At 39.8% G+C, this 72063-nt stretch overlaps 1 protein-coding gene and 1 long non-coding RNA gene across 4 annotated transcripts; one reads left to right on the top strand and one right to left on the bottom strand.

The window, feature by feature from the left end:
- The first annotated feature begins 18196 nt into the window (after positions 1-18196).
- Positions 18197-66838, top strand: SCAF11 (SR-related CTD associated factor 11). Of its 3 annotated transcripts, XM_082480696.1 has the most exons (15): positions 18197-18346; positions 34948-35026; positions 35848-36002; positions 45061-45138; positions 46846-46943; positions 47999-48066; positions 48694-48749; positions 51138-51244; positions 52711-52800; positions 53367-53473; positions 57595-60117; positions 62081-62424; positions 64958-65176; positions 65599-65718; positions 66089-66838. In XM_082480696.1, exons 2-15 carry the CDS (start codon positions 34966-34968, stop codon positions 66215-66217), a joined length of 4155 nt encoding a protein of 1384 aa, XP_082336822.1. In that variant the 5' UTR covers positions 18197-18346; positions 34948-34965; the 3' UTR covers positions 66218-66838. The 3 variants fall into 3 exon arrangements, with proteins under 3 accessions (XP_082336822.1, XP_082336823.1, XP_082336821.1); XM_082480697.1 differs by lacking the exon at positions 18197-18346 and having other exon boundaries at positions 34926-35026; positions 62081-62313; XM_082480695.1 differs by lacking the exon at positions 18197-18346 and having other exon boundaries at positions 34926-35026.
- LOC309669923 lies at positions 32800-51810 on the bottom strand. The gene is made up of 3 exons (XR_014268954.1): positions 51765-51810; positions 44624-44689; positions 32800-32897 (listed from the first exon to the last, which is right to left on the bottom strand). It is a non-coding gene; the product is annotated as an uncharacterized lncRNA (long non-coding RNA).
- Positions 66839-72063: the final 5225 nt, after the last annotated feature.

Genomic DNA, 72063 nt, shown 5'->3' with positions numbered 1-72063 from the left:
CCGCTATTTCTCAGCAGAGAGTCTCGGGCTGCCCCCAGTGCACAGCCAGTCAAGACGGCGAAGTCTGCTCAATGTATTCTGCAGAGAGAAACAAAACAAGCTGCAAAGGAAGAAAGTGCCCACAAGGGACCAAACACCTCCTCAGAGCTGGCCTGGTGAGGAGATGTTGACCAGAAGGCCCCTTCACTTGCCATCCTGCATTTGAGGGCCTCGAGGACAGGGGAGGAGAATAAGGCAGCTTGATTTATTTGTAATTCGCTTTTTAACGCTTCTGTCCTTTTCTGTCTGACTCAGCCTCTGCTCTGCGGTTAGAATTTCAGTGTCGAAACCTGAGCAATTTGAATGCATTTTAATAATATTAGTAATATTGTTCATCATAATATTGTTACATTATTACAATAGTTACTTTAATTCAGAAAATGCACATTCTTTATATTCTTAAAATGTGCATTCCTTCTGCCTTTTTCTTGAAAATTATCTTCTTGAGCTTTTACAAAGACCCTGAACATTTTCACACATCTCTCCTCTCCCCCTGCCCAGGCAGTGGAGCCACAGCTGGACTTCCGCGGGGCAGCTCAGACCTGAGGGTCCCCTTCCCCATGCACCAGGGTGATGCGGGGACCCGTGCTCTCTGCCAGCCTGCCCTTAGGGGCTGGGCAGGAAGGGCAGAGCTGGCTTCTGAGCCCCCAGCCGAGCTCCCAAACCATGCGAGAGCACAAGTAACTCGCCTTGTGTCTCAGACAGGCTCACTGAACTGGTCCCAAACCCGCGGGGTCGGTGCTAGGACTGGCCGTCCCACCCGTCATCCACCCCATTCTTTTCTTGCCATAATAAACCCATAATTTTTCAGTCATTGCCTTTGTGCTTTTGAGGGACCGCCACCAGCTTGGCTTCTGCAACACTGAATGGAGCACAGCACAGGGACAAGGTGCTCATACCCATAACCACCTACACTGCCCTTCGGCCAGTATTGAGCTACACTCTCCCTGAGGGGCCAGAGACCCATTTAAGGGTTCACACCACTGCACCATCACCCAAGTGGCATCAACGGTGCTCCCACTTGTCACCTGTGCTTCAGGCATCCTGATGTTACAATAACAATAACGAAAAATGGATCTATGCAGCTTTCTCAGCTCCTTTGTAATAACTAAGAAGTACCGCAGACATTATTCTAACATCAGCCAAGGAAACCTGTGATACGTTTCGGTCCTGTATGGAAAATATTTCAACAAATGAGAAGTTCTGCATCAGTTTCCTTGCTGTATTACAGAATAAACCTTGTCAGAAGCATTTTAACATTAGCCCGGCTGATTGGCGATACTCAATGTGTTTCATAAACCTAGCAAAACTCAGAGCAATTGAAATCAAATTAAGGGGTGCTCACTGGATAGTCACATGCAGGGGAAACCACGGAGGGTCATTAGTCCTAAGCATGTAGAAGTTAGCCAATATGGCTTTTCTGGTATATTGCCGCAGCAAGCGACAACACAAAATTGCTACTAGGCAGAAGACCAGCAGAAGATCTGCAAACACCACAAAGGAGTTGGCTCTCCACAGTTGTCTGAGCTGTGCCTCCTGCAGTTTGTTATAACATCACTCGCACATGGAAGCAGATGGTACGCTACGTATCAATTTACTATGCCTCTCTTTCACAGATTTTTTTTTTTCAGCTCCGTCTGTGCATTTTTATTCAAAGGGGGACCATATGGTCCCTGTGAGGTAGTTTATAAATAATTGTATATTTACAGTAGCAATCGAAACCAGAGTCACATGCTTACCTTCAGGAAGGCAGCTGAAAGTAGCTGGGTACTATAGGGTTTGGAATGATTTCCTCAGTACAGCATAGAGATATGTAAAGTAGACTTTTAAAAAGTGCCTCACATCGCTATTACTGGCCAGGACATGTCAGTGAAAGCGCTCTTCCCGACAGTTCAATATCTCTTTGTAAATCCTGACTACGCCTTTGTGGACTTAACTGGGGACGCTGGAATAAACATGGCCCCTGACTCCTTAATCTCACACCTTCAGCACGAGATCCAGGCTCCTCTGGTCATGGAAAATCCTGTAGGCAATTTCTGCCTCATTCCCCACCCCCAAGGCACGACAGCTTTTGTGTGTCTCAGAATTAATACTGGATAAAAATGAAGATAAAAGTGATTCGATCTAGGCAGCAAAGTTATAATTCGCTTTTTACTTTCCATTCTCTATCGCTTGCACTGCCAATGGGTAATGAGATTTGCTTTTCATCATGAACCTCCGGGCTGATGCCTCAGAAGAGGGCTGTGGGCTGTATTTACCGAGCTGGGAGGCAGGATTAGGTGGGTTATGTAAGCAAGACAGCAAAATCAATCACGGACAAAATTTAGACTCATTCCGGTGTTGTGTTGAACCTTGCCCTCTCCCCTTCAGCTTGAGGAGAAAAATTGCAGAGATGTGTACAACGATTTGAGAAGTGTCTTTCAGGCACTGTCCCTCCTACTCCTTCCCAGCTGATTCTTAAGTCTGCTCCTGGGCTGCTCAGTGATCGGCAAATCTGGATTTTGGTCAAAGTGATGGTTTGCCCGCCGAGCACGGGGACGAGCACAACCAGCCCCTAAGCTCTGCAGCGGCCACTGCGGGGTTGGCACGTGGAGTTTGCAGCGTTTCAGAGACCTCTCCTTCAGAGATGGCGGGCCTCCAGGGCGCTCCAGTTGTTTGCCTACTGAAAGCTGGAAGAGGCCTTGCCTGGAATCGCTGCTGTTTTGCCACTTCATGAGGCGGCTACAGCACTGTCCCCTCGCTGAGAGGACAAGGACGGCTGCCCACCACCCCTGTCCCCAGTGCCAACCATCCTGTCCTGCCCCACACCTTGGGCAGGTCGCCCTCCGAAAGCATCTGCAGCAGCATGAGCTGTGGAAAGCCACCCACCAGGGACTCGGCCGGTATCTTCCCCACAGCTGGAAGCTTTCTGCCCTCTTTCCTTATTTAAAGAGCAAGAAAGGAGTTCTGTTTTTCATTGTTTTTCTTTTTGAGCTTGACAACCAGACTGTTCACAGTAACAGAGTTAGGTACAGATTAATGTGTTTCCATTATCCGGACTAATGTCTGACTCCACAAAGTTATTTAGGCTCCTAATAATAAACACGGGCACCAGGCTCGGCCCAGATTCCCAAACTGAAATGCCTCTGAAGATCTGGGTCTAAGTGGCCATTATCAGTAAAACCATGAAACTAATTATACACAGAGGGCTATCAAATGCATAGAATAATCAGCTAAAAAATAGAGATTGCTTTTTGCTAATCGCTTTCATTAATAATTATTTTGCTGTTATCGGTGATGATAGTTCAGACTCTTTTTCTTGTGATGTGAGAACTTAAATGTTCCAATGCAATGCTTGATACAAACACAGTGCACCAGTTCTGTGCTTCTGCAAGAGCTCCAGATGGTTAAAATGACATAAAAATGAGAATTATAATTTTTTTGTCTAAACTACTTCACTGTGGTAAAACGAGCAAGAAAAATATAAAAAAAAAAAAAGAATTTTTAAAAGTTTTATTGCTTCATATAATCTACAATATTACTGGTTTAGCAATCCTACCTTTAAAGGTATGGACCCATTTTTAAATATACAGGACCAGATAGCACACTGATGCAAATAATAATTTCACTGATTCATCAAAGCAGCTTTAATTTTTGTTAAGTGACAAACAGATCCAATAGTATCTGTCCACTATTTTTAGCTTTACTCCAGAACTCCACATTGTCCCTGGAATAGTAAAATGACACCTTCCACAAAGACAAGAAATTCATTGACTTCATATTCCAAACAAGCCATTGTTAAAATAAATGGAAGTCTCTTAACTCCTAACAATAGTGAGTCAGATGGATCTGACCTCTGCGGGTGGGACTTTAATTATGCCCACTATGTTTAAGAAAGTACAGTATTGTAATAATATTATTCATTGCATACCAAGAGTTCCATCAAAGGCTTGACAATCCCAGGAAACGATGCACATCCTCACTTACAGTATTGCTAAAATGCTAAATATGTCCGGTCATATAAAGCCTGATCCTGTGAAGTTTTGGCACCGCCGCTTAATAGCAACTAACAACATCTCCGTCCGTCCCTTTCCCTAAGGGACAGTCATTGTGCTCAATCACAGCTTGCTGCCTTTAGCTCTCTCTAAAAAAGGATAACTGGGATAAAACTCCAGCAAAAACAAGTGGTATTGCTGCTGTTTGTGAGGGGGGGGAAGGAAGGAGGTGAATAAGTGGTTACCTGGTGTTGAAAGCTGGCGACAGGTAATTTATAGGCTGTAGAGGACAGAAGGATTGCTGGAGGGAGGGAGATTTCACTATGACATAAAAGCGGCATCTTTGCAGAGCCTGCACTCTCTCCTAACCCGCTGGGTTATGAATTGGAGTTCCCAGCCACCAAACCGTCCTCTCGAAGGGTGACATGCTGTCACCTACCACTTTGGGATCCAGCTTGTCAGGGTCTCCTGCCCGGCTGGTGAAAAGACCCACCAGCAGCGATAAATCCCAACCTCTCCTTCAAATGATGTGGTTAATTGATACTGGCTTGATAATTAGCTTTGAACTGATTCCATTGCCATGAACAGAAAAGTTTTCTGAAAGGAGTTACTGCAGCAATCCCTTCTGTTTGCTGGAAATACAGGAACCTGCCACTCAGTTATACTTCTCATTCCCAGCTAGTAGTGTCCACAGAAATGATCACAGCCTAATTCCGAGTCGCAGGCTGTGCTTTAGATCCTGTTGAAATACTTTTTTTCAGGTGGAGATTAGCCACGATGTTCAAGCATCTAGAAAATTGAACTTTTCCCCTCAGCTGATGTTTTCATTGCAGCGGTCGGGGCAGTAGCTGGGGTCCCATGCCTGCTGGCGTTCCACCCCACTATTTAGCAGTGCTGAACAGCTTGCTAAATCTCTTCCCTGTTGAGAACTGCTTTCCTGCGTTTGCTCTCTATTTGAAGACCCACTGACTACTTATGTCTGTAAGATACCAATCAGGAAACCTGCCAGGAGTTTAGGAGGCAGCATCTCTTCTCCCAAAGCCAGGAGGAGCAACTCTCGGGATGCTTCGACCTTCCTGTCCTCAAAACGAGCTCCACCATGTGGCTAGTTCAGTTACTTCGCATCTTCTGCAACTCCAATCGTATAGGAGCTGCTTGGTGGCCACTTCGCAGGAGCTGCCCCAGGAAGGTTGTCTGGAAGGGCTTTCCAACCGCTCATCCTGACTTTCATTTGGAAAAGAGGCCCTATTCAAAGAGGATTTTGCATCTTTCCCCACAATTATCTAAGTAATTAAAGCTCAGGAAAACACGGGCAACTGTAGCTAGCATATACAGTCTCTGTTTCCGTTTAAAATTTTCATTTCAAATTAGTCTGTCCAGAGTGGATTGAAAATAGCTGCATGGCTTCAAGGAGCAGCATGGGAGGTGTGTCCACCTCTCCCACCACAAAAACGGGAGCACCCAGAAGCCCACAGCTGCCATCTGATAAATTTATCTCACCCTTAAAATGGTTTCCTACCTCAAAGTCCTGTTGGAAAGTTGGTCTGCGAGTGGAGGGAGCAGCATAATTGCTCTCATGGGCAGCAATGCCCTCCAGGTCACCACATTACCAGCCTCCAACATGAGCTGTGATAGGGAAGATGACATCAAGGAAATGGTGCCTTTGCAGGGCTAGAAAACGTTCAACGTATCCAACTTATTCCGGAGGCTGTGGCTGAACACAGAGCACCCATCACATCTCTGCTGGAGACCTGCAGTCTAAGTGTTGGGTTTCATTTTTGTTAAAAAGGTACAAAATTGTATTTGGAGTCTCTTTAGCATTTCTATTATAGACTTTAAAGCAGCCAGAAGAGGTCAGCAGGCAAAAATAAACACCCTTATACTATGTGCTTAAAATGTTCCTTTTGAGCAGTGTACCCCAATACTTGAAACATCAAGTTTGTCACACCTCAGGTATGGACTCAGCCATGTATTGAATGTTGAATTGAGCAGGTCACTACTGACTCCCCGTAACAGCTTAGTGTTATTAATAGCTACAAAATACATAAATGTGCTCCCTCAGCAGAAATGTGCCTTTTTGTTTTATTAAAACTTTATAACATTTCCTTCTCGCTAACCTGGGAGGATGGCATTTATATGATCTACTTAGCTCTCTAGCCTACCAATTTGGAAATTTATAAAGCAGCTCATCTAATTTGATGGCATTTTTTCTTTTTTTCCTATACTCGCTCAAAAGCAGCTTGGCAGAAAAGGTCCTGGAGGTCCTGGTGGACACCCAGTTGAATGTGAGCCAGCAAAGTGCCCTTGTGGCAAAGGTATCCCAGGCTGCATTAGGCAAAGTATTGCCAGCAGGTCAAAGGAGGTGATCCTTCACTTCTACTCAGCACTGGTGGGAGGGCTACACCTGCAGTGATGGGTCCAGTTCTGGGCCCCCCAGTACAAGAGAGATATAGAGCTACTGGAGAGAGTCCAGGAAAGGGCCACACAGATGATGAAGGGGCTGGAGCACCTCACATATGAGGAGAGGCTGAGAGAGCTGGTACTGTTCAGCCTGGAGAAGAAGAGACTCAGGGGTGATCTCATCAGTGTGTACAAACATCTGAAGGGAAGATGCAAAGAGGATGGAGCCAGGCTCTTTTCAGTGTTGCCCAGAGACAGAACCAGAGGCAATGGGCACAAACCGACACACAGGACGTTCCCTCTGAACATCAAGAAACACTTTTTCACTGTGAGAGGTGATCAAACACTGGCACAAGTTGCCCGGGGAGGTTGTGGAGTCTTCATCCTTGGAGACATTCAAAAGGCATCTGGATAAGGTCCTGCGCAACTGGCTCTGTGTGGCCTTGCCAGAGCATGGGGGGTATGACCAGATGACCTCCAGAGGTGCCTTCCAACCTCAACCATTCTGTGATTCTGTGAATTACGGAATTACGTCTGATAAACAAATGGATACACCAACATACTGTACAAGCCATAAGGATATATCCAGTGTGAAAAGCACACACTCACCATGAAGGGCAACAGCTCACTGCATGGGCAGCTACCTGCAGGCACTCCACCTAAACAGGTCTGTGGTAACAGCAGGGTATTGGGGGAAGAAGATAACCAAGACAGTGTTGGTTCCTTTGATAACTGGCTAATTTGGTTTGATAATTCAGGTCACTCCTGATTTTTGAAATTACATGATGGTTGCAACCTAGTCACTCTTTTTATCTCCTGGGTCCACTGAAGAGATGATGGCTTTTCTTTTCAGACACTACTCCTAAATTTGTCTTTCATCTCTATGTCCCGTGAGCCTTGCTTGGGTGAGAAGCTCATATTGTAGCAGTCCTGCTGTTCCCGCACGCAGAACTGACAGCAGCCGGGACAGAGACCCCACAGCACGTGGTGTGCCCCATGGCTTAGGGGTCCCAATACCGCAGCACAGCAGGTGTCCAAAGGTGCCCAACTTACTGAATTCCTATTGGGAAGGTTACTTCATTATTTTTAGTTATTATTTATAGCTGTGAAGGTGCTTGCAGCTTCGGTTAGAAAAATTAAATTAAATTCAAGAAACTTCAGGTGGAAAAAGCCCCACTGGAAAAAATCTTAGCTTAACTGCTGAAAATAATTTTTGAATGTAACCATAGAAGAACAAACTAAAACAAAACAGCCTAGAAAATCCCTGAGGTATGTGATGATGAACCTAGGAAATAATTACATAGGTGCTTAATTTTATACCCTGTGAGTAATCTCAGCGATTCGACAAAACTCGCCGCAGCGCATAAAGCTAAGCACCTCCTCTAGTCCAGCCCTGCTGGTGGCTGGATTAGCTGGAGCTCCATAACATTAACAACTCCTCCACCTAGCTGCCTTCTCCCATAATGTCAGCCCCAGCAGCTGCAGACAAGCAGAGGCTCGTTGAAGTGTTATTTTGGAGGAAGTGCCAGAAATTATTTATTTCAACAGACTTTTGAACATACCGTACTACTATTCTTAGAGTGTATTAAGTGGAGTTCACTTTTAGTAGAATGGATGCCTAATTTTTGTTTTGGGTAAAAAGATTGTTTATTATGTTCTAAAAATACACCAGCGGTATCATATATGATTAAGGGATGTTCTTTTTCGTGGTGCCCTTATTAGCGAGTCTGCCATGAAGAATGTGTTTATCAGGCAGCTAACAGCACTTCAGTTTGTATTGGACCATTAGCTGGCAGCCTCGTGGGTGACTCTACTGCTGTTTCCGGGTGATCAGCTGGGGATTATTGCCTAGGGACTGTAATAACATAGCCCGGTTTGGGTGCAGTATATCACTAATGTCCAAATTATGTTATCAACATAAAGTATGTGATAATAATACAAAGCTAAATGACTGTTCGGAAAAGCCGATGATGGTGGCGTTGGCACTGATGCAATTCATGTGAGCTATACGGCAAATAATCCGAAGTCTGAAATTATTTTTTTTTTAAAGTTATGGCCAAGTTTTGTTCTTATTTTAGTCTTTTGGATTATTGCTTGTTGTGCTTAGGACCTGACATTTCCTGAATGTATTTAAAGAACGCATTTAAAGAAACAGACACAACTCTAAAACTAGGTAATAGACATTAATAGACGAAATAGTCTGAAAGCCCCCTGAGAAGGTGCGCAGCCCCTGAGACCCACTGCCTCAGAGCAACTCCTCTTTCCACTTGTGTGACGCTGAACTACATTTCTGTTTTCTGCCTTCTCTGTGGAAGACCCAAGCAACCAACACAGGGGATCTGCAAACTGACTTGGCAGACTCAGACTTACCAAAAAGATGCAATGAGCCATCTCAAATGAGAAACAATGGAGTAGGATCGTCTTTCCTTGTCACCATCTCACCAACACTACTAGCACTACCAAAGAGTGCAGCAACCAAAGAGGTTGCGGAGCAACCAAAGAGGGTGTTACCATCTCTATTTAGCTGCTTTTCCTTTTTGCTGGTGGCTACCACCTCATAACAGGCAGCAGAATCAACATTTCAAGCTGCACAGCATATTAACGTAAAAAACACATTGGTTTGGGATTTATCTGTTGATTTGTTTGGGGGTGGGTTGGTTTTTTTTTTTCCTGAAGTGGAAACCTTCAGAAGGACAGCTTAGACAAGAGCGGAAGGTTATGTCTCTTGGTATGAACAGACAGACATTTTCTGGAGACATTATTCTGCCTCACGTTCTTTAACTTTTCTCTTGGATCACGTCTAGATGGCGTGGTAGGTTGAATTTCAGAGACTCTTGTTAATCCTTCAGTTACTGCCATTGCTAAACCACAGAGTTACAGATACAGAATTCCTCAATAGAGGGAGTGGCAACTGCAGGAGATTTTGAGAAGTCTGATGAACTGAAGAATTTTGAGAAGTCTGATGTATTCAAAACCTCAAGGAAGGGCAAATGATACTGCAAGACTCAAAATTTTGGACAACTGAGGAAGAAAAAGATTTCAAGCTAGATTATTTTTTACCTTTTTTCTGAGCACCATTGAACTGTAGTAGTTAACCAATACTTCAGAGAAAGTAAGACTGTGCTAAAGATGCACCATTTTAAATTAAATATATGGGGGTTTCTATGCCCATAAAAACCTTTTATAAAATATTTTAGGTTAGATATTAGAATTATATTAGAATTTTAGATATAAAATATTTTAAATATCCATATGAGTACAAAAACATTGACTCAAGTGAAACAAAGCTATTAAATTGGAGTGTTATAGTATTTTCCAGTATGGTTCAGACTGCATATGCTCTTGATAGATGAGACGTTTTCATCCCTTAGGGAAAACAAAAAGAAGAAAAAAAGACAGGGAAGGAATGCTGGTTTATACGTTTATTGATGTAAGAGAGTGCTGTTATGCAACAGGAACAGTACCTTCATCTATGGAGCCCAGCTGTACGGTGCAAATTACGAGTCAACAGGCAAATAACAAAGTACCAGTCAGTGCGACTGTGTGACAGGCCTCAGAAAGGTTTAATTTCATAGTGTTCCTTCAGTTCCTCAATAACATCTTTGCCTAATTTATTACCTTTTTATAATAAAGACATGAGATAACGAAGTCAAACTGATGAATTTGCAGTTAACAATTGCGTTAGCTGATATATTGTAAAACACACCAGAAAGGTGCAGTTTACCCATCCCCTCATAAATCAAGAACATTTATGGGTTTATTCCTACGTCAAAAGGAAAGAAAAGATGAGACCTTACATGAAGTACATTAAGAATTAGTCATTTAAAATTTCAGAATGTAATTTTAAATGTTCTTCTTCCTATTGCTACACAAGAAAAGTATAAATTATTTTCATTTATATACTTTCTTTATCAAGAGGATTACAGGAAAGAGTTTCCCAAGTAGATGGCTGAATCTACAGCAGGCACGCGCTGAGACTGAGGACTAGAAGCACTTTCAGTGTTGGCTGAGGAGGTATCAAAAGCTGAATCTTGCCAAGCTGCATATTTAGAAAATACTAAATGATAAAGCTAAGATCTGATCTATCTTAAAAACACTAACCAGCCACTATTTAAGTAAATAATATGCAGAGAAAAGTGAAAAAAAAAATCAAGAAATGAGAAATATGAAACATAAACTAGTACTTTTAGAAAGAAGAGTATGAAAAAGCAGAAATGGATATTGGGTGTTTTTTTGCCATTCCTTGGTCTTTCAAGACAGCAGGTTTTTGAAGGAGTGACCTATGCAGCTGCAATCATATAGCACATCCTTGGGCAGTATCTGAAAGTAATCATAACCACAGTTACAGCCCGAAAGGTGCAATCCCCAGCTGTAGCTCGTAGTGCCACCAACTCCTAGTACACACTGCAGCTTCACAACGTACGGCCTGCATGTGTGGTTCATGCTGGGCTTGTCCCAAGCGTTCGGGAAGCACGTGTGTGTGGTTGACTCACATATGTTATACACCATTACGCCACTTGATGGAAATAGGTGGCTGGCAGTCTGAGATCCTACAGCTCCGTGTGAGAAGAAGTTGACAGAGAAGTAAAAAATCTTTCATCCTACGTTTGCTTATTCTGCTTATTTGCACAAATTTAAGACTCTGCTTTCCTAAATATTTCAGCTGTAGTCTCAGTTTTTTTCTCGGTGTTACTGGTTAACTCCTCTCCCTCTCATCCTCCTCTTGCTTGGTCACATGCACGCTCCCCCAGCAAAACCTCTCTGCCCAAAGAGTGGAAGCCCGCGTGTGCCTTTGATTTGAGCTTAACTTGGCTTTCACATAGCTATCTCCTATAGTTCTTCTAAGGTGAAGGGCGGTAGTTACACCCAGCGCTTTCAATAATATTTATCACAACCTGTTACAGCAAGTTTGAGTGAAACCAGCAAGCTTGTTCAGGGTGGCGAAGAGGACCATTGCATAATGTGGTTCAGCGTAAGTCCAATGTGTTAAATCAGTCAGACAGGTCACCATCTCACAAATTAGAACACGTACTTTGGAACAAGAAAAGAATGCAGGCTATTTTCACTAGGGAGCGCGCTGTTGGGTTTTTGGTAGAAATTGCAAAGTATGCTCATACTATATGCTGGTGTTAAAAGCTCCAGGCAATTTTTGTCTTAAGACTGTGAATAAATGTGGTTGGTCACAGCTCACTGGCAGAATATTTGCAAAATGCTCATGGGAACTCTTGGAATAATTAAAGAATGGTGTCTCCGTGACAGGATAACACCCGTCCCATTTCTTGCTGAGGAAACAATTTGGTTATATATTATAAATTATGGCTAATTATCTCACATCCTGTTTCCTCATAGCCCCAAACACAGGAAGCCTTTTCTTCTTCATGATATTCAATCTTGCTGTTAATAACATCTTTCATTTCTACAGTGGGATGTATTCCAGAGGATTCCAGTCTATCTCCACGGAGCACAGTCAAAGTGCGACCACGACCTGGCATGGCGAGAGGAAAATTCTGGCCAAGACCGTTACAAAATTCCTCTGATCCTATATAAAAGGGTTGCTGCTATCCACAAAGAACTGAGAAAGTCTGATTTCCTAGGGTTCTGTCCAAGATCTTCAGCTTCAGAGCCAGAAAATGCTTTAATTGAACAGGAAACTCTCAGGAACTGAGGCATGGTTCCTGGATATGGAAATACTGTGAATCTGAAATGTGTGCTGCCAAATTTTATCTGACCTGATCCCAGCCATCAGATTCTTTTGAAGCTGAGTTTTGCCAAAGATTAAACCAATGGGTTTTTTTATATTTAGCTTACTAAATGGTAAACATGGCTGGTTCAAACATCAATAGCAGAACCAATAGTAGCTGATAAATCCCTTCTAATAGGTTAGAAGACCAAAAAAATACAAGCAACCGACCAACCAAACAAAAATCCAATGCAGAGGTTTGATAACTTTGTTTCCAACAAGTTAACCCCAACAATGCCCTTAGCATTTATTAAAACAAATACAAGGAAAAAAAAAAAAAAAAAAAAACCCACAACAAACCACCAAACCCACAGCAGTTGTCTATACTCAGACTATGTTCTCAAAAAAGATTTTTTTAGGTGTTAGACCAACCTCTTATATTCCCTTCGCCTAAAAAGCAGAAGTCTTGAATTCCTCAGTGTGTTAACTCATCCCACTTACTTTTATTTATAGAGTATCGTGCTATATTTCCAAACAATGAAGCTTGCAAGCAAAGACACACTGCATGCAAATAAAAAACATAGTATCTCAATCAAACAATTTTTTAAAACAAGGAAAGAATGAAAAGCTTTAACACTGAAATAATATTCTCAGCGCAGCCAAGTATTCGAGGCATTTTGACATAAAAAACACACAACCTACTTACTTGGATAGATATACATATGGCAGGACTTCAAAATTAAAAATTCCATAAAAGGCAATAAGAATGTAAGTACCAAAGACAGAGACTTCAGAACACTACATTATTAGAAAAATGAGCTAAGCCACCTAATTTATTTCTTTTTTTTTTTCTTTTGCATGATAGATGAACACAAGCCAGAGTTATCAAAGCAATAATCAAAATTTGTTGCTGGAAAGGGGGAGAAAGAGAACCCCAGAAAATTTCTGGGAAAGGTAATCAAGCAACACATTTGTAAGTACTTCAAAGATAAGAAGAAGAAAAGAACTGACATTGATTTTTCAAGAACAACTCATGTCAAACCAATCTCATTTCCTTTTATAGTAGAGTAAAAGGCCCCCTGGATAGGATAGACCGAGCACTTGTCATATATTTGATTTTAGTAGGCCTTTCAATGAGTTACCCTCAGAAGAAGATTGAGAAGGAATTTTAAAAGTTAAATCCAGATTAAAATCTGTTGCAAAGAGAAAAGGGACAATCTGTTCCTTGTGCCTATGGTGGACAGGACTAAATGTACGGGTTCCTGATGCAGCAGGAAGGATCCTGATTACAGATCAGGAACAGCTTTCCAAAAGTAAAAATTTTAAGCTAGAGAAATAGCCTGCTTGAGGAGGTTTTGGAAGAGAGAGTCCAACACCAGAGATCTTGAAGAACAGACTGAATGAAGGAGCAACATACGTATGACATGGGGGCAGAGAGGGTGAATAAGCTCTGAATAAACTCTCAGAGTTCACTTCAGACTTTTTTATGCTGTTTAAATATACCTACATTCTTCAAAAGCTCAGAATCTGAGAGCCAAATAGAGAAATCATTCATTGCTCAAATGAGCATCTGAAACCAGACAGCAGAAATATTATATCATCAATGGTTCTTTTGTTCCCTGAACACAGGATATTTTGGTGGCTTTAATTGATCACTCCCGACAGTGTCACAATAGGAAGAACAACCCACCGTGCTAAAATTTTTTCATCTTGTCTCTTCCAGACACAGAACGTAGTACTGACAGCTTCAAGACTCCAAAAATACCACTTCAGGCTCATTCAGGCTTATTACTCTGAGAAAGTAATAGTAATAATAGTCACTTGCCTGTGCCTTTCTTGCAATGTTGTGTGGACGGTAAATGGTGTGGGATCATTTCAATGGTGCAGGATACTTCAAAGTTAAGAATTCAAACTCACAGCACAAAAACTCAAGTATCTCCACCTCCCCCTCTGTGCTCTATGCCAATCCTAATTTCTGCACTCAAGGATAAGTACCATTTTGTCCTCCAGGAGTCCCACTCTTTACCATGTCTTGCCTCATCCCTGCTTTCTTCCCCTTCTACACTCTGTCTACCGTATTACGATCAAAACCTCACGGTCTGTTCTGCCATCCTTTCCCTCCCCGCCTCTAATACCACTCATTTCTAGTATCACACTCCCTGTTGCTCCCCTCTCCAAACGACCATGCCCTCATTCACACCGGTCTCCCATTCATGTCTTCCAGTTTCTTTCTGGCACACCTGCCTTCTACTTGTCCTCACAGCTGCTCCACGAGGACGGCTCTGCTTCTGCTTTCATACAACGCTGTCCTCCCAAGAGACACACAACTGAGCAAGAGGCTCAGCTTCAGGGAAGTTTCCAGCTCTCCTGGCTCTAGAGAAATTCTGAAAATGTGGGCAGAGTACATCCCCCAAACAAAACACAGGACACACACAATGGGACTCTGAAGTACTGCTAAAAATCATGTGTCTCCTGCAGCTTGGGGTTTACTCCTGATCTTTCAGTAGAACATTCTGGAGTTAGCTGGAAAATGAAGAAACAGTCCTACTTATGCCTAGCTATGAAAGACAACAGGCAATAGTAACTGTCTTCACTAGTCCTGTCCTTCATCTACAAAGGATTTATGGGTTGTGCTGTCCACCTTGACTAAGGACAACCTCTGTCATCAGCCTCTTGAAGAACACTTGAAGAAGCTAAAGACTTTAGAACATGTAAAAATAGACTAAAGAAACAATGTTGTTACCACCCCAAAGCATGAAAAAAGTCAAAAATCACAAACTTGGCTCCCAAATGATAAGGTTTTGAAAATAAGATACTCTTTTCAGCAAAACTGGCTGACGCTCCCAACTCATCTGCTAATCCAGATATTGTAACAAATTATTTCTGTGACCATTCATATCAATTTTGTCCCAGTCTAATACCACTTTTCCTGGAATCTTCACTTCAATTCCCAATGATAGTTCAACTATCCCTTCAGGCCAAACTACCCTCCCTTCTTCATTTTTGAGAAAAACACTAATGGGTATGTGAATGAGTGGAGCCTGGCAAATTTATGAATGTGCCTGTATCGTAGAGTTCGCAAAGGTTAGTAGAAAATCAGAGTTCATGACCCCCTAATTCTATATCCCTGTAATAAACCTGAACTCCTTGCTCTTCTTTTCACCAGGCACAGAGCAGTCGGAAGGAGGTGCATCTCACGCTGCCCTCCTTCTCTGGCTGAACTGACCAACCGCTCATCTTTGACAAGATGGTTCTGGGAGCTTACATCCAACTGGACAGCACTGTCCTTCAGCCCCGGTTAGACTGGAAACATCTGTGGGCCGGAACTTCATGTACATATAGGAAAACTCAAGACATATTTGCCAATGCTGACAGCAGTGAAGTCCCAGATTTTTCTCTCCATCGTAAGCAGCGTACGGTACATGTCCATCTGAAAAGGTGGATAAGAAAGGACCAAAGCTGTTCTTGTGTTACTACATATCTTGAAGTTTTGTGAGTAGCTATAAAGGCCACTGCTAGAATGGATGTAAGATATACAATCAGAGGATCAAACAAAAGTACAGCCAGCACCTCAGAAGTGATGAGTGTTTCTCTTTGCATTCCTCTCTCTCACAGACAGCTCTCCTCAGCTTGCCTGGCTCTTCTGCGCAACATGATCTGTTCAGCACAAGTAGATGATAAATGTTTTCAAGACTCGTGATAGAAACAGTAAATATCAAGGCTTTCTCTGCATCTGTGAGTCCCGAGTGACTTAGTAGTCATTTTAATTAAAAGTCTCAACAGTAACAAATAATAACATACAGCAATTCTGTACAGCATGCCCTCCTTGCAACAAAACCTTACCTCTGTGGTCAGTCAGTCAAACCCAGAGCTGTTTTTCTATCTTTCTCCCTTCTTAACTGCTTCAGTGTCTTGTTCTAGGGTCATTCATCTATTCACAACACAGCACTGAAAGTCATCTTTCTCACTTTATAATAGTGCTTTCTTTAATCCCAACCTTCAAAACAGTTTACTCATTTCTATAGATGATCCCATTGAAGATTTGGGGAGTTCATTAACCTTAATAACTTTAAAGTCAGACTTACTTTAAATATTTCATCTCCATTCGTAAGTCTGTGGTTTCCTACCTATGGCTATAGTCTTGCCTCTTATTACATTTCCCTGCAGCCTGCTAATGAAGTCTTTTTCTTTCTTCCTGTGACTCTTCTTACACGCTGTCCCCACAGGCTGCTCTTACTTAATTCAAGTTCTTTCGAGTTAATCCTAAATTAATATTCCATCAGTAATCATGGCAACTAATAAGGTATCATCATTCTTGACACTGACACATACCTTACTCCACTCAAGCTGTAAAAACGTCATTCTGGACGTAAGGAGGCACTCAACCAAGCCTGTGTATTTGGGGTAGCGGTTGTTTGTTGCTATGGCAGGTGCATTGCTCTGGGGGTTCAGCTGAGGGCTTGGTGCCCCCCAGTTCCCCAGCTCCCCGCTGCCTCTGAGCCTGTGTGGAAGAGCTATGGGCAGACTCGCACAGTCTGAGAAGCAGCTGAGGGAACTGAGGTTGTATAGCCTGTAGAAAAGGAGGCTGAGGGGAGACCTTATTGCTTTCTACAGTTACCCGAAAGGAGGTTTTAGAAAGGTGGGGGGCGGTCTCTTCTCCCAAGTAACAAGTGACAGGATAAGAGGAAACTGCCTCAAGTTGCGCCAGGGGAGGTTTAGGATGGATATTAGGAAAAATTTATTCACCAAAAGGGCTGTCAAGCATTGGAACAGGCTGCCCAGGGAAGTGGTAGGGTTCCCAACCCTGGAAGTATTTAAAAGACAGGTGGATGTACTGCTGAGGGACATGGTTTAGTGGTAATTTGGCAGTGCTACGTTAACAGTTGGGACTCAATGATCTTAAAGGTCTCTTCCAACCAAAACAATTCTGTGATTTCATGACAGTGCCATGACAGAGGAGTATAAACAGGACCGGCATGCAACAGAAGCTGCTGCATTGAACAACTTTTCTATTTGCTATAATCAAGACATATGACAATATGGAAAACTGCTTTGAAAAAACAGTGGTTATACAAATACATAAGGATTCGATCTCGCAACTTCCGAGTCTCACAAGCACAAGGCAGCACCAATTGCCACTGACACCACTGGCATCCAGAGGGACTCTTCGGGCACTTGCAGCAGCGGTGCTGCCTCTTCCTACACAGCCGGCGGGGCAAGACCCACACCGCCCCTAAGGCCCAGCACACCACCCTGGCCACACTGGTGGCTCCCCGCAGACACGCAGGGACGGTCCCAGGCAGCCCTCTGAGGCCACACAGCTGGAAACTCCGCAACTCCCTCTCCGAGCTGGAAGCACCCTGCCTCTCCCGGACTGCTGCGGGCGGCGGCGGCGGCTCCCAGCCTGCCCGGGCCGCCGGCCCCACCGCCGCCATCGCCATCGGCGGGGTACAGCAGGCCCAGGCTGGGACTAGGCCGGCTCCTCAGCCCCCACCGCCTTCTCCAGCGGGTCGCGCTCCTGTGGTCACAAGGCTCCGTCCAAAGCTCCTTTGGGATAATTTTATTAAAATAATAATTAAAAAAAAAAAAAAATTGCACTGCGCGTGTGCCCCTCGTCGCGGCCAGATGATATCACTGTCCGCGCCTCCCTCAGCCGCGCCCCCCTCGGCCGCGCCCGACCGCCGCGCCACCACCAGAGGGCGCCCCCTGCCCGCGGCGCGCAGCCCCGCCCCGCCCCGGCCCCGCGCGCCCGCCCATCCTCATCCCATTGGCTCCCCGCCGACCGCCGGCGGCGGGTCACGTGCCACACTCCCCCGCCTCCCCCTCTCCCGTCCCCTCCCCTCCCCCTTTCAAGACTGCGCCGGAGGACCTATCCCACAATGCTCCTGCCGCCGCCGCGGGACGGTTTGGAGGCGTCTCGCTGGCGGCCTACGCCGTCACGCCACCGCGTCGCCTCCGTCCGCCCCCCTTCCCCCCCCTCCCACCCCGGCGGAGGCGGAAGGCGTCGGAGCAGCGCCCCCCTGCGGCCCCCGCCGGCGCTGCGCACTCTCGGCCGCGCGCGGACATGTGGCCCGGCGGCCGCTGAGCGGGGGCCCCCGCCGAGCCCAGCCCAGCCCAACTCGCCTTCCCGCCGCGCCTCCCGCCCGGGCGGACGCTCCTCGGCCGCACTGGGGCGGCGGCGGGGAACCGGAGCTTCCCCTTGATGCGGGTGGCCGCGGAGCAGTGACCGCGCGAGGGGACGCCGGGGCGCCAGGTGAACACCGGCGGTTGGGGTCGGGGTCGGGGTCGGGGGGGGGGGGGGAGGGGAGGAGAGGCTGCTGGGGGCGCGCCTCCCTCCATAGTTTCCGTGAGGAAAGTGCTGGGGGCTGTTCCGCGAGGTGGGTCGGGGCAGGGGGCCGGCGGGAAGGAAGGAAGGAGGGAGGGGAGGGAAGGAGGGGAGGCGGGCGGTGCTGCCGTCCCGTTCTTGTCGGGGCCTTCGCCTCTGCTGGGGGCCCGGCGGGCTCGGGTGCTCCCCCCGCTCCTCCGGGCAGAGGGCGGGGTTTGCTGCCGGCCCCGGCCTCGGGGTTGCCCCCCCCTCCTTCCCCCCCTGCTTCTCTTCCCCTCCTCTCGTCGCCCGCGTCGTGGCGCCGGCCCGGTCCGGTGCTGGCGCTCGGCCGCCGTGACAGGCCGCCGCGGGGGGTGGGGGGTGGGGGGGAGCTCTCGGCCGCCCTGCTCGTCTCCCGGGGTGAGAGGGGAAACAAAGGGGGGCGGCCGGGGCCATCCGCCGTTCCCAGGAGAGCGCCGGCCCCCTCCGCGCCGAAAGCTTTTGTGAAGGCGGCACAACGCGAGGAGTGGCGGCTGCTCTGCCCGTTGATCCGTGAGCGGGGTCGGCGCGGGGGGGGGGGGGGGGGGGACACCTCCCCGCCGTGGCGCCGGCCTGAACAAAGATCCCGGTGCGGGGGAAGTGGGGGAGTGGTGTGTTGCACCGCCGTCCCTTGCCTTCCCGGGAGCCGGAGCGGTAAATACCGGCAGCGTGTGCTGGAAGAGCGTCTCGGGAGTAGCAGGAGTTACTGGGAGGACTTTGCGGTTGTGGAGGAAGTTGCACGGAGAGGCTCAACTTAAAGTCCAGCTCCGCTTTTGTGCTGCGGTGGGATCGCGGCTGACTTAAACATCAGTAAAGTCGCACAGAGTAACGCTGCAGCCTGGAAGTGATACAGTTATCAAGCCAGTGCGGAACTCTCCAATTCTTCTGCTGTTTTAGAGTACATTGTGCCCTAATTTTTTCTTTTTTTTTTTCCTTTTCCCCTTTGGTGAGTATTAAAGAATATTATTAGCCTGAGCCCCAGATGCAACTTACCTTTGACAACCTATCTCCACGTTTATAACTTCAAAACAGAACAATTTTGGTAGGACTAAGACTGATCCCCTTCCTCTCACAATGTTTTTATTTTAGACTATTAATTAATTTTACATTTTTATGAAGAATGAAGAAAGAAAGGCCAGGTAGGTGCTGTTTGTTTAGTATCAGTAACTAGGTACTGTTGGCAAAGAATCATTCATTTAAAACGTCAAGAGATGGGTAAGGCTGTTCACATCTAAGTAATAATTATATAATGGATTGGAATGCCCCTGATTATTGAACAGCTATTTTAAGATTGTGATTTTATAGCTTTTTAGGGCCTTGGTAACCTTAAAGGGAGATTTAGCTAACTTAGCATCTGATGTTATGTTTGTAAATCACTAATGTATTGGGGGCCTTTAATTCTCTTTCAGTGGATGATAGTGTTAAGTGAAGTGTAATCGAGTTTTACTGTGTGAGTATTCAGACTCTGACACACAGGAGGAGTGAGGGAAGACTTTAGTCATTTTGTCATGGTTTCTTTCGATCTTGGCAGAAATAAATAGTAGGTTTCTTTAAATAACAGGGTGAAAAAAATTCCCTTTATTTGGTTGATTATACGTGGTAATCTATGCCTCTTCTTTTTTAACTGGAAAGCTGTATTTAGAGAGTCACAAGGTTAAAGAAAAGGACAGCATCCTCTTTATTGACATGGAAAAACTTGGAAATGATCCCAAGTACTTTTCAAATGTTTCCTTTAGAATTTCTAGGAATATTATGTTTGTTGTTCTGTTTTCCTTGGATAAGTTGGGGAGGGGGTATTTAAACTTCTATTCACCGTGTTAAATACTTTGCAGCTTTCCTTTCAGTACTTTACATTTGCTGATGTGTTGACTTCCAGAGTGATAAATGGCCCAAATAATAAACGCATCAATTTTCTTTCATGTTCCCCTTGCCTTAAAGTCAGCTTGTGAATAAGGAGAATGGACAACAGCTTTGTAGCCTTGGGGGGGAAAGAATCTCCACCAAGTGGTCTTGAAAGAGAATATTTTTAGACTTTTAATAGTAGTAAAACTGGGTTCACTAGTTTATCTTGTATTCAGATTATCTTTAAGGTTTGGAACACTTCACCAGGCATTTGGTGAGTTTTTTGAACATGAATTTGTAGTGTTCGATCACAGTATGTGAAGGTGGTTGAGTTTTTCTCAACAAGGAGATGTATGTTTGCCTTATTCTTCAAGCTATCACTCTTGAAACATCCAGATTAATAAGAGTTTCTTTGTGCTCTCGACTGATTGTAGTTTGACACGATGCATTACTTCTAGCCTCTGGTCTTATAAAACTTGTAGTTGGATCTGCTTATGATGCATGATGGTTTTGCTCTGGTTACAAACATCTGGGGTTTTTTTGCTGTTACAGGGATTCTTTGCGGGATCTTTTCAGTTTTCCACTGTCCTGAATATTAAAAAAACTGCAAAATCTTAAATTTATTAAAGTTGGCTTTATTTAGTAATTATTTTAACGGTGATTTTTATTTCACGTAATGCTATTTTTAAACATGCCTGTTATTAATGGGGGTAAAAACACTGCTGGAAAAAGTTTGGACTAGCTTGCCATACCAATACCAGAATTCTTGAAGCCTAACCTGTCAGTCCACTGTTCAGTGTTGGGATTTTCTTTGCCAGCAATCTAAGGTGAGCAAGAAAAAAAAAACGTCCTTCCAGTTAATAGTAACAAAAACATGCAGTCCAGTTAGCTAAACTGATTATTCAGTGCTATCAACCAATGTTATCAGTTTGTCTGAATGAATTCTCAAGTGGTTACAGCTAATCTGCTGAACCATGTAAGATTAATGTAGATTTCATAAATCTCAACTTTATTCAGTTTTTTTTTTTTTTGCAAATTGGAGAGATATAGTGTTAAACAGATTTATACCCTAACCCTTCTTCTGTAATCATAAATACCAGAGGTCTCTAATGTGCGTATTCTGTAGAGTGCTTCAAAACAAGGGCTAGTTCATGGCTTTTCAGCAGTGTAGGCACATTTTGTTTCATCTGTATGTACTAGTCCACCTTGCCCTGAAGGGCAGTGACCTTGATCTGAGAGGATACCGGTGTGGTGACATTGTATCTTCTCTTCCCTACTTGTTCCATCTCTTTACCCAGCATTTGAGGCTATGGGTACAGTTAGCAAACAGAAAGCTGTAAACGTTTCTCTTTTGGGTTTGAAAGTTGCTGGGTTTTGGTACCCTAACCCACTTGAGTAGGGTGATTCTCTTGCATATGAAGTTAGCTGTAGTCATGAAATAACAAATGGAGGACTGCAGCTGCTGGAAGATGGAAGGTGAATGCGTGTCTGCCTGCCTTTCTGTTTCCTAAAGCTGCAGCTCTGCTGTTCTGAACAGTTGTCCATCACCTCTCTTCATCTGGGTCTGGTGGAGCACCAAAGGCAGGGTGACTGTGTTGGAAGAGCTCTCAAATGTTGAATATGCATATTCTGTAATTCAGTTGCTCACACCAGATTCAACAAGTTTTTCTCTTGTCAGAAGTGGGGGGAAAAAAAATGTTAAGGAAGTTGCCTCTTGCTTTTAGAAACATTCTCCTTTCATACAGCTTATGTTTATGGCACATCAGATTGTTTCTCCAACTAAAAGTCTTAAGGAGAGCTAATTAAATTTAACCAAATTTGGAAGTTGCCACTTCTAGGCTGGGGAAATTAACTGACTCGACAAAGGATGATCAAAATACTGTGTTTAATTATGTATGAATAGGCAAGATTAAAATAAATTTTGTATAAAATGCATTTACTCAGGTAGCAAATATATATACACACACACCCCTGTAGACATGTGCATCTATGCCTTACACTTGTGCTGTCTCACAAATTATCTTGATGAAACAGTAGCGTTACCCTTTTTTTTCTCCATAAGAACATAAAATTTTAATTTTAACTCAAAAATACTCTATCACAGCAAACATGAAAAAGTAACGTTTTAATTTGATGATTCTCTGGCCAGTGGTATTTCTCCTTAACTTTCTGAGATTATTTCAGGGGGGTGTGTGTATAAATATTTAAAAAAAAAAAAAAAAGGAATATGTAGACAGAGTTGGGAAGAAGAAAAAATATCTCCTTCAGAAGCTGTTTTCTAAAGCGTAATACTGTGGTAAATTGCAGTATCTGATCACTTTTTCTAATAGACAATTATAATAATGTCTGAATGCAGATTTTATTTAAGGATTGGTGAACTCCCATTAAAATGCAATCTTTGCTCCTTTGTTACTAGGTCTGTAAGTACTGCTTAACTGTGATCTGCCTTCAAAGGTGCGATCTGTGAGTAAACCTGAGTGATACATTTAATGATGTTTGGAAATTTTCCAAGCTCGTATGGAATTGCTTGGAAATGTGAAGTGAGTTAACACTTCTCTCTGCTTGCTACCTGGCTTTTGTTAGATTGCTAGCAGTAATAAGGAATTTGAAATTGCATGGGTTCTGTGTCTGATAGAAGTCTTCATGTATGTCCATACCTTTAGGTAACAACACAGGCCAAAACTGCGGCAGTGAAGACTTCTGTGCTTCTTGGTGTGCCCCAGGAGAGATGGAGAACCGTACATGAAACTGAGCTGTACTGATACTGAAAACTTGAGTTTTAAGGTAGAATCTGAAATCAGATGAGCGGTCTTAATTGAACTGCTTGCTATCCAGAGCAAATTATGTCAGCAGTTCTGGACACAGGAGGGACAATTAAATTCTGCTCTGCTTTCAATACAGTTACTAAATAAGCACTTCTTGTACACAGTTTTGCTTTTTTTGAATGTTCTTACTTTGTTATTTGTGACACAAGGTAGTGACTGCTGTGGATAGACAGGTGTAATGAGAAGTAATTGGAAGTCCTATGAAACAGGTGGAGAAAAGCAGTCTGTTAAGACTACCTTGAGCTCACTAGAGTTTTGTTTTAGAGATATTGCCAAATAAAGGTACCTATAACAATGAAGGTAAAGTATATTCTCTCAAAACCCATGCAATTGTGATTTATTTTTAAGATGTAGTTTCATAAGCCTGCGTAAGAAAGGCACCTTATTGTACCTCTTGGTTAAGTCAGTTGGTACCAGCCGTAATTTTGTGGTTGTTATTCTGGCAAGAAATTTCAATTGAGAATGAGGTTCATCATTGTAAGGAGCTTCTAGTATTGTTGATGTGGGAAACTTAAGTTCTCTTTGAAGCTTTGCAATGAGATAGAATAATCAATTATAACAAAAACTAGATTGGTTACTGAAGAATTCACAGTTGTGTTATAGGTGGTTTCTTGATGCCATCTATATGGTGAAAGTAACCCAAAATGATGATTAGCATGTTTTTCTGTTAGTAGACTCTTCACAAGTTGAAAGGAAAGGTGATGGAGTTCAGGTTTTTTCAACATCAGATCTGGCTTTTACCTCTTGCATGGTTAATATTTTCTACCTTTTGTGTGTTGCTATTGGCGTTAAGGAAACCTTCTCTCACGAACCTGTCTTCCATTCCTGGCCATGTTTTTCTAGCTTTGTTTCAGCTATCTTGAACATTATCGCTGAGTAAGGGCTGTGAAAGCAAGATCAGCAGTGATTGAAACTGCTTACTCCCCATCTATCTACTACTTCTGAAATGATGTCTAATGCATTGTTAGTCTACAAATATTGTAGAAAATTTTGTGCAGAATACAGTTACAATTAAAACTATTTCAGCTGTCATAAATCCTTTGCAAACTCTTTGTTTTTCCACCGTTTTCCAAAAATACAGCATTTGTTTTGCTCAAGATTTGTGAGAGGTTAGGGTAGGTCTTTGACCTGAGCTTATAAAATGCTGTTATTCAAAGTGAAAAGGAGTTTGAGGACTGTGTTTTTAACACCGTAGTTTTCATCTAGTGTGTTTTTTTAAGGGTATGCCTCAGAGAGGTGAAAGGTACTTTTAAATAGCTGTGTTATTTCCTTTCTTTTGTTTGTTATTAAGTCCATGTCTGTGTATTTCACATGTAAGCTGAAATTGCTTTTTATGAAAACGCTTTTTTTTAAATACCAAAAGAACATGTCATATCACTAAACTCTTGATTTGATGCTTAAAATGAAAGAGCAGCATACTTTAATAGAGGGGTCGAATTCAGTGTATTTTTATCAAGTGTGTGTGTATGGTTCTATGTAATCTTCTGTAGGGTTTTTTTTTTTTTTTCCATTTAAGTAAATCTGTAAAATTATAGGGGAGTCTATGCGTTACCTAAATTTTATTAGAGGGATGCCCTTCAGTTTGCAGGGGTTCGGCATTCAGAAGCTGAGAAATAAGATAACTGATATGGGTGAAAGAGAAAGAATAATGGCAGTCTGTAATTGGACAATTGCATGCTATTTCTTCCTTTGCTGGATTCAGCCCTTTCTCCTTTGGCTCAATATACTTTTCTAATCACCTACCACTCTGGTTATGTTGCCCCATTAATTTTTTTGCACCTTAAACATGCTCCTTGCCATTGCTACTGCCCCTGAGCTTTTCATTTGAGTTCAGTCTTACTCCATCCGTCTTGCCCATCATTTTTCCTCCCACTGTTAAAAGGTCTTAGCTTTTCCACTTCTGTCTTTTGGTTCAGCTCCTGCTGGTGTTTTAAGTCCATCTATTTGGGCATGTTTAGGATGGTATTAAGAAAAATAAAAATGGTCTTCCTAGTTTCTTTAGCATCAGAGAAATGATTACAAGTCCTGCTGTGTTGCCATAGCACTGGCTGAAGTATGCTCATTCATCTTGTGGGAATGTTGCATGTGCAGTGTAGCAATGGGATAGGAACTTCAAATTATTAGTTTATGCTAAGCACAGATCCAGCTTATGGGGAAAAAACTAAATGCAAGGAATAGCAAAGACTTCTTCAGTAAATGCAAAACTATATTTTCCCAGATCTGTGGCTAGATTTGGAAGGGCTGCTTGTGTGGAAAGCATGTTCTTGATCTCAGCAATTCACTGCCAAATATCTGCTCTTTGGTAGAAAGCATGAAAATATTAGTGCTTCCAAGTGGCTAGACAAAAAAAGTACTTTTTAAAAAAAAAAAAAAAAACCAAACCAAAACTGTTCTTGGAAATGGCTGAGCCATTTTTGCTGACTTTGGTATGTAATGCTATCCCTTCCAGCTGCAAGAGCATGCATGTGACTAAGGACCCTCAGCAGTGGAAGGCAAGGTCATGAGTTTATGCTGATTTGATTTAGTTGCTTGAACCATGTGCACCATGACAATAGTACCTAATCCCTAATTAGTTCCTGTTATTTGTAAATCTCAATTTCACCCAGTTTAGTCACAGATTACTTAAAAGAAACACCTTAGTGTTGAACTGTATGTTTTGTGAGAGAATGTTATGTACACTGTTTTCTCTTTAATGTTTCTTTGTATTATGTTAATCGCTATGGTACTTCAGTGTTTTATCAGCCGTATGTGAAACAACATGACTTAGCCCCTGGCATACATGCATGTTGTCCCTCAAGGGGTGGTTGTGGTATAGTGCTGCTTCTGTTTGTTAGGGGTCTTATCGTACATGCACACATGTGAAACAGCAGCACAGTGCATATTGCCTTCTATGGAAAATAATGGGTTTGAATGGTAAAAAAGGGTGGTCTTTTAATTTCTGTTAAAACACACTTCATCTTGTATCAGTCTTTAGAAGGTTCTGTTCATCCTGTCTTCTGTATAAATGAAGCTGTTTTTTCCTGGGGGCGTTAACCCTGGCTCCAACCAAGTGTTCCTTCTTATGGCTGTTGTGGACCCAGCCATGCACTTCTGTAAAGATTTGGTCTGGGATTGTCTTGTATAATTCAGAACATCTTTGGAAAGCAGTGTTATGAGTGGCAGCCTTACTGAGAAGCTACCCTGCAAAATTGCTGTAGTTCAGTGTGTAGGGAAACTATGTGACTTTGTCCTTAACTGCTTTTGCATTGTCAAGAGCTGACAGGTTTGAGTAACCTAGCTTGTCTTCTGGCAGAGTGGAAAGGGGTTTTCTCATGAACTTGAGAAATGTCACTAAAGAGCCAGTAGGGACACAAGCATAGCTTTAAGTTACAGGTTAGATTGGTCAGTTGTAAATATATACTTTAAATCAAATGAGACTGCACTGTAACAATTAACTCCCCAAAGTGCTTGGTTTGTTTTTTGGTGACATTTTGTGGTGGTGTTGTTTTTTTCCCCCCATGCTGACTAGCAAGTTCAGCTTCACAGAATCACAGAATCACAGAATTATCAGAGTTGGAAGGGACCTCTAGAGATCATCTAGTCCAACTCCCCTGCTAAAGCAGGATTGCCTGGAGCACATTACTCAGGACTGCATCCAGGCGGGTCTTGAAAATCTCCAGGGAAGGGGACTCCACAACCTCCCTGGGCAGCCTGTTCCAGTGCTCTGTCACCCTCACCGTAAAGAACTGTTTCCGTGTATTTGAACGGAACTTCCTGTGTTCTAACAAGTTAGCTTCATCTAGTTTTCAGTCTGTGAACTGAATTTGCCTAAGCACTGGGCCATCTTGGTTGTCAGTGGTCACCCTGAATGTACTGATAATATAGAGCTGTCATTTTGCTATAATTTGGCATGTAATGTCATGTGGTCTGGTGAGTTAACCTCACAGCTGCTGGTAGATACTGGAAATGATGGAGGGATAATTGATTTAGATTTGACTTGTGGAGGGAATCTGTTGCATTACAGTTTCTCATTGCTGCTTGCTGGGTATGAGCCCTTAATGTGAGTTCAGGAGAAATCCTAAACTTCTTCTGCCACCTGTCCTAGTGGAACAAAGTGTTTTATGGTTGACAGTGCAGAAAGGTGAGAAATGAAATTTGCCTTCTGTAGGTAAATTACCCTTTAGTTCCAGTGAGGTAACTGTAGTTCAGTACCAAACTCAAATTTGACTTGTCTAAAAGCTGCTAACTGCTGTGCAAGCTTGTAATCAGCTTTCCTTCACCTCATCATGAGCTCAGAAAGTGGGGCTCAGCCTTCTGTGATAGCGTGGCAAGAACTGATGTGTACAGGGAAACTTACTGTTTTTGATGAAGAGAGTTAATATCCCTTTGATGCTTTAACTGTTTTGGTCAAACATCATACCTTTTCTGTCTTGTGGAAGTATCGGTCTTAATGTGGATTTTTCCAAGTGGCTACATGGATGCTCATGATTCTGATGAGGATATCAGCCCTTGCATGTGTGTCTTTTTTGGGGAGGAGGGGTGATATAACAGTGTTTCACAAATGGTGCCTTGTGTTGTCTTAAGTTACCTACTACCTAAGACTGATAAAATGACTCACTGTTTTGGATGGTTTCTTGGGGATGGGGTTTAAAGTTTTGCTGAAGACTGTGATGTCTTTAATATCAGTTGAATTTTAGTACAAGGTTTTTGAGCTTGTCATTTTGTTAGAGCTTGTTTTTCCAGTGCTAAGAGCCCTTCTGTAACCCACATCCTTATATGTCTTTATTAGTAGGTAAAAAAACAATGAGAACTGATTACTTTGGGAAGGAAAGAAACGTGAAGGCTGGTAGATCAGAGGGCCAGCTGCATGACTGGGATTCTGAGGTGAAGGGATGCTTGTCCCATACATGAGTTTCCCAGTACAGAGAGAGAGATAGGATGTTCCTTAGTAGATACCTGCTGGTGATACTGACTTTGTTACTATCTTCAGTCTCTCATATGAGTAAAACTATTGGGGTTTGGGTTTCTTTTGGCTTTGATGGTAACTCTTATTTAAGAGCATTAAATAGGTATGATGCTGCTGTTAGAAGTATCATCACAAATCTTGTATTTTGCTGTTATAAGTATGTTGCCCTTTTTTTCAAGTTGGTAGTCTGTCTGGTTTAGTTCTATGTTGTACTGAAGCTTTTTGGATAGTGACTTTTCTAAGTAGAGCTAGAACACAGTTATTTACCCTTACATGAATATTCTTCAGTTGTTGTTAGTAATCGTAGAATGCTGAAGAAACTTGTGGATCAGCAAGACTTGTCAAGGCATGGATACATAAAAAGGTACTGCTGACATTGAAGTCTATTGTCCAGTTTACTGGACAGTGTAATAAGGTAGCCAAACAATCTGATTTGTAGCAGCACCTCCACATGTAACATTCTGTAAAAGACATGGTGTGTTCCTCACAGTTTTTAGAATCTTCTCAAATGTGTGAGGTCTTATAAAATGACGTCTTTCTTACAGCCCTGATGCGTTTTGCCAATGTCTTACAGGTGCTCTTTTGTTAAGTGAGGAACACTGCCTACTCCCCCGACTTAATATGGAAAGGTCTGTATGGCAGGTTTTGAGCTAGCTTATGATTATAAGATTTATACAGGAAGGAGATTACGTTGTGTGTGTGGCCTCCATAAGGTTCTAAATCTTCCTTGAAACTCTTGGCTTTTCAGATGGTCAGATAGGTTACTAGGTGATAATCATTGCATCTGAGCCACTGCAGCAGTTCCTCAAGCTGTATTTGCACATTTTCATTGAGTTCTTCGTGCCTCCTGTGCTTAGGAGGCAGTTACGGTGTTGTCCCATGTACTTCTGTGAGTGCTGACTAGACATGAGTGTTGGGTGTCCACAGCTGCTATTCAGTTTGTTACTGTTGTGGCCGCCGTAAAAATGAAAGTGTTGAATCTAGCAGGGACATAGCTGTAGCCACAGCATCTGCAATGTAAGTGTGCTTGTCAGTGTCTTGCTGCTAGACTGTGGAAAAAGTAATCCCGAGGAGGACATTCAAGTCAGTGGAAGGCAGTGTACTGTTTAGGATGGTATAATTCTAGCATTTGGCATTGACAGTTTTCTCCTGTGACTTTACCTTGTGTTTTCATGGACTTGGCAGGAAATCTGGGTAGTGCTATGTCCTTGAAGGGGGGGCAGTTTGACAACAAAGTCATAGCTACTCTAGCACCTTGCTACTGCCAAAAGAGTCAATCCCGGTTTATGTCTTCCCTCCCCCATTCTGTCACTTGCAATTTCTTGGGCACATGTGTGGCGCTTAGCTGAGTCTGCTCACCGACACTAGTGGTGAGAAACAGAGCTGCTTCTTTTGGTGGCAGCAAGTTGATAGATTAGATTATCTCTCTTGGGTAATTGCATCCTTAGAGGGTCTGGTAAGAGTCTTTAAATCGGTGGTGTCTCCTCTCCTGAATAGCACTGATTCTTTCCAAAACACTGTATCTATGTGAATAGGCTTAAACCACCTATAGAAAAAGGTTTCCCTTTATTCTGCAAAGCACCGGTCTCTTTCTTTCTCTTCATCTTTGTTGGTTCTATGGCATTCCATCTGGGAAAGCAGACAAGGTGCAATTTGAGCTTACAAAGAGTAAAGATCATCTTTAAAAGCCCACTTTTGAGTGTGCCTGTTGGTTCTATTCTCACTAATGTTCTGGGCCATGAGACTTTACTACAAAAAGGAGCAAATCCAGGATAAGTGCTTCCAGATCCTCAGTTTACCCTTCATTTATTGGAGTGCAAACAACATTACTGAATTGTCACTTGAAACAAGTCTACCTTCCAAGGCTCTTCAGACAAATTAAGTTTTTCCAAATAAAAAGAACTATGAAGATTCTTGATGTACTTTTGCAAATATCCAATAGTGTCCTTTGTGTTTTTTTTTCCTTTCTTGGCATATGTGTTTCTTTAGACTTAATGATACAAGTAGGTAAAAAAAAATTCAAATGTTCAGCTGCCATAGGAAATACTAGGTGTTTCCTCAAGCCATCTCCAAGAAGGCATAAGACTTCTGTCAGAAGTTTTCAAAATTTTCGTCAGCAGCTTTACATTTGCCCAGTAATGGTCCAGAGGTTATGGTGAGCCCATATGGGGATTTCCAGAAGACATTCTGTGTTCTGCCATTAATTACTAAAAAACCTCAGGTTTTGTAAATGTGGCTAATTATTGAGATCTGTTTTCCTTAAAAACATGCTTGCTGAGGAAGAGTCTTAAACCTCCTTCCAAGACTTCTTAAAAAACATCAAAACACATAGCGCAAAGTAGAGTCCTACTTATTGCTGCCCAAAATTTTATAGGAGTAAAAGGTGGTGGTAGTGTTCTATTAAGTAAATAAGCTCTGTACACTGAAAGTATGGCTGACTTCTTTTGTATTTGAAACGAATATTTCTTGAGTTAGTAAAGAGATCGGAACACAACTAAGAGTGCCCCAAATCCTTTTTAAAAGAAGAGAAAACATTTTTAGTAGAAACAGAACAGTCAAAATAAGTCAATACTATTAAGTATTTATGCAACGTGTATCTAAGAAGTTGAAAAGTTACAAATGTTTCCTACATTAAGTCTGTTAAGGGAACAAGAATAAGCCAGTCTTGGATGTGATTTTGCGCTTGTTTATGGGAGATTTTGTTGTATGGGTTCTTGATTTTTTTTCATCCCCCTTTTCAGTTGAACAAGTGTACTGCATAGATACGTTTCTAGTCCCTTCCTGTATTGGAAGAAGCATGTATTTAGCTGTTGCATTTTATTTACAGGGCATAAAGAACACATGTAAATGCTTTGTCTTCTAGTTAGTCAGAAAGGAGACACATATTAATTTCATGTAATTAGGCTACTGTAAATTTTCATCCAATGATTTTTCTATGCCTATTTAATTTTAGGACTTCAGTGTAATAGATCTCAGTTCAGTAAGAAATTCAGTAGTGTGACTTTGAACAGACCAAGTCTTTTCTGCATGCACAGTGAATTAGCATTGAAATAATTTTTATTTTTGGGTTATGAATTGTATGAAGTAGTTTGTGTTAATATAAATCACACTTATATTTTTGTGATACAGAAAACTCTTTAGTGTGTAAATGGCACTTACATCAGTCTGCTTTATGGAGTTGTTTAAGTATATTCTGAAGCTATGTTCCTCAGATGGACAGTGACAAATCTATTCCCACATTCTACAATTAACTCTGTTTAAGTGCTTTTGTTGGCAGATGTCTTTGGCATCTGCCTTCCATGAAGACAAGAACAGGAATTTCCTTTGAAGAATAGCCTAGAAACTTAAATGTTTAACTCCTTTAAAAATAATGGGGGGATGAGGTGGTGGTGTGTACTTGCGGTAATGTCCTTGTTCACTGTTTTCAGTTTAATATACTAGACTATTCTTGCCTTTACCTCAAATATGAAATTAAATAAGGTATTTTTCTTACAAAGTAATTCCATTGAAAATTTACAAGCACCAGAAAAGTACCATCTTGGCTGTAACGCTGTGCTGTCTTTAGGCATTCTTGGAAAGTATTTTATCTAGAGTTAGGGGGATGATTTTGTTTTTTGTCAGTGGTAACATAGCATATTGATTGTTGCTGTCTCGTCAAGTGCTTTGCATGTGTGGGTCTCCAGATATTTTCTTATATTTCACATCAACAACTGAATGATCATAACTAAAATGTGTTGGTCATGAGTCAGTGGAATCCGGTAGAAGTACTCTTTGGATATTAACATTCTTCAAATACGTATTAGACTGATTGGACATGATTAGCCATGGATATGGACATAATATGATCTTCATGTGAGCTCATACAATTTGGTAACTGGAAGAATGACAAAAACTTTATCTTGCCTTTTTTGACTGTCTCCCCCTCAGCTAAGACTACAAATTTCTTGTACAGCATGCAGCTGGCATGAAAAAGTCTGAGAAATACTTCTTGAAGTTTAAAAGAAACTAAAGGAATATATCGCATTTTGGGACAAATAAGTGTTCTGTTTTCTGTGCTGTCTGCTCCTCCTAACTCTGTTTTTAATTTTATAAATATAATAGCAATCTTTAGTGGTAACTCTTCTGCTATGCCAATGCCTGTGATGCCCCTTTTAAAGTAGTGGAGAAAATAGTCTTTCCAAAGTTAATTTGTTAAATATTATGTAAATCTTGATGATGTCTTTCACTTTATAAATAAAAATTTATATTTCAGTAGTATTAAATTCCTCTGCTGTGTTGTGCGAAATGCAGACAAACTGGCAAAAAGGCGTGCTGTGCAAAGCGATCTGTGAAATGCATTAGCAGTACTCAGTATCTGTTTAAATAATCGGTTTGCGAGAAGAACGATGTAACACCACATAAATGTTTTCAGTTGCTGCGCATCTTGGATTTACTGATACTCTGTCAAAGTTTTAGGATCTCTGTTTTTCTAATTGTAACTGCAAGAAATTCTGGGATGTCTTCATGTCTAGAAAGAATACAATGGAGAAAAGGTTGGGGTTTTTTCTGGGGTGAAACAAATCTAAAGAACTTCTATGGGTTCTATTTCTGCTATCTGTCTTGGTGAACTCAAGACCTCTGTTATAATAAGCATGAACTCTACAGCTACTGTCTAAGTTACAATTTGGTATCTAGATTGTGTCTATTTAAAACCTTTTCTGTGGATGGATGCAGGGGGCAGAATTCTTGATCTTGTCTTTAAATGGTTTCAGCTGCAATGTGTCTTGGGACTTCTAAGCTTGAGAGAGATTTGAGCACAGCTTATGGATTTTTCTGCTTCTGTAAAGCATTGCTGAGGTTTTGTTGAGACCTAGAACAGAAGGAATGCTCTTATGTTTTATATATAAAAACATGTATACCACACATCACCATGTGACTTTAACTTTTTGGGACCAAAGCCATCGAAAAGTCCTCTTGCAAATCATAGTGAAAACAACAGACCTCAACCTCATATTTTACGTTCAGACATGCTTTTGGTGGTCTTACCTGTCTTAATTTGATGCAGATTTTGTTTAAGGCATTAAATTTTAAAGTAGCAGTTTGTGTTTTGTTGTGTTCCATCTTGTTTAGCCTGCAAAGGATGATGGTAGGTGATAGTCTGGTCAGGGGTCGTTCTGCTAACAGAACTTGCATACAGCCTACCTGCATTCCCTGCAGCCCAGTCTGTATTAATATTGGTGCTAGTAACTGCTCTACAGTTGATGGCATTTATGCTAGTGATATCTTTAAGTCTCTTTTTTTTTGTATCAAAATAGGATAGCAATGTGGGGGGGAATTGCCTTATAGCTAGGTTTTTGTTTGTTTCTCTCTGCTTTCCCCCAGCTTCGGTTAACTTGATTCACATGCAGTTTCTAATGGGAACATTGTAGCCATTTAGAATTGTAATTACAGATTTCTAATTAGTTTTACAGTTTTGACCATTTCTTTAATGAACTGTCTATGTTCAAGACTCGCAGATCAGAATCCTGCTTTCTTGGATTGCCTAAGAAAGCAAAAAGTGTGTTATGTGGTGTGTATTTGCAGGAGCGTTCTTTTTTCAGTAAAAAGTAGTGATCATTAAAATGCTTCCTGCTGCCAAGATCAAGCAATAAAGACTTGATCAGAAGAAAAGTTTTGGGAGGCAAATTCTGTCTCTCCCCCTCTGGATATCCAGGTGATAAAGGGAAACCAGTGTAGTTTGTAAGAGAAATAGGAGGAAGCTTAGTTGAGGAGTGTGACTGTGGTGTTCTCAGTTCTGTCCTGCTGTTTTTTCTAGCAAAGGCATTAAAGAGTAAGGGGTTTGAATCCTCAGTTGGTGTGCTTCAGGTTTGAATGCTTAAGTAGCAGATCTTGATAATTTCTGATTTCTTCAGTCTCTTGTGAAGTTTTAATTTGTCCTTTTAAATAATAATAATTTTAAAAGCTTTACGTAATTCTGAAGAAAACTGCTGGTCCTTCTAGGGCTGTTGGGTTGGAGCTTTAGGTGCTTATGCCATCTCTGCTGCAACTACAGGAGTTTGAAATGCAGGAGATGTAGCCCTTGGTGAAGATACTTTTTTTAAGTGTGTTTCATTCTGCATGTAGTAGGTAGGCGTCCAAAGAGCATACACTTGCTGTTTATCATGAGAGATCAAATTCTTTCAATTTATATGATGTGGATCACAAGGATATTCTCTGTCCATGTTATTCTTATTTCATACTGCTCCTTTGGAGAACAGTTAAAAGGTGCATCCTCCCCATTCATGATACTCCACTGCACAAGTACTTGTGACCTGTCCCTTGTTTGATAATACAGCTTTCCCTGCGTTGTTGGTTTGTGGTTTTTTGGTTTTTTTTTGTGAGGGCCAGTAGTTCTAATTGTATGACAAAAGCAGGAAGCAAGCAAATGTAAGCTGCTCTCATCTTTCTCACTTGCTGCTACTATGGTGATGCTAGGTGTGGGAAGCAACTAACTCTTCTGGCACCTGGTGCGTGTGTGTGTTTAAGATTTTTGCTTCAACCGTTTGTGAAGGGTAACGTGCAGATGTTAGTTACTGCAGGTTTATCTGGGGTGGTTTGCGTAGAAACTTAGCAAATGAATTTAACTTTTAAAAATAAAAGCACCATTGGTGGTCTTAAAACACTGCAAAAACTTTGCATTTGTTGAACAAAGACAAGTTTCAAGTTGGAAGTATCAGTCACTAGACAGCATTAATGATGCTCATAAATTGCAAACAGATTGTGAATGATCTGTATCTAACTCTTAATGTCATATGTTTCTACTCTGCAAAGGTATAATGAAATGGAGAGCACTGGAGCGCGCTCATGAAATCCATACCAGTAATTTTTATTTTCAAGTTGCAATCTAGATGAACTGTGTAAACTGTTTCTATGTTTTCCAGACTACATTTTGGAAGAAGATGAAGCACAGAAAGCAATGTATTCAAGATACTGAGGGTCAGAAGCATGAAGGCATGGAAGGTAAAGTCTCTGTGTGTGAAAGTATTAAAGTATATTACTCAGGTTCAAGCTATGAAGGTCAGATTTTACAGTTGCTGTCCCAATTAGTATGCTGCTTGTTTTGAAAGAAGTTGCATAAACATAACCACTATCTCGGCATAATATTTTTCTTTGGCCTGGGGGGGTCCCCAAATCCTTTCCTGTCTCTTCTGTTTTTTACTTGTTGACTCCTAGTAGCAGAACAAAAATGGAGATAGCAATTGTTATTCAGAAAAATAATTAATTTAGAGTAAAATTCCTTCTTACATTTTTATATTCTGAAAACAATTTCTACCTTTAACAAAATTGGGACCATTTTTTATTTAATGTACATGATTAGGTAAATATTTGAGGATGTTCAGATTAAAATAGTTGTAAGACTGGAAAACTAACATAAAGGTACGTGTGTATGTAAGATAATGAATATAGAATATACTAGTCTAATTTATTTCATGGGGAGAGAGTGCAAACATCCGAGGAGAAAGAACTCGAGAAAACAATTTCTAAATGACTACATGGCCAATAGGAAACAGTGTGATGCTTGCTTTATTTAAATAGTACTAGAGCTAACTTTCCTTTGCTTTAATATTGGTACAGTAGTTTGAAATACATTGCTTAGTATTTTTCACCTGAAATACATTCTTTTAACTACTCTGGGCAGTGTATTGACTGCATTAGACCTGAAAACTTGATTAATTTGCTTTAAACTACAGAAGACTGTATCTTACTGCCTTATTATTCAAATCTAGAAGGGCTTTGTTCTAAAAACTGGCAAAAATTCTAAGTGTCAATGTTAATATCAGGTGAAGAAAATGAAGAAAGCTGTTCCTGTTCTACTTTATTATATGACGGCGATACGTGCCCCATCTGTCTCAACTGCCTTCTAGAACAAGAGATTGGTTTTCCTGAGACCTGCAGTCATACCTTCTGCATGACTTGTATTCTTAAATGGGCTGAGGTAAGACTGAGAACCACGGTATGTGTTTAGTTTTCAGTAACATCTACTGCATCTAATAACTACATAATTTTTTAAAAAAGAAAATAAGTTATCCATTCTGACTGCACAGAAGTGTCTTGATGACCAGTTTATAAATAGATCATAGGAAACTTTCCCCTTAATGCAATAAAGTAGTTGGTGTTTTCTTTCGCTAGACATCCTGACTTACTAATGGTTACTAAAGATTAGGGATCAGTGAAAAAAATGGTGTTGGCTCTTTGGAATATCAGACGTTATTATGTACATGTTGTAATATTGCAGTGTCGTTAGCTTAATCTTATTTTGTTATGCCTTATGCTGTTTGTCATATTGTCAACTTTCAGGGCTGGGACCAATATGTTTTCATGTTAGTGTACAACATGAGTCTGATTAAACCTTAGTTTTCTAACTCTAAAGAGAATTCAGCTAAAAAGTTTAGTGCTAGTTTGAATGAAAAACTTTCATTTCAATTATAATTATGGCTATTATTTCATTTATGTTAATACCTTTGTAGATAGTTGTGGAACCTTAAAGAAAAATTACTTGTTGAACAAATTCTTGATGATCTTGCTCTATTTAGTTCCCTCTTCTTCACATATTTCCCGTAATAATTGCATTAAGTCTTTGGTGTCTTTACCTTTTCTGTAACTTTTTCAATTGTCAATATAAAACACCAAATTAGAATTGCTTTATACTGCATTGGGGGGGAGGGGTGTGCTTAAATTAGATGCTTCTTTTTGTCCTGCTTCTGTGCACTTGAATTTGTTGCTTATTGTAGTAGAGACCACTAATTGGTTTCTTTGCAATAACTTTCTTTTGAAGTAAATTATGATTTTGGTTTCAGTATATGCTTTAGAATGCTGGTATCACTTATAGGTATGTATATATACAATAGACTTATTTATGTATTATTTTACTTACTATATTTTTAACCTTAACTTTTGTGTTACTTATTACTGAAGGCAGACAGTAACATAAATCACTTTCTGAAGATTTTGTATGAACTTCAGAGTATTAAACAGGTTATTAGGTGAACCTTTCTTTAGATTCACAAACCAGATAATAAATTTAGTCTTCTCTTGCCAGATTTTCTGTTCTGCAAATGATTAATTACAGTGCTTTTATTTATAAGAGAACAGGAAATTCTTATCCACAATTTTATCCTGACTTCCTTAGCTGGTTGTTATAATGGCAGCTGAAAGGCAATAAATAGTGACATGCACAGGGAAGCAGTACAGTAGATGGAGGGCTTGCTGCTGGATTTGAGTTTGTTCACATTGTCTAACAGATGCTTTTAAGCCCAATGAGGAAGGGAAATTCTCTTGTTTTAGAGAGGCAAATGTATGGTACAATATTTTTCTTGTCATGTCACTTTTTTTTTTTTTTTTGCACGAAGTACTATCCAAATAGAATAAAAGCAACTTCTGTTCTAAGAGTTTACAGGTGAAGTAGATATGATGTCATAAAAACGGTGGGGGGCGGCTTTTAAAGCTACGTAAGGTTTCTGCTTCTTTCCATTAGTGACATCGGATGGGTAAAACCAGCCAGCCTTCCTCTTCTGAGGATACTTGACAGTTGGACCTGTTGAGTTCATGAAACTCCATTGCCTAATCTAGTAGTTTTAATTAAAAGTAGTTTTAATTAAATTAAATGGGGGGGGAACTGGTGAAAACTGGCTGACAGATGTTCAAAGGCTTCAGCTGTGAGAAGCAGATGAGGTTTTATGGCTTAGAATGATAAAAACACATTATAAGCATGTGGCTATCTGAAGCATGCTTGTGCCATGTGGTTCTTGTGTCCACTATTAATATTTAGTAAGTAAATGTTTTTGTTCTTTTTGAGAAGTGTCACATAAGGTTTAGTTTTCTCTGCTAGCTTTTAGTTGATCATAACTAAGGAAAAATAAATAATTGACAAGTAGTTATTTTAATTCACTATGAATAATGAAGATATAAAAACTATCTGCTCTTTAAAGTGTGCTATGAGATTCTCTTTCAAGATCAAGTATGTTTATTGGGTATAAATAAATTGGTTTTAAAAACACTGTTTTCCTGTTTAAGTGCTGGAGAACAACAAAATGGAATATAAGATTGAGTGAAATTTTTAAAAAAAAAAAGTCGTCTTACGTTCACATTACTTGAAGTGCTCTTTTGTGTATCTACAGTTATGTTCTATGCACTTAAAGGCTTTGTCAGCAGTCTGTTCAAGTTGAGTATTTCCTCTATCTTTCTGTGTTGCATCTGAATTTCAAAATGTAACAGGAGCGACTACTTCTTTAAACCATTGTTTTCAAATTGTACATATTGTTCTTCTGAGAGTTTGTGGCTTGTGTGTATAACTGTAGATTCTAATTAAAACCAGGGTAGTTAAGGTAAACGGTAAGAGTTTGTTTACCATTCTGCTCCATCTTCTATCTATGCAAGTTTTTTGACATTGCAACTGCAGTTAAGTGTTCTTTACCAGCAGGTTTTCTGTCTGCAAGCAGCAGCCATAACACTTTTCAGATCTCACTTTTTAAGAAGAGAGAGAGATAATATAAATAAATATAGGTGTGCTTAAAAGCAAACTATATAAATCACTTTTAAGTTAGTATATTCTGGTTTATTCCATGAAAGTCTAAAAAGAGAGAGGAAACTTGCCACAGAACATCTAATATATTAGATCCTGATGGCTAAAACTGAGCATTTTGTTTCAGAATTAAGTAGCATTACAGTTGAGTCAGTGCTATATTTTCTTTCCCTTTAAAGAAAGGTGTTCAACTTCTAAAAGAAAAATGAGGGGGAGACCAGAATCCCTGCTAAGAAACTAGTCTTTAAGTGTCCCTTAAATTGTTCTGCTCACTTTGGCTGTTTACTGTAGTTAATTGCAGCATCTGTGAGCATTGCTGTGCACTAAATTTGGTTGCCCACACTATTAAACTCTTCTATACTATTAGACTGTCAACTTGGGTGCCTTTGGCCTCGCTAACTAGTGCTTTCCCAAGAATTGCTGGGCAACACTGGCCAGGCAGACTGTTGGGGACTGTCTTCAGTAGGCATGCAAAAATTAACATAATTGTCATTCACCCTGTGCTAGCTGTCAACTGCTTCTGTAAACCAACATTGCATAATTTACTTTCAAGCTTGAGACTGTCTTTCAATGAGGCTATGTTGGAAGATGATAAAAAGTAAAAGGTGCTAAATCTGGAGCTAAGGGTATTGGACACACCCTTCAATGGGAGTGCTGAAGGATAGCGAAAGTGAAAGGTTGCTTTTAGTATAAAGAGCACATATGTACAGGATAACATTCTTTTGCCCACATAACAAAAAGGGAGCTTTGGCTATTGCTATATGTGTAGGAAAAAAGGGGAGGTGGGGGGCAGACCAACAGTGAAAAACACACACACAAAAAAAACTATCTGGAGTCTTCAAACACGACTGGTACTGTTGTGTTATATCAAGTGAAGTAATTACATTAGGCGTTTCTCTTGCCTGTAATACCACTAGTAGATTAGTTGGCTCAAAACTGTAACTTTAACATTGATTTTCTGGTATGCTTTTGTTTTGTAGATGAGTTGATAAGCACATGTATTCTAGTTTATCGTAATCAGTTCTGAAAGCATTTAAGTAAAGCTAATGTGAAGGGTGGTTAACTAGGTATCTATGGCAAGCAGATATGCAAAGCAGCCAAAACCACCTCAGCTAAGACAACTGCTTTAGCAGCAATAGTATCTTGCCTGCATGCATTAGAGGAAAACTCTCTAGTTTTCTATATTCAATTCAAAGAAAACAAACTTAAATTAGAGGAGATAAATATTTACTCTGCTTTACTCTTTCATTTCCCTTCTGTTCTTCAGAGTGCTAATAAATATACTGGGGATTTCTATCCTTGCTCTTCTATTAATTTCTCTTATGAACCACCATGAGAGAAGAATGCTGAAGACAAGATTTGGTGTGTTGTCTGCATTATTGCAATGATTGTGTAAGAGATGTTGATTTCGGGGACCATCCCCTACTAAGTTTCTGTCTCTCAGTCTCTGTACCTGGTTTCCTTCATTCATTTTTCCTTATCTGGAGGATTTGAAAGTGGAATACATTCAACTGTGAATTCCCTAAAGCATTGGGGCATATTCAGGTAGGCCCTGTGCAGTATCAGTTTTTGACTAAATAAAACTGAACAATTGACACAAAGAGCTGTCTTGCATTACGTTTCTAGCAGATGTTCTGTTCTTAGAATATCATTTCCTTTGTGCTGGTATAAGGTTGGGATCATTGATTATGTAGAGTATACTGTACATGTATATTCTTTGGAGGGTAAAGAGAGTTACATATGGCAACTGGAATTCTTCCTATCTGGATTTCTTTTGTCGTAAAGGGTATAGGAAGGAATCAGCTTATATGGCAACAAGTTCCACAGTGGTCTGCAGTACAGAGCACTGTGGGCAGGATTAAGATTACATTCACGAACCAAATATGCAGTGTGTTCAAAGAAACATGAAACCTAAAAATCCAAAACAACAATAAAAACCTTCTTGTTCAAGTGCATCCACGGTAATGCATACATAGACAATGCATCGGAGAACAGCTGCAAAGAAAAACTGTATTAATCAAATTCTTTCAGAAAATCTAGACTTTAGGTAATTTATTTTTTTTAAATTACATGTTTGTCGTTGTGGTACATAGTTGTTCTTGGCATATTTCCCTGCTTAAGCAGGGCAGCTCGACAAGATGACCTCCAGAGTTCCCTTCCAATGTTAATCATTTTGTGATTCTGTGATTTATCGAGTACGTTCTCTCAGCAACTTATGAAAGTTAATGTAGTTTAAGTGAACATTGAATCATTTCATCCTTTCCTAAAGACAGCCACCATTCCAATAGAACTTGTCAACACTATCACCATTTTGGATTGGAAGTTAAGGACTAGCCAACTGAGTGATGTAGGTAGAAAGAAGACAGCCGTTTAGAAATGTAACTTGTTCTGTTGATTAGCTGTTGAGATTAGAATCTCTGTTCTTAGGCATTTTGTATCTTTACTATACCATGAATGATATTTAAAAAAAAAAAAAAAAAAAAAACACTAACATACCTTTTTTAAGTAGACTGAAAAAGAAATCCTCCTGAGTTTTTACATGCTTGTAGAAAATAGTGCATTTCCTGATGTGTTCCTCCTTTTCTTTCATCAAAATGTGGAGAGGTGTTTCTCACTATGTATGTTGTTACAGTCTGCCATTTCAGTTGCAGGCAGAATTGTTGTGGGCTTTTTAGTGTGCTATATTATTACTAGGTGGAGTGAAGTGTACAGAACCTCGCCTTTAGGCCTGAATTTAGTTATGAGAATCTGGTATTATTTGTGTTGCTTAACGGGCTCTCTAATAAAGAAGAAGTAAAGAGTGCAGGGGCATATTTCTTCTTGGTTCAGCTTTTCAGTACATTGGTTGAACAGGCTTTATTACAGGCCACTTGAAGGGGGGAAAAAATTATAGGGGAAGGGATTAACTACAGCAGCTCTAATTCCATACTCGCATCTTGTTACTACTTGTTACGAAACCTCGTAATGTGGAACCTGATGAGATGGGGATATCTGCCAAAGTTATTTTATCAGCCAAATATGTTCTGAGGTTAGCTTGTACCTATTTGTATAGCTTCCTGAAAATTCCCAGCTGGACTATAGTAACTGCTTCAGCTTTTTTTTTTACCTCACTTTGTTCAAATGCTGTTTGAAGTGGTACAGTTAAAATAAGGGGCACTTATTCCTTGAGTTTAGAGATCACAGGTTTGTGGTGCTGTAGCAGTTACAGAGATATTGAATGTTAAGTTATGCCTGTGGAGCTAAAGCAAGATTTTTCTAGAGTGTCATCAAAAACAAATAAAATACTATGAAATGAGTTTTTTGAAGAGCTTAAGAACAAACACGCACATGCTCACGGATAGCTTTTCAGAGGTTACGTATTTATGAAGACAGTTCTCAGAATATCACAGGATAGGTGAAAGAATCGATCACTGCAGAGTTACGAGTTTTAACATGAAAACTATGAGTAGTTTCATGTGGAGGGTAAAACAGTTGAAGACATTTTGAAGTATGGTGAGCTATTATTCTGTGTTTCTCCAAGAAGTGCACTGTTGGGAAGAAAAGCAAAGCAACTCACAAATACCAGCTGTGAGGTTCTAATGATTTTGATGAGTACATTAAATACTACATGTTCTGATTTTTAAACAGCTATGTTAAAGGAAGATATTGTATGAAGCTCTGGTTCTTCTAAGGTTGTGATGCATCCCACACTCCTCCTCCCTTGTGTACAACAAAAGTGATAGCTGGTACTTGGACTCACTCCATCTCAATTTTTTTCTTGTTTTAAATATTTTTCCCCAAAAAGGACAGTGTACATTCACTATTACTTATGATGCTGCCTGAACAGAAGCATCAGAAGAGAGGAATTGCTAACTGGTCTTGAATGAACAAAGACTCAACACCTTCTTTGGTCACTGGGGAAAAAAACCAAACAACAAAACAACCAAAAACCAGACAGAGAGACATGAGTAAAAGGCCACCACTCCTCATGATTACTTCTTGTGAAAAAGTAATCAACTTTTTGTACCCGTACTCCTTTCTATAGCAGCACAAATTCAGTCTTGCTGTTGGGTAGAAGGACAGGGGAAACTTTTTTTTTTTATTCCTTCAATTTCCACTTAAAAGGCTTGTTCTTATATGTTAGCAGACAGGTGAGAGCTGATGCATGTTTAGACAAAAGTGTTACACAGATGAGAAAACCTCTAGCTTTCTTCAAGGCTACCCAGCAATTGTACTGTGCTGGGGAGTGTGGGGGTGCACATGGGACTGTCCTGTCTTTACTAGAATTTCTCTTTGAGATTTGTTGCGAACTATCAGATAATGCTAGGGCTATGAAAAGCAACTGAGTGGGAGTGGAAAGAGCATCTGCTGTTTCTAAACGTAACTAAACCTAACAGTAGCTTTTGATTCTTCCAGAATGTTTTCTTCTTTTTCTACTACTATCTATAACTGTATGAAATTGTTAAACATTTGTCCAGAAGAACTGAACATATAACAGTGAACAGTTTTTCTAGTGGAGCAAAAAAACACTTGTAACACTCAGTATTCTATGATACTTCATCGCAAGAATAAACAACTTACTGTGACTTAAACTAGGGAACAAAACTTAATATTCATATGTAAATTTAATGTAGAAACAGATTGTATTCTTGGAAAAACTTACTTTTCAGCAAAGTTAAATCTTGAAATTACTAAGAAAATTAACTTCTTCCTACTGATCTTTGACAATCTGGTATATCTAAAAATCAAGGTATTCCCTTAAAGTTTGCAGCTCATTCAGCAGTTACAGTGCATTGCATACTATCAAATATCCCAATTGAACAATACACTGCTATGTTACTGTGGGTTAGCTTTACGTCGACTACAGGACAAAAACTGTCTTCATGATCTGAGTCCTTAGGGAACTGGCTTAATTACCTAATAAGGTTTTCTTAACTAAGGCCATGACACTGCAGGGAACAATGGTATCCACCAACAGGGGGAAGTTTTTAGTTAGGATAGAATGCCAGAGCATCAAAAGGAGAGGTAATGGCTTTATCTTACATTCTTGTTTAACAACTTGTTCATGAAACTACCCCTGGGGTTTTTTGGTTTGTTTGTTGTTTTTTTTTTTAATCAGGCTAACTTTGTTCTGTCTACTTCAATTGAAATCAGAAGCTGCCCAAATGCTCAGGGTTTGGGGGCTGTGTAGGTGAAAAAGAAGTTGAACATTCTTTGAAATTGAGAAAAGAACAGAATGAACTGGAAAATGATAAGCACCAATGAAAAGATAAGAATGAAGTTCACTGGATTTCAGGGCAGAGTTCATATGCAAGTTTCTCATAGTTGCTTATGCAATTCTGATACTGTGTCTCGCTTACATAAATAAAAGTGTAATACTCTGATAGTTCTTTTAAGGGCAGAAATTGCATGCCTCTTAAGGGAATACAATTCATATACTGGTTCTTGTTCAGTGGATGAATTGGGCTCGAGGCAGGGTGTGGGGTGTTGGGGTTTGGGTGTTCTGTTTTTGGTTGGTTTTTTTTTCTTTGTTTTAGAAGAGTTCTGAACTGAACTTGTGAAGGCCAATGGAATGAAGGGGGGAGGTGGGAGGGAAGATGACAAAAAAACCCAAAACAAACAAAGAAAATTCACCAACTCCCCCACCCCCCCAAATACATACAACTGTTTATTCATTTTAATTCCATATCTAGAAGCAATTCCTAATATCTAATATGGATTTTTTGAAAGTTGATTCCTTACATGACCCAGTTGGGTGGAGGTTCATTTGAAGCTTCCCTATCCCATGGTTAATAACATTTTATTGTTCTCTGTGTGTGTGCACATGCACGTTATCTAACGCAGTGCAGCCTCAATAGAAGGGCACTTCAAGTGATTGGGGAAAAAACAATAAATCTGTATTTCTGTCAAACTGTAGAGTAAAATAACCTTCAGTTCCGTTCTCTTGCAAACTGATGTGTAAAACTTCAGTTGCCTTACACATGGGAGTCTGTTTTCTCTGCTGACTGCAAAAAATTAGATGTGAAATAGATATGCAAGATGAGGGAAGGTGTTACCTTGCTTGCTGTTGGCCCTCGCACTTTTATTTTCAGGGGGACAGGATGCAGAACCCAACACACTTTCTGTTGAAAACAGCATTAAGAAATGAAACACTAGAACAATAAGAAATTAAAGACATTTGCCTATTGGTATAAAATCAGTTGCCTAACAGGGATTAAAAAATAGAAAAGTGTAGCTAACAATGTAAAATGCTTTCCTTTTTTGAGCACAGCTTCTGAGTTATGTTCTTGCTTCCTTTAGGTCTTCCCCTGAGGAGGAATCTACTTATATGAAACAAAATACTGAGTGTATAGATAATGTGTGCAAATATATCATTATTGTGAACAAGTAAAAAATTTTTTTGTTTTCACTACTATAATAGTGAATAAAAATACAGAAAACTGAGACTTCTAGCTTATTACAAATTTTATAATAAGAAAAATATTTTTTTCAGACACAGGCTTCCTGTCCTATTGATCGCAGACCGTTTCAAGCAGTATGCAGGCTTGATGCATTAGAAAAGCAGATAAAGGTAAGTTCCAGACTTATTTTCTTAAATAACTTTAGTTGTAAGAACACTTGAGTTATGCTGCAGCCTTTTATTCATACATCTGTGTTAATAAGCTTTCCTAGTGAAATAACTATTTAATGTCTCTATTGCATATTTGAAGCTAGGAATTATTCTTAATTATTTTTTCAAAGCAAGTCTTTGCATTAATAATAATCATAAAGGTGCTATTGCCACTTTATAGTATCTTCGAGCATTCACTATATATCCAAGAATAGAAGCATAGTAATTGGTCTCAAAGTGTTTTTTAACTAGGTTTTATAAACAAGTGGTATATAAATTGGCATGCAATCTTGCCTTTTTTTTTAGCTGCGGTGAATCTTGTGTGCTCACAGCTTCCAATTCACAGACCAAAATATATGAAGGCAAGAGGAATTAATTAATACTAAGTCTCATTCAACCTAAATTTCTGATATTTTTTTTTTCCTGCTTTCAACTCTTCTGAATAATACTGCTGTAGAGAGTAGTTTATCAAGTAGGAAAATAACACTGGATATTTATAGATGATCTTGAAAATGTATATAGAAAGAAGCTGATAATTCTGTGTACAGTTTTGAAATTCTGTGGTGAAACTATGGTTATAAGTAATTCCTAAGCTGTTGGGTTTGCATTTTGCTATGTTTAGGAAACGAGCTCCTGCTACCCATTTGTTGTGCTTCTAGAGGCCCAGGCAGTCAACTGTAAAGGAACCAGACTGATAGCTGCAGATAATTCCTTATAGAAAATTGTTAGCATATTTTACCTTCTTTATTTCTAAAGAATCGAGGAAGCAGCTGAAACAAGATAAACTGAAGTTTTCATTTGGAAGAGTGTAAAAGGCTGTATCAAAATATAGTTTGAAAAGTTCTTTGTTGATAGAACTGCAGTGTAAACAGGTGGGCAGAGAACAAGGGTCCTGATCTGAAAAAGAGCCGCTGGAGCAGTAGGGATAGATGGAACGTGAACCAAGAAATGCTGATACAGCAGTCAATGTTAGCAGGGATGCTCTCAGGGCATTGGCAACTTTCACTTTGTGATATTCATAATTGGAATGCTAATAGCTTAAGGAGTTGCATATAAAGCCAACATTCAAGAATGAAGAAATACAGAATATCTAATGCAAACAATGGCAATGTAGCCATTGAAGTAACTTCATAGTGTGTAGTAAAAATTGTATTGCTTTGATAGAATTTTGAAGATGTGGAAAAAACCTGATGTTATATGAAATCCTTAAGTTATTTTACTATAAAGGAAAATCAGGTGTTTTTTAATTATGAGGAAGCATTTGAAACTGAGTGGTAGTTCAGCATTTTCCCAAGCTGAACCTTGTGTATTCAGATCAACCAACTTAGTTTAAAAAACTTAAGCTTCCAAATTCCCAATGGAGGATAGTGCATAGCTTTGAGATACTTGCCATGGCAGTCTGATTGTTCAGGGATATTTGGTCTTGTGGTATTAGTATGCATCTCTGGCATAGCCAATATACATATAAAGGTGGGGTTTTTTCCATGTCATGAAAAACAAATGGAAAAAAATTTCAAATCTGTGAGATTAAAGAAGTTATGATATGAAATTATTTTAAGTCCTTCTGTTTGTGTTTATTTTCTCTGTAGACCTTAAGAGTCTTTGAATGTATTTAAAGCCCATGTGTATTGAGATTCCAGACCGGATTGACTTTATTTTTCAATACAGGTTCAGGTTAAAAAACAACTAAGGAGGAAGGAAGAAGAGGAAAACTGTGCTTGCAATAAGGGAAAATACAGCCATGCAAAGATGAAGAGTTTTATGAGGTTGGTCGTCCACTTAATTTCAAGCATTCTAATTGGAACATTCAAGATATAAATTGAACTGTTTTAAAATGTACACCCTGGAAATATTTTCAAAATTTAAGTTTATTTTAAAATAAACTATTTTCCATCAGTGTTAGTTTAGCTTTATTTTTATCACTGATGTAATTCCCACTTGAATACTTACGATAGCAAGAAGTAAGGGGCAATATATTTTTTGCATTGAGCTCTGAAAGTTGCCTTTTTCAAGCAATTCAAATTAATAAGAAATCTGTCAAGATTTTATGGCTAGATCATATTTTAACAATATTAATCTTTTTGGTTATCTAAACAGACATCCCTTTTCTTCAATGTTATCATAAACATTGTTGGTGTTCCTTTTTTACTATAAAACAAAGTTGTAGTCAAGAACTGATTTCATTCTAGTGAGTTTGAGAGGGAGCTGTGGAAATACCATTCCTGTTTTGAGAAGCTTTATCTTTTCACGTTTGCTGCATCGTATAAGGGGAAGCTCAGGATTACACAGATGAATTTCACTAAATAGTGATAATCTAAAGTCAGTGTGTAGTGAAATATGTGATATATACAGAGTTCTTGAGATTTGAATTTGAAGCAGAATTCAGTACAGGAAAGATAACTGGAAGTAAATTACCTTTTTAGGCTCTTATTAGAAAAGATTGATCTTTCACCTCACTGTTCTGAATCACCATTGACGTTGATATTCTTCAAAGTATTTATGCAAGCAAATTATAACATCTCACATGTTGCCATGAAATCAATCAAAATTAAGCATTCAAATTTAATATAGGATATTGGGTTTTATTGTGTAAATCCATTTTCCTTTTTTCGATCTGTAAGCTTCTTGAAGCACTGTGGCTTTTAATATATGGAAGATGAGATACATGATGCAAGTTCAGGTTTTAATAGCAGTCAGAACTTGGTTTATGTGCACGAAATAAAAATTCCTTAAAATAGGAGTTGATTTTGTTTGGATGTATATAATGTTAGCTTAAATATGCCCAGAAATAACTTTTGTAATATCTTTGTTAATCTTGCAGAAGAGCTGTATGTCCAGACAGAGGGCCATTAATAGCAAAATTAAGCAAAGTAGTGAAGAAAAAATACAGTAAGTTGGTATTTGTCCTCCGCTTGCTAAAATTGCTGGGGTTTTAGAATTTTTCTTGATGAGACAATTTAATGTGTTTTTATTATTATTATTACTTACATTTGCATATGAAAACCAAGTACCAAGGAATAGGTTAGAAGCATGGAACTTAACAGAACAAAATTGCAGTATGTGAAACTGCTGTTTTTCTTTTACTGGAAAGACTGCCTCTTCAATTTCAGTCATAAGTGAAATGAATTTAAGCTGAAACCAAATCCATTTTCTGCATCAGATAGTCAGTGCACAGCTAATGATGAGCCTTTATTCACAGCAAGTTTTTTTGCAAGAGTTCAGACACAAGAAGCACTTAGCTGTATTTTGGGGGGATTGTTTAATAGATATTGCTCCATAAGCATGTTAACTTGTGAAACTAAGCAAATATCTGAGAGAGGTGAGAACTGCTTGATATATAAAAAGCTATTGTGAAGGTGCATGCATTTTAATTTTACTCAGTTTGTATGTAAACAAATTGTAAATATACTTGAGATACGTTTTCATTAACCTCTCATTACACTACAGATTTTGCTAAATAATTAAAAACTAGTATGCTAAAGTTAAGATCAAAGTTTTGTTTCTTATTCCACACAGGTAATATATTATATGACAAACGAAACAAGAAAGCTTTGTCTGTGAAGATAAACAAGGTTAGTTATGATAATGAAATATTTGTAAACTCTTTTTTTATGAAAGCATTTTTAAAGCTACCTTTCTGCTTGTTTTTGAGCTTAACTTGTATTTGTTAGTTTTTAGTGTGATCCAAACTTTGTTATTTTGTCTCTTTTTTGTCTTGAAGGAAGTAATTAGTCTATAGTGCTAGGTTATATGAGCTTCTCTCTCAGGTTAAACTTAGTTTTGTGGTGGTAAATGTTTTCATTTAGGTTAGGATGTTACATTATAAGATACTGCAACTACCCTGTTTTCATCTTTCTTCACCAAAAGAAGGTGGTATTAGGGACAAGCTGTTAGCCAAGTACCATTATATGAAGAATATGAAGTTTTTCATTATTTTAATGAAAATACATAGTTGTAATCAACCAAGTAATTAGTTATGAATAAGCAAGCCATGGACATTATAGTTTGCATCAAGTTGTTTTTTTAATGGGAGATTACTCCCAAAAATGTTTGTGTTTCCAGGTTTCTTGTTTAGTTCATAAATTTTAGCCTACAACACAGGCTTATAATAGGCAGAATTTATAAGTAGCTATAAAGTCTCTGATGTTTGATTTCTGCCTTCCCTCCTTTCAAAAATATTTTGTGTCTCTGGGATGCAAGTTTGTGATAGGTGCTTTCCTACTCATAGTTATACCTGTAAACGTATTTGCATGAAGTAATTTTAGGCCGTAAGTTTAATTCTGAAGTGTAAATGTCAGCGTTCTTCATCATTCTTTCTTACCTGAAGTTTAAAAACTTGGAGGGAAAAACTGTGATCAGGTCCCTGTTTTGCCTGCTGCCTTGTTTCATGTAGTATATGGGCACATCACGTGTGTTTTAAGTAGCTGGTGGCCTGAGTTGTCCCTTTTATTTGGTGCATATACACCGTAGTTCTCAGGGATATCTTTAGCTCCAGCCTTCCCCTTCTAAATCAGGTATTCAGGAATTTTGGTTCTGTTACCATGTAGAGTTTAAGGTACCTTTCATTGAATTGAAGAGGTTTGGGACTGAAAGGATAGGGCTTAATGATAGATCAACCTCTAATTTGACTTCAAGGTTGGTGAATGCTTTCATATCTAGTTTCACTGATTTATTGTGCACTATTTAATACCATTAACGTCTCAAATGGCACCTATTGCAAAAAAAAGCATAAACAAAAGTTGAGCCATTAAAAATCTTCAGGAGGAGGTACAGGGCTCAATTACTCCCTTCAAAATTTAAAAGAAAGCACTGATTTACTAACAGCCACTTCATAAGGATATTTGTGGAACATCTGGATAGCTTTTTTTAGATGGAAGGGGAAATATTGTTCAAAATGATAGTATTTTTAAAATTAAACTTAAAAACAACAGCTTTTTAGGAGAAACTTAAAATTTGTACTTTGAAATAGGGCGTGTTCCCATCAAAACCAGCTCTCTGTGCCAAGTTTGATGGAGCGTGTGGATAATGACTGCATACTTGAGACCTATAAATAAATATGTCCCACTATGAAGCATATTTTTCATCAGAGTAAATATATTCTGAAAGAAAATGACGGGAAGACTCTGTAAGTTCCCATTTTAAAATACCAGTCATGGGGAATGAACAGGAATGTTTTAGTCAGATTCAAGGTGGCATTAACCCTTTAGGTGAAAAGATATAAAAGGCAAAAATGGGTCAGTGTAGGTAAGTGTGTCAGTCTGGGAAAAGTGGCTGGAGGATTATTGTTCATCTTCTTTTTCCCTGCAGACAGCCCAGTAGAGAGCAACAGTTTTCTGCACACAACGCAAATGTAATACGCTAGCATACTGTGGGTGGCCAGGTGTTGTTAATAATTAAAATAGAAGGTCGTTATTTGTTGAAATATTACAGGGATTCTGAGTGTTGTGCCTTTGTGTGAGGGCCCAGTAAACAGACGCACCAGTCAATCTTCAGTTTTGTAGTTGTACCTGAAGGCAAAGGAGAATCCCAGCTACTTAGGTTAGGCTTTCTGTTACTTTGAAAGCAAACATTCAGTGAACTGCTGTGAAGAGGTCTGTCTTGAAGGTGCTAGTGCTGTACTTCATTAAGTAGCAGAAATGGGAATTGTGAAATAATAAAGATCTTGCTCAGTTATTCACAGTTTCTGTATGGAACATTAAAGATTTTGCCAGGGAAAGCCTATATAAAATGTGAAGTTTATCTGCAAAGAGCAGGTGTTGAAAATTTAGACTGAATAGAGAAAATTTGTTTGCTGTACCTGTGAATCTCAGCATATAACTACAGAGCTACTATGGTGCCTGCTTTTTGTAAGCTAAAGTCTTGCTGGCGTGATTTAATTTCAGTGCATCTTCATGTATTAAATATTAATTATTTTATTTTGGGTGTCTTAACTCTTTTTTTTTTTTTTTTTTTTTTTGTAGCCCAGAAGACAGACCTGCTGGAATGAGTGCTTCAGAACTAATTTCTTCAGCACGCTTCCGGCTGGTGGTAGCAATGAAGAATCCTTTTTTAGCTGTAGAAATGACTGGTTGGTATATACTAGTGATTAATATAAACTGTTGGGTTACTGTATTGTAGATGCTATAGTTCCTTCTGCTTCTGTCTGCATATACTGCCTTAAAGTACTCTGATGAAAAGCAGTTAAAGGATAAACATGAACATTTTAAAACTGGTATTGTTAAGGGCACACCCCAATTTCTGTCATGTGTTCAGCATTAAAATACTTAAGTGTGTGCTTTTAATCTCATTGATTTAATGGGAGTTAAGTTTTATTTTTAGCTCATATTTTAACTCCTTGCTGAATTGAAGCCTTGGATAGGAAAGTGTTAGTTCTGTTGTTACAACAGCAGTTAGTAAAACTGTTGTGATTTAACCCCAGACAGCAAATAGGACCATGCAGCTGCTTGCTCACTGCCCCTGGTTGGGACTGGGGAGAGAATCAAAAAAGTAAAAGGGAGAAAACTCATGGGTTGAGATAAAGATAGTTCAAGTAAAGCAAAAGCTGTGCACGGAAGCAAAGCAAAACAAGGAATTAATTCACTGCTTACCATGGGCAGGCAGGTGTTCAGCCATCTCCAGGAAAGCAGGGCTCCATCACACTGTAACAGTTACTTGGGAAGACAAACACCATCACCCCAAACATTCCCCCCCCCTTTCATGCCCTGTCATACTGGGCATGACATCATATGGTCTGGGACATCCCTGTGGTCAATTGGGGTCAGCTGTCCCAGCTGTGTCCCCTCCCTACTTCTTGTGCCCCCACCCAGCCTGCTCACTGGTAGGGTGGTGTGAGGAGCAGAAAAGGTCTTGATTGCCTAGCAACAACTAAAAACACTAGTACACTATGAAAAGGATTTTTCATTCCAAATCCAAAACATAGCACTACCCCAGCTGCTAGCAAAATAGTTAACTCTATCCCAGGTGACACCAGGACAAACAGTTAACAGCAAATATCCTGTTTTGTATCAGAAACAATCTTCTTGTTGTTCCTTAACTCCAAGAGGAATACTATAAACAAACATGAAGCATTTTAACTTAATGAGCCTAATACGTGGGGGGGGGGATTTTTGGTTGAGAAGGTGGAAGAAAAAGAATGGTGTAGGAGAACATTATTTCAATAATATAGACACAATAATTTTTTATTAGACCATAAGTTTCCAGTAGTCTGTAAACAAAAAAAAAAAAACCTTTTTGCCATGAACGCAACAGTATTAACTTGTCAAGGATGCAAAGTTTCTCCATCTTTTAACTCCCTGGAAGACACATTTCATCTCCTGTTTTCCATGCTGTCTGCCTCATTCATTTAGGACTTCTGTTATGTTTACTATGACTGCTTTTTCCCTCTAAACAATAACCATGTATAGTTTCATCATGACTGAAAGTTCTAATACAGTGAAGTTTTTAAAGTTATTGATTGACAATTTTGTATTTCAATAATTGCTTCTTAGTACAAAGTTACTTTTTGTAATTTTTTGTATAAAATTTGTATTTCAGTACAGAATTCACAGAAGTCAATGCAGTGATCAGACAGAAGAGACAAGAACTGGAATTGTCCTGTTCATCTGTGCTTGCTAGAGTTGAAAGGTATGTGTTTTGTACTCCTAATGCAAGGTTCTTAATATAATACTTCAAGTTTGGAATTTGATTAATTCAAATTGATCTATAACTAAGTTCTGGTTTTGCCTAAGGTTTGATGAGGGAGTCTGAATAAGTATATATTTATTTTGTATGTTTAGGAAAAAGAAAAAAATAAGCTTTTACTAAATTGTTGTATAGACTGTTTCTTGTTTTTCTGCAGAAAAGGCTATTCTTCTGAAGTACTAAATCAGCGTTCAGAATTTTATTTCCAGTAGTATAGCCTACTAATTTGGAGTAGACTGTTTGTTAGAGTTCTATATTTGGCTTTGAAGAAAGCCAAATGTATATTGCTTTAACATAGCATATCTTGTTCAAACTGTTTTACTAGATTAGGCCTTAATATTAGCCTGAAATTAAATAAGAGAAGGAAGGCTTTGTTCTTTGTCAGCTTTGCCTTTCTTTCCAACTGTGATGAGGTTGGAAGTGTCATGGTTGCCTAATGTTTTGGTTTTGTGCATTGTTTCCAAAACTTGTTACTGACATCTAAGATGGTAATGCTTTTACTTTTCCAGAATTCCTTTAATGTCTTACGGAGCTGAAGCTGAGACCTTTCTTCTCACTTCTACTACAGTGGCAGGGACAATTCTTCCAACAAATATCAGGCCTTTGGAAAACTTTGGTAAACTTTTTTTTTGTAAGTTTTATTTATAGCTCATGTGGAGTATTGTTAAAATATGATTCTCAGAAATCAAAGTGGAGTATACAGTTACAGTTAACAGAAAAAGGAAATCTGTTTTGATGCACTTTGGTACCATTTCAAAACCAGCTGGTTATTTCTGAAATTACAGTATAGAATATGAACCAGCCACCCCAAAACAGAAGAGTAGTTAGGAAAATGTGCAGTGTATGGATCTCTTTCAGTATGCCTACAAGCCCTACAGGGCAAACGCTTGCAAAAGTGGTCAAGCTCAGGAACTTAGCAGAAGACAAAGACAATTAAGAATTACCTTCCTCCAGTTGCTTTAACAGCTTCTCTCTTCATACTTGCAAAAATGTAGTTTCTCTTCCAACAGGCTGCACAAGTTCAAAGAAGTGAAAACAAGAGAGTGGTATTTTGTAAGGCTAGAGATAATACTTTCTTGAATTGGGAATTATACTACTGTCACTTGACTAGAAGGCAAAGAGATGGGAGAGATTTGGGTCTCTTGGCTTACAAAAATTTTGAGAAAGTAAGTGAATTGCTGGAAAGAGTTAAGTAGTAGAAGGATCATGAAAAAGATGCTTTACTCATTGATTTTCTGCATTCTTGTTAAAGGTACTTATTTCACCTCTGCATTCCCCAGTGAAAAAATGATAGGTTGCTTCCTCAGGCCTCTGATGTTTGACAGTGTAATTTAACTGATGCTTAACCGTTTCTGCTTCTAGCAGTAATGAGTATGCATGCTAGCTCATATCTCTTGACTTTACCTTTCTACTTAGACAGTCAGGTTTCTCTGTTAATATGTGCCAGATGCATTCAAAAAAACTGAAAACACTTTTTCTCTCATCAGAAAGACAAAGAATATTTAAATAAGTTCTAAATTTATTTTGCAACATTAGACTATTTAGAACACGTGAGTAATTGCTGTTGGTAATATCAGCAACTGATGTAGAAATACTGATAATATTGTCAACTCCTAAGGCAGAACACAGAACTAAATACCTTATGCTATCTTTTGGAAAAGGCGGGAGTTTTTGAGTTTGAGTCTTGACAACAAAAGAAAAGGAAATATATTTTTTTTTTTCAGATATTTTTTGTTTTAAAATTTATATTTAGAACAAAATTTTCTCATTTGTCTTGATTATAGAAGCATTCTACTTCCTCTCTTAGAGGTGTGATTTTTTTTTTGAAATGTGAAATCATTTGCTGTGTCTTTTTAACTTGATAAATTCTTACGTTATTTCTGTATGTTTCCATATGTTCTTGCCACATCTGAACTACAGTTCAGATCTTTAATATAATATATTACTCGTACTGTGGACAAAGTGGAAGAGAGTCATCAAGATTAAATCTTAAAACGTAATGTGTCGACACTAAAGTTAAGTCATCTTCAGGCTTGACTCAAAGACTTCCTATTGGTAAGAAACATGCAGGAAGTAAGACACAGTCTTTGAATTTCCTAGTGAAATTAGGGTATGTTGGATGTGAAGATGTCCCTTGAGGATTTTGGTCGCATTCTGTTGAGTGAGTGTTCCTTCCCCGTTCGGTTTTTATATAGAAACTCAGGAAAACACCGGCACGCACAAAAAGAAGTAAGGACAAAAGCAAGGAGAAACCTAACCTCTGAATACTGTTAGAGACGCATAGTGAATGTATATAAAGAAGGGCTTACAGGAAGTATGAGAGATGAAGGAAAAGGCAGAAGATAAAGGAAACAGAGGGGACACTGGAACTTTCTGCAAAGGTGGAGAATAGGAGAAAAATTAAGAAAATACACGCATACAATAAAAAGCAAACTGGATCTTGTGATTCTTACTAAATTGTGCCTGAAAGATGGTTGCATAAGCATTTTTTTATTTTGTTTTTACACACACACCCATCTCTTGGTGTGTGTATCAGAGTACACATCTGCATCAGAGTAGTAGTTGACAGTTGCTTCCAGGGTTGTGCAAGGAGGCATACAGGTACCAGTGATGGCCATGTAACTGTACTGCCTGAATCTTCCCTGTAGATGCTGCAGTTTTTTAGATTTTCTTATCATTAGTAATTTTACTAATTTGACCTGAAAATGTGTTAGTGAATCTACAAATATTGCTATGATTTAGGCTGGCATTATGTGGTGCTTTTGTGCAATTAAATTATTTTTAAATAAAGATTCAGTGAACTGAAATGCCTTGTATTTGGTACACATCCAAAGCTTGTGAAGCTTGTCTGTTAAAATTTTACAAGTAGTAAGGAATGCTAAAAAGAGGCTTGCATTTCACAAGCAGACTTTGAAAGTGCTACAAAAATTGCTTGACTTTTAATTCTGTCAGGATTCCCACATTCCATTTGTATTTTGAGTTTTTATTATTGCAGGGTGATTTCTTCCCTTCTGAAGAAAATCATCACAGATGTTGTATGTCATTACAGTTTTTTAATATCTGACTTGTTTTCCTGGTTATTGTAATAGATTTGAAGACATAGTCTCAGACAGCCACATGTGGTTGAATAACTGCTGGTTAACCACTTCCTGACAAAATTTCTCAGGAGACTATTACAGTAGGTACCTCAAATAGTGCTGGTTACCTAAAACTCCTTTGGAAGTTCTCTACCATGCACGTTGTTTTCTTTTCAGTACATGGTACCTTCTATACAATCGATACCATTGGTTTTCATTATATTAAGTGGTAATTTGGTCAGTGGACATCCAAAACCAGGGTTGTTTTTTTTTTTTTTATATGTTCAGTCAAATTACTGTGTTTACAAGGGAAGTCAGAGGAGGTCATTATAGTCCTGTGCTCTGCTGTAGCCTTTTAAAAGCTAGCGAGTGTTACTGCTCTAAGGTTATCAGATTGTAAGTTTATATTTAATAGGCAGTGATGTGTTTTTGATTCTGCTAACAAAGTACTAAGTGGTAGAAAGAGGATTTTGTGCTGTTACATGCTTGTGTTATTCCTGTCTGATTTTCATATAATCTGTTTAAGAATACATTAACAACTATTTTAGTGCAGTGAAAGCATGGGAAATAACATTATACAGAGAGTTAGAATCAAGAGTTTAGGTGTGATGTGATTAAAGCCATTGCAAAATCCATAGAAATTAATTTTTCTTAGCAAGTTTCTACTATTTGTTTATGAAAATGAAGCTGTAAAAAGAATTAATTTAAACACCAAACTCCTGATGCTTTCTAAAGTCTACACAAAGTAAGAAACAAATGAATGGACATCTCAAGAAATTAATTTCGTTTTGAAGTGACTATTAAATTCAAGTATATTTACTTAATTATCACTAATCGTTAATTCCTGAGCCTGGCCCTCAAGCTTTCGTAGGTATCAAGAGTACAGTCTGTTCCCTTTGCAGTTAATATAATCCTTGGCTTCCCTACAAAGACTTTTGTCAAATTGTGGATAGCAGGAAATAAATTAATACAGTGTCCACACAAGAGCTCCTGTGCTGCTGTGTGCAACTTAAGGTCATTCTTCTTATAGCTTTAGTTTTTTTGATGTGCCCTAGGCTGTCCTAAAGCTCGCACTCTTTATTCAGTTCATTCTGCCATGGAGTGTGCAGAGTCTGTCTTAGAACTGGTAAATGAGTTTGTCTGAAAATAGATTTTGTAGAGAGGTATGCTGTCATTACTGCTTCCCATGTGATCATTCACTGATGGCCGTTTAAATATATCACCTTCTGTTGTATTGAGCTTCATTTCTGTAGTATTGAGTCTTTGCTGTAAACAGGCCTGCATTTTACAATGACAAGAACTGCTATGTGCTAACAATGTTGTGTGGCTAATTCCTTACTTTTCTAACAGCTCAAGTGCTGACTGTCTTTGACCGGCAATATCAATAGTGGTTTCATTGTGAATGCTATTACTGTCCCTGTAGCCGTGCCGATACTGCTTCTAAAACGTGTGTTTAGATGTCTAATGTGTCACTTTGTTAGTTTGATTCTGTTCTTTAAAGAAAAATTCTGCACTAAAAATAAAAATGCTGTAGCAGCATTTCATACTAAATCTTGAATTGTATTATTTGAGGATATCTGTTAAATCAGTCATTTTATGTTCTTAACTGTGTTTGTATAAATGGTTATTATTTACCTTCAATGTATTCTGCTTTTCTTAGAATCTTTAGGCAAAGGATATGCTGTTGCGTGTACCCAAGAAGGAGAAGAGAAAAAGCAAGCTTCTGGTTCATCTGGCACTAGAGGAACTAGAAGGAAATTGGTTAACACTACTCCTAGAAGAAGGTCTGCACGAAACAACAGCAAAAATGAGACTCTGGGTCAATCTCGGAGCTCACCTCGGTCAAGCAGTTCTACGTGCGGTGCCTCTGATGGTAATGACCCATCTCTGAATAAATCTCCTTCAGAATCGGAGAAGGCTCCTCCAAAACGAAAGTCTAAAAGAATAGTTAAACAACAAACGCCTGTGGTTAAAAAGAAACTGAGAAGTTCTGCACGTTCTGAAAAATCATCCAGTGATTCAGTGGAAGGTGATGATGTTGCTGAGTCTGAAGCAGTTCTAACATTAGATAAAGACCAGCAGTTGGATAATGAAAGCAGTACTGTAAGCCTTCCACATAAAAATAATGCGGAAATAGAATCTGCTAATGGGTTGGAAAGCTGTAGTGAACATGCAGAAATTGAGGAAACTACAGGAGAATGTGACAAAGATGAAGATACTTCAGGCAACACGGATGTAAGTTTTTCTGTCCAAGAACCTCCAGTACTAACTTCAGGGAGTGAAAGTCAGGAATTTGAAGTAAAAGATGTTACTGAAAAGAATTTAGACGATAAGAATCAGGACATCTGTGAAAATGCTCTTGAACAAATGGAAACAGGAGCTAGTCCCAGAGATGAAGTATATGACCATGCAACTCTTTCAAAAGTAGACCAGACATTGTATAGTCCTCAAAATGAATTGGTGGAGAATGTAGAAACTCTGACAAAAGTAGATCAACCCATAGCTAGTCCAGAAAATGAATTGTTGGAATATCCAGAACCTTTGGGAAAAGACCAGCCATTAGAGAGCACCAGAAGCAAATTGCCTGAGCATCCAGAAGCCATAGAAATAGACGATTCTGAGGCTGAAGAAAAAACGGTAGTAGACTGTGCAAGTACAAATACTCAAAATTTTAAAACTGCTCAAGACGAAGAACCAGACACATTAACACACAATATATCTATAGACAGTACATCAGAACAGTCCTTAAAAGAGAACACCATGCCAGAAAGCAAAGAGGGTAGAACTTCAGAGTCACCCCAGGTAAATGCTGAACATAAACGTTTTGGTGAAGATAACAATGAAATGATACCGATGGATTGTGATTCATTTTGCAGTGACCAGAATGAACCTCAGATTGAACAGTTACCACCAGTTGAAAGTAAAGAGCAAGGAGAAGTGAACTCCTTACATTGTGATGCAGGAAACTGTACATCAGTTTCAGGACCTCCTGATGAAAAAGATGAAACTATTCCTCAAGAAAGAGAGTGCCAGTCAGAACTCAAAAAAGATAAAAAGACTCGAACTAGAAGGTCTAGGTTTCACTCTCCATCAACAACTTGGTCTCCTTCTAGGAGAGAGGGCAGGAAGTCTCAATCGCCATCCCCTAAAAGGGAGATGACCAGAGATAGGAGCTCACGATCACCCAAGAAGGAAACTGTGAGGGAGGGAAGGAGATCCTTATCTCATTCTCCGAAGAGAGAGATGCTCAAAGATGAGAAAAAAACACCATCTCGATCTCCCAAAAGGGAAACTGGCAGGGAAAGCAGGAGATCATCTTCTCGGTCAAGAGCTAAGGATTTGTCTCCAAGGCAAAAATCTAGATCTCGAAGCAGCGATAGAGATAGTCAAAGAAGAGATCGTGACAGAGAAAGAAGACATAGGAGGTGGTCTAGGTCACGGTCACGATCTAGGTCAAGATCACGATCTAGGACAAGAAATAAAGGTTCTTCATCCTCTAGAAATGAGAGGGACAGTCATTCACCTCGATGGAAAGAGAGGTGGACAAATGACAGCTGGAGGAGTCCCAGAGGAAATGATCGATACAGAAGAAGTGATCAAGAGAAACAGAATGAGAGTCTTAAGAAAGAGAAGGACAATACAGAAAAAAACAACGAGGATCAGTGTTCTTCTGACAAGCGGAGGAATGATTGTCCAGACTGGGTAATGGAAAGAATAAACTCCGTTCCTGAAGTCAGGAACAGAGAGAGAGAGAAACCACATTGGGAAGACAGCAGGCATGAGAATTCAGGACACTCCTGGAATAAAAACTTTGGTTCAGGTTGGATTCCAAATAGAGGGAGAGGTCAGCGTGGCCGAGGTGGGCGTGGAAGAGGTGGTTTCATGTATGGAGACCAGAGTGAAAATCACTGGCAAAACAGAAAACCTCTCTCAGGGAACTCAAATGGTTCTGGGAATGAATCCTCGAGGTTCCCAGAACATCAGTCATACAAGCGTAAGAATGAACAAGATTATTCTTTCGATACACCTGCTGACAGATCTGGGTGGACATCTGCATCCAGCTGGGCTGTAAGAAAGACTTTACCAGCTGATGTACAGAACTATTATTCAAGAAGAGGACGCAATTCATCAAGCCCACAGTCTGGATGGGGAATGAGACAAGAAGAGGAGACACCTGAACAAGGTATTCATAGCCTTGAAACATAAAAGCTTAGTCACAGCTGTAGTAGTCAAGTAAAATTCTAGTCATGTTGACCTATCTCGAGTTGATTCGTTCTTCAAAATAATCAGAGGTGAATCTGTAGTCTTTATGCAATATGGAGGATGGTAGGTGTGGAGTTTGGGGATTTCTTGTGTTTTGATGGCTTTTTGGTTTTGCTTAAAGTTAGTTAGAAGTAACTTAAGGACTATGCACCTGAAGAGTGCTACTTAAGTAAATCGATTTGGTTGAAGAGAAGGCATATCCTCTTCATGGTTCCTTTTAGCACTTGCACACCTTTTAAAAAGGGTAATTTTTTTCACGGAGATTTGTGTTTGCCTGTGCAGACCCCCAGAGTAGATTCTAGAGATGACAAATCATTATGTTGATGTTTATCTTCTAAATAAGCTTAAAAAAAATCTAGGGAGATTTATAAATGCAAAAATAGTAGTTTTACTGTATTTCAGCATTAAAATTTCCTCTAAAGCCTCCATAGAAGTCTAATGATTATTTTATATCTAAAAGCTAACTGCCTTGATGGAAATAAACTTTTTGGTAGAAAGTGAGTTAACTGTGGATGAGTGATTCTGAATAGCTAAGAAGTCATCCACAGATTATTAGTGTTCTGAAGTAAAAGACAGTTGTGAATTGTATTTCAAACCATAAAATCCAGTTTGAAGGCGACCACGCTTGCACTTTCCCATTGTCTCCTTGTTTTGTCTTTTATTTTTATCCATTTTCATCCAACATGCAGCAGTTTTCTCTCTCTTTTCAGAGACAGCTGCATCAGTGGCATCTTAGTTTTGAGGCAACTTTGTCAATCTTCAGCCTGCTGTAGGCAAAATTTATCAAACCTTTAGTTGAAAGTATCGTGTGATTTGCAGACTTTATTTCACATAAATCAGGACCAGTCACACTGTAACAATCACTCTTGGAACGTGAATTCAGCTGAGAATAGTACAGTGATCTCTCAAAACTGGATAAAACAGGCTAGGTTGGCAGCATGACATGGTCCTGGGCAACCTGCTTTTGCTGAGCCTGCTTGAGCCAAGAGTATTGGACTAGATGGTCTCAATAGGTCCCTTCCAACCTGAGTGATTCTGTTATCACCTCTTTTAAAGATTAACGGATTTGGGGTGAGGTGTAAGAGTTTAAATCCCAGTCCCTGTGAGTTAGATGACAGGCTTCCTCAAGGAAGAGATTCTAAGGGAAGGCCACCTTAATTACATAACCCATCAACCATTTCTCAGAAGTAATTTCTTGAGTTTCGGAAGGTTTGCTGCTTGTATCTAGACTTTAACTTTTTTGGCTTCTGTTGAAGATAGTGAGATAGTAATTTTTAAAAAAAATTGCCGCCCCAAGAGGTTATTTTTACTTCTGGGCTTTACCTGTTGTACATTACAGGGGTTTTGAACAACTCTTTCCGAATATGAACATCTCTGAAATTGGTTGAGGATGATTTGTTATTCATGGGGGGGTGGGGGAGAACCAACAGAGTATTTCTGTAGTTACCAGAAATAGCTACAGTGAATGTGTGTGAATTGGGCAAAGGGGAGCAAGGCATTGCATAGGTGATAACATATGACTAACCTTCTGCAATTGCAGAAGTTGGATAAGTTACGTTGTCTTCCTGCTCTTTGGGGGAGAATTACTGTTTCGTTGTGACGAAATAATTTATTAGCTGTGCTGTGGGAAGAAGTAGAGAAAATAGAATTTCAAAATGAAGGCTTCTATAATAACCCGAACTTGTTAAACTCGGAAACTAGCGTTTGGCTCCGTGATGTGTCTGGTGATGAGTGTAATAATGTCATGCAGTATCTTTAAAATACTCAGGTGATAGAAAGCTTTTTGATACTCTATACTTCATGAACAGTTTAGGCACTTGGCTCCACTTTTGCTTTATAAAGTACGGATTTTCTGCTTCATATACTGTTTTTTCTTTTGATAGATCCAAACCTCAAAGACCAAGGCAACCAGCAAAGTGATGGTTCCCAGTTACCAATAAATATGATGCAGCAACAGATGAATGTTATGCCACAAGTGAACGCGCAGCACCAACCTATGAATATCTTTCCGTATCCAGTGGGTGTCCATCCTCCCATGATGAATATGCAACGAAATCCTTTCAACATCCACCCTCCAATGCCTATGCATCTCCCTACCGGAGTGCCTCTCATACAGGTAGCTGCTCCCACAAATTTGTCTCAGGGATTACCTCCGCCTCCACCTCCACCCCCACCATCTCAACAAGTCAGCTACATTGCTTCACAACAAGATGGAAAACAATTGCAGGTATGCTTTATCAGAAGCCATGGCAAGAGCAGTATCGAAGTAACATCAGTTAAGGGTTTCTTTTATATTGAATACCATAGTCTTGATAAACTTGTACTTGCAGTTTCTTTCTCTCTTGCCTGGCTTCTTCCACCCCACACCAAATTTAAAATTGAAGTATCCCCGAGGATATGGGCTGGTTTGGGGCTATAGCTTTTAAATAATAATACACAACACCATAACTGGGGTTTTGTGGTAACGAGGTGTTCCAGCTGGTAGTGGAACACTGAAAAATTCCATCAGTGTTGTCCATTACCTTTTTCTTCTAAGAAGTGCCCCATTTCCAAAATTAAGTTTTCCCCTTCCAAACCTCATTTTCAAGCTTTAGGAAACACTTCAATCCCCTTTCAGCAGCACGTGGGAAGTCACCCCAACGTCTTTGTTGCAGTTCTCATCCCACGGGGTGTATCAGCAGAAGAAAGTTACTGAGTACTGCATGGCACCCATTTGTTCCACACTTCCATTCTCCAACTGTCAGTGTCTCAGCAGTTTCCTCACACACTCATATTTTCTGTTCTGTTTAACCTTTTGAGCCTTCTTGTTAAAAATTTCCAAGCTTTCTTTGGTATGTTTTACTTTCCCCTTCTTGCCTGATTCTCCTGGTTTTGCGTGCCCTGTTTGAGACCTAACTCCCACTTCGTTTCTCCAGGTTCAAAAAGACTGTGCCGTGCTTGGGGCAGGTTAGACCACTGTTTTGTGCCTTTTAAGATATCTTAAAACAACCTTTGTGTACGTGAGCTCCTCCTATAGCCGGCTGTTTATATTAAGAGCTTTTATATCAGGGAAAGGAATATATATGAACAACTTCCAGGAGAACGCATGGCCCTGCAAGGAGCTGTAACGTTGCATCTGTGATGTGTAAAGGGCTCTTCAGGCAGGGCTTGACTGAGGTTTGTGCTTTTCTTCTGTTGCAGGCTGCCTGCTCTAACCTAAAATGCTTTACCTTGCGTTCCAGGTTGAAAAAGTGGTGTCCTAGAACTATGTTTTCTAACTCTCTGTTCTCATGCATCATCTCTAAAGACTTGAAGCAAACTAATGGCCTGCATTCTTTTCACTTTTAGCTGCTGTTATCCATTCATATTCATTAATTTAAAACAAAAGGAGCTAAGTACTGTGGGAAGTACTGGGTGGGGTTACAGGCCGTATGAAATACTTGAATACTCTGCAAGGTAAAACAGTAAGGTACTATTGGAACTAAAATGCTGGTAGATTGCTTGTTGATTTGATTAATGCCTGCTGTCTGTAATTAAAATATTTTCACAATTGGAAATTCAGTAGGTTTAACCTCTAAAAATGTAACTAGTCAGAACATAGGCTACAAACCTCTGTGAAATATAGTGTCTAGTGCAGCAAGAAACGCATTTTTACAAAGACTGGGTATTGCTCCAAAACGCAGTTGTTTGTTAGTAAAGCCCTTGTTATATTTGTTGCTCTTACCTGCTTTTGTGGAATGGTGTCTGTGAACATGAATGCTCTCAGGGGCTGCTGCAACTTTTTCTTTTGAGCTTTCATTGAACGAGTCCTTGGGGGTAGCACAATGCAAATTACTGAATGCTGCGGGACTCGCCTGTCCTTCCTGTTGAAGAGAGAGCTCACTGGCGGGCGTTAACGTACTGATTATAACAGCTCAATATCTGTGTCCTTTCCAAAGAGCTCAAATTCCTGTTTCATTGTTTTCCATCTGGATAAATGCAGATGTGAAAAAAATTAATGGCAATTATCTGCAAAAAAAGTAGCATTTAGGATAGTCTGCCAGAAACATGTTGTGTTCTTGGCTTTTACTAAAAATGACCTCTATCTAAGACCTGAGAGCTACTTAATTTCTCGGTTCCAAAGCGTGAATGGTCTTGCCCATGGTCTTGTGGTGATGTTTGGAAATATACAGAAAATGGCTTTTCCTTGAAGAACAGATCCTGGTGTTTCATCTGGTGTTTCACCTCTAGCCTCAAGTAGACTTCTACATGTGTTTACATATGAAATTCATTCACAAGTTGAGGCTGATAACAAACATGAAAATAAATGTTTTCAAAGCAGCATCATTATGATGCATGAATACAAGTGCAGTTTAAGGTAACTTTTTATATGTATGTTTAGGTGCTGGTTTTTTAAAAAAAATGTTAATCTGATTTACAAAACAGGGCCTGCTATACTCTCCTGTGGCAAGTGGAGAGGTTCTGCAGCTGTAAGCTTTCCTCCCCTTGTGCTAACGCCCTCCCTGCCTGTCTGCTTTGTCACTGGGATCAGAGCCGGAATCTACCAACCACGGTGGTGACATGGAGGATGCCTTACTTTTCAAGCTTTTTTTTTTTTTTTTGTCCTTTCGGTAGATCTGATGTAATGCACATACCTTCCATTATAATGGATAGTGTGGAGATTAGCTAATGAACCAAAGCCTGTAGTATTGATGCTCTTTCTATACCTGCTGAGACTCCTAGAAAGGCACGTTGTCATACTGAAGGATAATGTGTTAACTACCAATAACTTTTTAAAACAGGGTATTCCAAATGCTGCTCATGTAACTAATAACATGAGTGCTCCAGCCTTGCCTGCTCCAACAGCAGTCCTGGGAAACGTGGGAACAGTTCAGGGACCAAGCTCGGGTAATGCGACATCGTCCAGTCACATCAAAAGCTCTAATGCAGCTGTAAAATTGGGAGAAAACAAAGCAAGTGTAACAGTGGAAGCCAGCGCAGATAGCTCGAAGAAGGACCAGGCAAGTTCAAAGTTCAGAGTGTATATGTGTTTTTATATATATATATGTTATATATAAAATAAAAATTTTGAGATAGCAAAAAATAGCAAACTACGACAATACCCCTTTTGTGTAATATACTCAATACCATCATGTCAGTGATACTTTCATGGCGGCTGCAGGACATAAACTAGCAAGCTGACTCTTTTTAATGCAGTTGTCTTTAAAGCATCACTATTCTGAATTAAAAATTGCTGTGAGACAACATAGTCTGTTCCTGGTAAAACAGAGGCAGCCAGCATGAGAGCTGAAATGTGAGTGAGTGGGGCATGCTTTTCTAGTCTTCTGTAGTAACTCTTATCTGTGAAGTTTTAATTGTGATTGATAAAAATATAGGTATTCAGGCACTGAAAAATTAAAAGTCGAGTTTGTTTTTTCATCAGAAATTGTTAATTCAAGAAAAAGCGGCACAAGAGGTCAAACTAGCTATTAAGCCTTTCTACCAAAATAAAGACATCACGAAGGAAGAATATAAAGAAATTGTGCGGAAAGCTGTGGATAAAGTAAGTTGATCTATTCATCTGAAATGCATATGTTTCAATTGAGGGTGGATTTCTTAATCTTGTGGGAACAACTGGTAGTTGCTGGGAGGGGGAACAGGAAAAGCAAAGATACCTTGGTCTTTCTCCATCCACAAGAGTTTTCTCAGCTCCTCAAAACGTAACTCGCTTCTTGTTTGAAAGAGGTGGATGGGAACTGGGAAAACTGAGAAATACTTGGGGGGCAGTTGGGGATGTACTAGGAGTCTTCCAAGGTATTCTGCCTGAGATGGAAGAACATGGGGTGTTGGAAAGATAAATAATGAGAAACAGTGGCAAAACAACATAAATGTTTCAAAAAATTTTTTTTTTTTTTTCTTCAAAACTGTTGTAGGTTTGTCATAGCAAGAGCGGAGAAGTTAATTCTGCAAAAGTAGCAAATCTAGTGAAAGCATATGTAGACAAATATAAACATTCACGGAAGAAAAATCCCGAAGAGGCAGTCTCCTGTGAAAGGAAATAGAACATGTTTTCTGTTTTTAATTTTATTCTATCTGCAAAGTGCAATTTCAACATGAACCGTTAACTGAAAATTGTACATGACAGTGATTTGAATCTGGTTTTGATAAAATTATTTTTCAATGTAGTATATAATGTTTTGTTCTAAAGAAATATAGATCTACAGGGCAACTTCTTTATTCCTTTTTAAAAACAGATGTCTAAAAAAAATAAAGGTGTAAAGAAGAATCATTAGGAATGTACGATTGTGTGGATACTTAGATGTACAGCATTTTGACTTGAATAACAGAGTGCATTAAATTAGAAACTTCTGTCTGAGTACATTGGTTTTGGAACAGGTATGTACAGTACATGTAATCGGTCAGATTAAAGTTTTTCTTTTGATTTTTCCCTAATTATAGCAGAGATAAAATAATGTATTGCCTTGACAAATATTTCTAGCGTTAACTGGACAGGCTGAATGCAGGGGTCACAATGTGTATATAAAAAAAGCACATGGAGTTGTCTGAACAGAAGACCTGTTTAGATTTTAGAAAGAAAAATCATAAACAGTAAAATGCAGGGCCCAAAACCGTGGGTGCTGCACATCTATTGTAACACCAAATAAAAATTATGCTGCTTGGTTTTTGTTTGTGACGTTTTTCAATTTGTTTCAAGATAGTGGGATGAACTTGAATAGTTTTTATGTGCTGAAAGCCCTCAATCACCGCACACTGACCACCTCGTGCCCTTAGCTTGTAGGGAATTAGTAAGCGAGAGCTGGATGTTCAGAAACATAAACCAGTTTCTTCGTGTAAAATCAAGAAAACTGGAATTTTGTTAACTTGGCTCCCAGTTGATCAGAAACAGACAGTTGTGCCAATCTTAGCTTTATTAATACTTTTCTTCGTTAACTAGGGACTGTAGCATGGATCACCAGGCTGGTATCACCGAATGTGCGCAATCTGAAGTCACGTGCAACAGCTTTTCTGCTTCCCTGAGCACTTTTATGCCGAGAGGCATAAACCCATACCACAACCATTTTCAAAGCAGATGTGGGGTCACTGAATGTGGTGGGGCAACGCTTACACTGAAGGTAAAACCAATTTTACCGAGGTAGCAGCAGGGAGAGTTGCTGAAACACTCATCACTACACACTCCTTATGGAAAGAACAGCTTTGGGGTCCTTCCAGATTTGAGTGGAGAAGGAGCTGTACTCCAAGATAGAAATATTTGCTCCCTGACTCTCAGACCCTGCTATTAAAATTTCAGCGCTCCCCCTCCAGCCCTGCCATGTGTAACAACATTCCGAGGTGGCTCAGCCTGGCTTCTCCTCCAGCCACGGTCTCCGGGCCCAAAAGCTCGAGTAAACCATTCCGACAGAACATATCAATTGAATTTTCTGAGAAATTCTCTTTAGCAGTAGCCAGAAGATCCCAAATTAACTGTTCTTGGCAGAAAACAGTCTTACCCTGTAAGTAACTTCAGCAGAAGCCTGAGGATGAAATAAGGGATACGCACCCCTGTACACACACATGATTATATACAGAGAGATATATGTGTAAAAATGTGATGTTTATCACAACAGTTGCTCACTTGGTTTTAACTATAGCTTTCTACAGACTTAATGAAGCATTTGACTGTCTATATTTATTTTTGTGTGCCTAAAGAGAAATATTATGTAAATTAAACAGATATAATACGTTTTCTACAGTCAAGCCAGGTTTTAGATTTTTCAAAATACGCAGTTTTACAGTGTTTCAGCAATTTGTGTGATCTCCTGAACTATTTTAAGCTAAAATTGGTTAGCACTTTTTGAAAAATGTTGTAGCAAATTGCTATGTCTATCCTGGTTTGTCACGCCATGCGTACTTAGTTTTATTACATTTTCCTTCTCTGAATTTTTGGGTTTTAATGACTTTTTATATCTTTTTAATCTTTTTACTCTATACAGTTGAGCCTTGCTATAAAGCTCCTTTCAGGAGACAGGTAAATGTTTTGTGGGTTTGATATTTTTTTTTTTTTTTTTTTCTTTTTAGAGGAGAGGTGGAAATTGGGTGGGAAGGACCAATGGAGGTTTTAAACTGGGAAGAGGGGTCGTTAATTTCTTGTTTTGCAGCTCCTGGCTGGAAGATAAGCTGTCACTTGCTGCCACGTTGTTGGGGCAGTGACAATAGTGATGCTCCACTGTATTTCAAAACATAATGAAGAATATTGGATAGAGTAGCATGTGATCAGTAACTTTATTTTTTAACGATGAAATACTTCAGAACTTAACAGAAAATATGCAGTTTGTTACAATTTCTATGTTGAATTAAAAAAAAAAAAAAATGCATTGCCTTAATATGTAGACTCTCCTCCTATTTTTCCTGAAAAGCAGCAAGGGCTCTGTTGGTGTGACTGCCCAAGAAGGCGCGTAGTTGTGTTTTGATTAAAATAGTGTGAAAGCTGTATTTCTATTTATTGAAACGCCTTGTACTGAAAGTCCCAACATGCACTAGCACTGAAGGCGAAGGGATGGGGTCGCTGAGCCCCCTTGATGCCTCTTGGCTGTCAGTAATTTGTTCGATCCAAATTGCCTCCAGGAAGACGAGTACAAAACTGTGTACCTTCTGTGAACTTATGCAAATCAAAAAGGGTTTTCCTTGCACTCCTTCCGCTGTCTCACTGTGCATGCTGCTTGAATGTCTCATCCTAAAGATGTATCTTAGGAGCACAGTGACTGTCCAAAGTCCACAGTACGGTGTTTGTAGCATAAGGCTGGAGTGCTGTCTACTGAAAAAAAATACTCTAAAAACTTAGTTTTGTGTAGTGCTTAACAGTTTCTAATAAATTCTTTTCACTAAGCTGGCAGTGGTCCGTGTTTGGTCTTAAATGATTCCGGCTCAAGTGGTTTAATTCAGAAAGCACTGTAATCACTATTACTTCTATACATACACATATTTAATTTTGTTCTATCTTGTCAGAGCTCCTCCCTCCTTTACGTCTTGTTTCTTTCCAGTTAGTCTTGTCTTCACCCCGCTGTGCCTGTCTGCAGGTGCTCTGAGCTGAAAAAAAAACCAAACGCACGCCTCATGATGTCCATTTAGTGCGAGTGCTGCTGTGGGGACTGTAGCTACTGGGTCTGGCAAAACACTGTGGGGCATCAATTCACTTCCGAGGATTAACCCCGCTGTACTTTCATGAGGTCCCTCCGTAGGTAATGCAGACAGGAGCTGTGTGAGAGCCTCCTCACCTTCAAGGTGGCTGGCTGTGACATTCAAAGCAGCTTTGTTAGATTTGGGTTGGTTGGGCTGGGTGATAACATCCAGGGTGGGAAAGGATAGTCTTCCCCTGGTGCTGCTCAGGTGGTGGCTTAGTTCTGGGTTTCCTAAAGGTGCCCTAATAGAGAGGAGCATAGTCTTAGAAAGGAGCATACCACTTTGAGGAGCAAGGGTAGACATTAAGGTTAAGATTCCAGAGGCTTGGTGAGGACATTCCTGGAGGAGAGGGAGGCTCAGAGGTGTCCGTTCCCTGAGGCCAAGCCTTCAGATGGAAGAAGAGCACTCGGAGGCGTGTCCTGCAGCTGTAATCGTCTGGTGAAGCTGGTGGGCTTGTGAGACAAACCAGGAAAGGTTGTGTCTGTCATGGTGAGTATGACATTACCTCAAGTAGCTGGAGATACAGTTAAGCTCACTGCAATGGTGGCTGGGGGGACACAAACTGAAAGACATTATTTCCAAGAAAAGACAGATGGTCCTGAAGAGGAAAGTCACTTAAACCTGCAGTTTATTAAAACTTTAACTGCAGTTAATTAAAAACTTCTTGCCTAAATTGTAAGCCAGTCTTATTTCCACAAGCCTGCTCAGGGGCACGGACTTTTTTCAAGCATCTGCCCAGCAAAAATCACCACTTCATCTGTTGTTGTAAAAGGCTTTTCAGTACATCAGGTTGACTTCAGCTACATCTGCCGCTCCCCCTCAGCCTCTGCATGCAGTTTGCCGCACACGGAAGTCACATTTTGCACATGCAAAGCTCCTGACCTGTGCACTCAAGCAGGTGAGGAGTTTCGTGCTGTTAAAATCAAATGACTTGGTGGCAGGAGAGCCATCTGCCTGCTCCCCTTCAGGGGCAGCTACTGCACCAACCACACTGGTGGGAGGAGGGATGTCTCCGTTTGGATCTGAGCAGTGTCAGCACCACCAGGACAGAACCATTTCTGAGCCTGAACCGGCCCTGACATGCGGAGAGGAGAGGCACATGGGGACAAATGGTGAGGGCAGAAGCAGCTCTTTAGTCAGGATTTGTAATTTTTGCTGAGCAAGTGCTGGTGCAGTCAGGTTCCTGCAGCTGAAGCCTTCCTGGATCCCACCTCTGCAAGTACTGCCTTGAAATCTTTTCGGAGTTCTGCTGTAGAGATCCCTGTGCAGGAGGCTACTGCCAAAAACAGCGTTTGGGTTTTTCCCCAAAAGCCACATCTGGAGCACTGCAACACATCAGTGCGTAAAACAAATATATTGATTCCAAAGGTGGACTTGCGCCTTTTGAATTACAGCTATGAAACTAAGCTAGCAACAATTTTCATTATTTCTAAGTATTACAATATTCACATTAATCAATAGTTTATAAAAAAGTAGAGACAAGAGTAAGGACAATAAAGTAGGTAACCAATTTCAGTAATTAAAAAGTACTTGATAGATTCAGCAGCTTTCAAAATAATAGAGCATCTATGAAGATTTAAAAAACATCACTAACGTAGGGATTAAAAACAAGACCTAAATGCACATGTAACTAGTTGCATAAAAGGAGACGAAGCTGTGAGAAGGCAGAGGCGGGCACATGGAACTTGACTTACACTTGACTCGAACTTGACTTAAACTTGACTCAAACTTGATTCTTTTACTTTTCCAATATTATTGACTCCTCCCAGAGTTGACACACTGACCACAAATTCCATCCATTCATTTTCATAGACTGTTTGTGCAATAAGTACAGGGGGTTACAGCGATGCAGGAGATGCTCATTAGACACAGTAAACAATCAACCCCAGAGTGGAATCCAACCCAGAGAAAAATTACTGCAGGAGCCAAGCCTGAGGAATTTTGGCAGCAGGTTGGCATATAATTAGTCCTAAAGTGTTGCAGACATTAAACCTACAACCACGGAATGTTTGATGAGGAGCATCAATCAAAAATAGCCGGGGATTCCTAGATGCTTCGGTGCAATAGCAGGTGGGACGGAAGTAAAGAACAAATCTGAGAAGTCAGAGTTTAACTATAAATACCAGAGCCTTTTAGAAAAATTCGGGGCTCCTCCACCACCATACAGGAACATCGGTACCTTTTTTTTCTCTCCACCTGATGCACAGGTGTTTGCGGTGCAGATGTTTCTCAGGAGCGCTGACCACTGGCTCGCTCTGCCCACAGCCAAGAGGAGAGCGGAGCTTCTCCTGCGGTGGGCAGCAGGATGGCCAGAGGCCCCTGGTGCTACCCGTGGGTGCAAAGCCCCCAGGGCGCACACACCCCCAGAAGGAAACCCATCATTAGAGAGCTTCTAGGAAAAAAGGCTGTCACATGCTCAGCTGGCATTATTTCCCACTGCAGGGCAGCTGGTAGTTAAATGGCCACATCAGACCAATACATTTCAAGACGTTCCCCCTGAAAATATGAAGTTTCCTGGAGACACAAGACCTGCCTCTGATCAAGCCCTTGGCTCAAGCCCGAAGCTCCAGCCTCATGTCCTAGGGCAGCTCCTACAGGGGATTCCAAGGCTATTTAAATTTTAGAAGTTCTGATAAATGTACAGCAATACTTGTTATTGGGGGAAATACAAACCACACGGACAACCACGCAGCACGGGCACCTCGCGTTACATGGGTTGTGGCAAGTAGAT

This window comes from Vanellus vanellus (assembly GCF_965231255.1).
Source record: "Vanellus vanellus genome assembly, chromosome: 1".
Classification (NCBI taxonomy): domain Eukaryota; kingdom Metazoa; phylum Chordata; class Aves; order Charadriiformes; family Charadriidae; genus Vanellus; species Vanellus vanellus.
The sequence above is the reverse complement of the archived record's forward strand: the minus strand, read 5'-3'. Positions and strand labels throughout refer to the sequence as shown.

Coding starts and splice junctions, on each gene's coding strand:
- SCAF11 (XM_082480696.1), top strand. CDS start 34,966: ATGAAGCACAGAAAGCAATGTATTCAAGATACTGAGGGTCAGAAGCAT. Junction 36,003..45,060: donor GTATTCTTAAATGGGCTGAG/GTAAGACTGAGA, acceptor TATTTTTTTCAG/ACACAGGCTTCCTGTCCTAT. Junction 46,944..47,998: donor AAGATGAAGAGTTTTATGAG/GTTGGTCGTCCA, acceptor TTAATCTTGCAG/AAGAGCTGTATGTCCAGACA.